We start from the raw sequence: 72,089 nt of genomic DNA, 5'->3' as shown, positions 1-72,089 counted from the left end.
GTAAAATTTGAAAATTAAGATAATTAAAAATAAGTCAAGTTATAGTAAATAAATATACGGGAGACCCACAGCTCACCCAATCAAGGTTTCAAAAAAATTTTTAATTTCAAAATAATTAGGGTAATTAATTATTTAAATAATATTAAAATAGTCGCACAAGGGTAAATATATTATAATTAAAATAATGATATTATAATAAAATAATTAAAAGAATATTTTTAAAAATAGTGTTTTTACTGTTTTGTAAATAATATAAAATTTACACATTATTTTTATAAAAAAAAATTTATCATGTAGAGAATAAAAATATGATCAAAATGAGGTATTATATGTCGAAAATGGAGCGAAAATGAATTTTCTATGATTTTTTAAAGTTAAAATAGATTTTAAACTAATAAAAAAAAGTTTATTTTATTTAAAACAATCGGCGACGAAACGTGGCCTGCCCGGGTTCGATCTGCGGTTCCGGGAAGACGGCGCACCAATCATGGGCAATGATTAGCGCCGCCGCCAATCATTGCACCATAATTGCGCAATCATGCGACGGTAGCTCGTCACTATTCTACGTCGGATGGCCGCGGGGACCGTCCGATCTTCCGCTGTCCGAAACGAGCGGTCCAGATGGAGCCGCACGGGAGCATTAACTGTGGGATCTAGCCCCGAGTCGATCCAAGCTGCGGAACGGCTGGATCACGACCGTTGATAGATCAACGGTCCGGCTTCCCTCAGGCGAATAGAACCTAACGTCCGAAACCCTAAACCTATTTTTCATCTCGTTCTCTCGATAGGGTGAGCCAAATTAAACAAAATTTTAGATCTAGACTCCACACATGAAGAACAATGTTGGGGGTGTAATTTTACGATCTAAAATGCATTTTATGAAACGCTAATTAACCCTAAGTGTTTCTAGCTAGGGTTTAGGTTTTACCTCAATCCACACGGTGGATTCGGGAGTTCTTGGGCTCGTTGGATTCGTGGACTCCTCACGAACAATATTCCTCTTGAGATTGAGCTCCTAAAAGGCCTCGATCGGACGGAAGAAGCTCTGGACGTCCCTTGGTCTCGGTTCACCAGAGTTGACGTCGCCGGTGGCTTAGGGTCGTCAGGATTTGGTTGGGCAAGCAAGTGGAAGGTGAGGGGAGCTCTCTCTTCAAGAATCTCGGGCTGATAAGACTTGGAGTGAGAGCAATTGGCAAAAGGTCCTAAAATTACCTAATTTTTCTCTATTTAAAGCCTCTACTCTATGATCAACGGCGGGGATGAGATCAAGGGCCAAAATAGGAGGGAAATTGGCCTTGGGGCCATGGTTTTAAATTCAAAATGCATTAGCAATCAATTAGGGCATTAAATGAGATTAAATTAGGATGAATTTGACCAAAATAGGTCAAGCTTGACCATGCAAGACTAGGTTTGACCAAGGCATGAGTCATCATAGTCAACATGGTCAATTAGACCCAAGTGGGTGGAGGGCTGAACCATAGAAGAGTTGAAATTGATTTGGAAATGAATTAGGCTCTTCTAGGTCAATTTGGGTCAACCCGGGTTGACCTGGTCAACCAAGTTCACCCAGAACCTAGGTCTGACCTCAACAGACTCAGTTCGACTCATTGAACCTATTGAAGAGGGTCTTGGGGTCTGACTTGGTCAATTTTACCAAGTCAACCCTTTGACCAAGAGCTTGGGCAAAATTAAGGTCAACACAATACAAATGACCATTCTAGAAATGTAAGATATCTAATTCAAATTTTCTATTTTAAGTTCATCAAGATAAATTTCATTTTTTTTACCTTTTAGGCATTGTAACTTCCTTCTGGAATGAATTAAAATCCTATTTGTGAAGTTAAAAAATAATCTTGATAAATTTAAAAAAAAATAGTATTTATAAAAATTAGATCAAGCATAAACATATAATTACAGTAATTTAAATAGAAGTACTGCATAAATTATAATTTAATAATTATAGAAGAAAGACTATTTGAAATATTAATTTGAGAACTTTGTATTGCTATTGATAATTGTCCCTCTAAACCATACTTGTTAGCTTTTGAGTAGTTTCAAATAATGAAAATAACTTATCTCTAAGCTTTCTAGTTTAAAGAACATAATCATAACCACGTAATTTCTGGTAACACAACACAACAAAGTTAAATCTTTATTTGGAATATAGAATAATAGCTACTTTTTTTAAGATAAAGGAAATTGACTAGCACTTCTCAAATTTGGATAGCATACTTGATGCCATTACATGCTTTGGCGTTGCATAATTAGTAGAGATTTAAGGGAAGTGTAGATTTGCAGTTGAACATTTAGTGCTAGAGAATGCACAAGTTATCTCATAGAAAAGAGCTAAGAAATCACAAATGTTCTCCATTATATCTCATTCAATGCTATTTGGATCAGACTTATAGTTGGAATCACTCAAGTAGAAATGTGAAAATCACATCTATAATTAATAATAATGTCAAGCATAATAAAAGTGTTCCATCTTATAGGAACAACTTGCCCCAAACCACTTTTTGAATCAAGATAACTTATTTTGTCACAGCCCAATTTTTTTTTTTTTTAGCCTGAGAACCTTTTACATACTTTATTCTCACCCTAGTATATATTTGAAATACATTAATTTATCTCCTTCATACCTTCCTACACAATAAGGTTCACAATATGTATGCAACATCATATATGAAACAATTCACCATCACAATGGTCTACCTCATAAATTTAAATGATTTCTTAAAAACAAGAAAAAATACTATTAGTAGAAGCATTTTCCTAAACCCTAAATACTAAAAAGCTTACTCTTAAAGATTGTAGTTTTTCAAATAAAGGTATATTCAATTAAAAACGATTGTAGCTTTTCAAATAAAGCTATTCTGTCATGTGGGAGTGGCATAAAACAAAAATTCATTATCTTCTTTGTAAACACAAGTTATTATCATTGAAGTGCATAGTTAAACCGATAAAACTGCATGTGTCATAGAAATCTATGGGTCAGATGTTAAACAAACTCAACTAGTAGATTTTGATAATAATGATTTAATATGCTCTTTTTCTTTAATGAACAATTTATTTTAGTCATTTATTGTAGTATTTTTTTAGTCTAATTGTACATCAATGCACAGAAAAAGTTATAGTGCTCAAACACCTACTGGTTCATTATATTGAAAGGGCAGATGATGCATACTAATAGAAACACTAAATAAATAATGAAACTCTTGTTGGTCAAACTTAATATAAGACATAAAAATGGATAAGCGGTAGTTAGTTTGCAAAATAAGCACTACTATATCTAGAGTACCTCGTTTCTTACAATTTTGTAATGGCATTTTAGCTTGTCAGTATCATTTTTACTAATACATTGAAATATTGCACCACATTTTCTACATTCACATCTTTGTTTTCCATCAATATCATGGGCTATATCTTAAAATGACTCTAGGTAGTTGAACTCATCCTTCTTCTCATCTTCAAAACTCTTGTCTCATCCATTTATTTTCCATCAATCCACAAATGTCAGCATCATTGTGTTCATCATTATCTATTTTATTTGCATTATCATCACTACCAACTTGGTCATTTTGATAAAAGGACACTTTCAAAAATAGTATTGGAATCCTCCATCTAGCTAAGAAATTAAACACAACTAAAATGCAAATATGCAAGGGTATTTCTTAAACAAAGAATTGGAATATCTTATACAAAGTATTGGAAATTTTATTTACGCTCACATGCACAAGAATATTAACATCGTCCCATAAAATGCATGAGCATTTACAGGTGAAGCTTTCCTTCAATAAAGGTCTCATCCTCTTATTGTGGCATACAAGCTTTAAAAAAAGAATCAAATTCTCCTCCACTTTGAAAATGAAAGAAATTTGGAGTTTTTGGTGGTTTTAATGGGATGCCAAAGTTGAGAACTTACTGTATCATTCACTAAATAAGTCTTTAATTCACTTAAGTGAGCTGGCTTTACAAAGGAAAATAAAACAAAAATAAAGGCACAAAAATGGAAAAGAATGGCCAGAATGAAGCTTCAATACCTTTCTGAGGCTCCCTCTCTAAGTTAAAATGGACCAGTAATTAATTTTTTGAACTTTTTCTCTTTAAATAATATTGCATTTTTATTGTATGTGTAATAGGTAACAAACCATACCCTCTTGAAGTTGAGAATCTCCTCGCAAGCATTGAGAAGTACACTCTCGTTAGTCACTTGATTTGGGGATTATGGGGATTAATTTCGGTACGTAAGTTGCTCTTCATTTTCATAATAAAACCTCATTGCATTCAAGCCATTAATTTACTCGCTCTGTTGTATGAAGGATCATGTAAATGATACTGACTTCGATTACTTGGAGTATGCAAATCAAAGATTTCATCAGTATTGGTCTCAAAAGGTTAAAGAACTTTGAACTGGCGAGCAGAGAATTAAAATCCGGAGAAATTTTAGCTCAGGATATCCATTTTGAAATCTAGCTAAAGATGACAATTTTTTCTGATTTTACTAATGTTTTGTCAGATACTTTTATTTTGCATGTACTGTAATAATAAACAAATTTATAAATAAATATTTTGTATATGATTAAAAATTTTAGTGCTTTGAGAAATGAAAATTGTTTAATATTTCAAAAAAATGTCTGTTTTGATTGAGTGTTATGGAATGGGATAAACCTAATGATACAAAAAATGATTCAATCCGAATCCAAATAAGCTTAAATCAAACACTTGATGTATGATTGAAAATATTGGGAGTTTAATTGTATGATCAAATGGTTTTTGAATCTTGAATGTTTATAATCAAATCGAGCATCTTGCAAAGACAAATCTAAGGAGCTAAAGATTATTGAATTGAGCTCATTGAGAAATATAAATAATTCTCTACATGAAGGGAACAAAAATCTTAAATATTTTAAGAACCCTATAGCTATAACCAACATTTGAAGTGGTCAATCACTGCTAACAAAAATAATCATTTAATCAATGTCGTCAATCCCCTCTTTTTTTATTATATCGTTCTTTGATCACATTGCCTATTTACCATTGTCTGGAGCCATCGCCCAACTATCATCATCAAACCACTTTTATTAAACCATTTTTGCATGATTATTATCAATCGATTATAATCACTCCACTAATAATCTAATATTGTCCAAACATTTTCGTTATTCCGCCATGACTTTTTTAGCAATCTCTATTTTAATTATATGATATCATGCTTCTGCTTATTATTTTATAATCATTTCTTCTCCAATTGTAGGATAGAGTGAATCTCTATAATTTAACTTACAAAGTCAATCTCATCATCTAGGCTAGGCTGTGTTATTTTTTCCTTTTCCATTTTTTCATATAAAATTCTCTAGTGTCTCTTGCAACTTCTTTATTTGTGTATGTGTTGAATCTTTATACAAAACATAGATGTTAATTTTTCAATTTATCTTGATAAATCTTGTATAATGTAATCATTTGCATCATATGTGAGAAACATTCTGATCATTTTATAAATATTTTTTTCGAAGGCAAGCAATCAATCCATCAATTAAAGACAACACAATCAAACTTGTTAAGGCTACTTATGCCTCACTTTGGAGGCTCGTATATGCAGGATGGATTTGCATCAAGCTAAATTCCTTCAACTCTCTAAGAAAGACTAGCATTAAATAGCAGCATCGTAGTATGATAGAGTTCTCCTACAAAAACTAATAATATAGGGCTAATCAATTTGATAATACCTTTATAGTATCTCCTTATCAATATATTATAGTTCCTCCGCCATATAGCCTCAATAGGGTCTCTCAAATATTGCTTATTCGACATATCCATCTCATGCTACTCGACTAACTCATAATCTTTTAAAAATCTTGATAGGCTTATATCAACCTTGCATTATTGATGCCTCTCATGATAGTATAAGATATTAACTTTAATACCCTGTTTATAAGGAATTACTTGTGATCGGTAGGAATGAACTTACTCAACATTGTTGATTTAAAAAATCTTTTATCTTTAGTTGAGGGAATTATCTATTATCTATCATAATGGACTTTAAGTTTCCTATAACTAATCATTATAACGAGACTTGATATCCTTATTATTATATCAAATAGTACAGAATCATCATGTATGTCAACAATTTTTTGCTGTAAACTTATGTAAAATCTTCCTTATAACTCTATTGAGAAAATATTTCTCTTAATTTTACTCTCTAGTAAAACTATTCTTAATTTCACCAAATTAATCTTTTAATCAAATAATTCATTGTTAAGCAGAGGATCATTAAGGATTCCTCCTATTTTTCTAGAATTTAACAAATTGATGAAGAGACACTTGAGGAATATTTTGAAAGATTCTCCTCTTATGCATTTCAAATTTTGCGAGTAGATTCAAACTTAATTTAAGTTATTTTTCTCCACCCTAGACCTTTTCACTGCTCATTATTACAATAAATAGTTGATTTTATTTTAATCTTATTAATAGAGTAAAAGCATAAATAACTCTTGGTGAGGACATCATTGCCAATAAAAAATAGTCCAAAGAATTCTCAAATAAATGCAAGAACTTACAATAAGAAACTAATAAACCTCCCCCTTAAAAAAATAAGGCAATCAAGAAACTTGAGGTATCATTCCCATAATGATTAATAATCTCAACAGCAATATGAGTCCATTTATAACACTCAATTAAACTATTGATTCCGTATAGGTTGTTAAACCTAAGCTATTGTCCCAAGGCTAACCAAGAGGGGGGGGGGGGGTTGAATTAGTAATTTAAAAATTCTCTTGGATTTTTTAATAGAAAACCATTTTAACCAATTCCCAAATTTGATTATCTTTTGAAATGAGCTTTTCAACCACAATAACAAAATTGAAAAAAATAAAAATGCAGAAAATAAAATGACACAAGGATTTATAGTGGTTCGATCAAACATGACCTACTTTCACTCCCTAAAGACTCTCTCTTCATGTATTGTACTATTATAAAAGCGACTTTCCTTTTGTCCTCACAGTAAGGAGGAGAAGCCTTTACAATTCCTTTTTTTCACCAATTCCTGGTGCGACAGAGAACTATTCATCCTTTCAGCATCAACACAGAATCATTGTCTGTTCACACTCTCCAAGTGTCGGTAGAGAATCGTTGTCCTTTCACACTCTCCAGGTGTCGACAGAGAACCGTCGTATGTTCACACTCTTCAAGTTTCGGTAGAGAACTGTCATCCTTTCACACCATCCAAGTGTCGGCAAAGAACCGTCATCTGTTCACACTCTCCAAGTGTCGACAAAGAACCATCATCCTTTCACACCCTCTAAGTGTCGGCAGAGAATCGTCGTCTGTTTACACTCTCTAAGTGTAGGCAAAGAACCGTCGTCCTTTCACACTCTTCAAGTGTCTGCAAATAACCAGATCTTCTCATTAGCAACTTGAAAGAAGAAAAGAAGAGTTGTAACCAAAAACACAAAGAGATCCTTACTTTTGAGTAATTTTGTGAACCCTTCACACTCCACTTGCAATAAATCTCTCTCAAACACTCTCCCACAATCACTATTACATTTGCTCTTGAAAAATCACGAAGAACAACACTTTTTCACAAAGAAAAATAAAAGGAAAAAAGGCACAAAAATGAAAAAGAATGGCCAAAATGAAGCTTCAATACTTTTCTTAGTCTCTCTCTCTCTGAGTTAAAATGGATCAATAATTAATTTTTGAACTTTTTCTCTTTAAATAAAATTGTATTTTTATTTGTATGTGCAATAATAGGTGACAAACCAGACCCTCTTGAAGTTGAGAATCTCCTCGCAAGAATTGAGAAGTACACTCTCGTTAGTCACTTGATTTGGGGATTAGTTTCGGTAGGTAAGTTGCTCTTCCTTTTCATAATAAAACCTCATTGCATTTAAACCGTTAATTTACTCACTCTGTTGTATGCAGGATCATGTAAATGATACTTACTTCAATTACTTGGAGTATGCAAAGCAAAGATTCCGCCAGTATTGGTCTCGAAGGCTAAAGCATCTTGAACTGGCTAGAAGTGAATTAAATTCGAAGAAATGAGCTTTTCAACCACAATAACAAAATTGCAAAAAATAAAAAAGCAGAAAATAAAATGACACAACGATTTATAGTGGTTCGATCAAACATGACCTACTTCCACTCCCTAAAGACTCTCTCTTCATGTATTGTACTATTATAAAAGTGACTTTCCTTTTGTCCTCACAGTAAGGAGGAGAAGCCTTTACAATTCCTTTTTTTCACCAATTCCTGGTGCGACAGAGAACTATTCGTCCTTTCACACCCTCCAAGCATCAACACAGAATCATTGTCTGTTCACACTCTCCAAGTGTCGGTAGAGAATCGTTGTCCTTTCACACTCTCCAGGTGTCGACAGAGAACCGTCGTATGTTCACACTCTCCAAGTTTCGGTAGAGAACTGTCATCCTTTCACACCATCCAAGTGTCGGCAAAGAACTGTCATCTGTTCACACTCTCCAAGTGTTGACAAAGAACCATCATCCTTTCACACCCTCTAAGTGTCGGCAGAGAATCGTCGTCTGTTTACACTCTCCAAGTGTAGGCAAAGAACCGTCATCCTTTCACACTCTTCAAGTGTCTGCAAATAACCAGATCTTCTCATTAGCAACTTGAAAGAAGAAAAGAAGAGTTGTAACCAAAAACACAAAGAGATCCTTACTTTTGAGTAATTTTGTGAACCCTTCACACTCTACTTGTAATAAATCTCTCTCAAACACTCTCCCACAATCACTATTACACTTGCTCTTGAAAAATCACGAAGAACAACACTTTTTCACAAAGAAAAATAAAAGGAAAAAAGGCACAAAAATGAAAAAGAATGGCCAAAATGAAGCATTAATACTTTTCTTAGTCTCTCTCTCTCTCTCTCTGAGTTAAAATGGATCAATAATTAATTTTTGAACTTTTTCTCTTTAAATAAAATTGTATTTTTATTTGTATGTGTAATAATAGGTGACAAACCAGACCCTCTTGAAGTTGAGAATCTCCTCGCAAGAATTGAGAAGTACACTCTCGTTAGTCACTTGATTTGGGGATTAATTTCGGTAGGTAAGTTGCTCTTCCTTTTCATAATAAAACCTCATTGCATTTAAACCGTTAATTTACTCACTCTGTTGTATGCAGGATCATGTAAATGATACTTACTTCAATTACTTGGAGTATGCAAAGCAAAGATTCCGCCAGTATTGGTCTCGAAGGCTAAAGCACTTTGAACTGGCTAGAATTGAATTAAATTCGAAGAAATTTTAGCTCAGGATATTCATTTTGAAATCTAGCTAAAGATGACATTTTTTCTGATTACATGGAAGTTACTGGTTTTTCGTCACATATTTTTATTTTGTATGTACTATAATAATAAACAAAATTATAAATAAATATTTATATACAATTAAAAATATTAGTGCATTGAGAAATGAAAATTGTTTTATATTTCAAAAAAAATGTTTGTTTGGATTGAGTGTTATGGAATGGGATAAACCTAATGACAAAAAAAAAATGATTCAATCCGAATCCAAATAAGCTTAAATCAAATACTTGAAGTATGATTAAAATATTTGGAACATTAATTGTAGGATCAAATGGTTTTTGAATCTTGAATGTTTATAATCAAATCGAGCATCTTGAGAAGAGGAATCTAAGGAGCTAAAGATTATTGAATTAAGCTCATTAAGAAATATAAATAATTCTCTACATAAAGGAAACAAATATCTTAAAGATTTGAAGAACCCTATAGCCATAACCAACATTTGAAATGGTCAATCGCTGCTAACAACAATTATCATTTAATCAATGTCGCTAATCCCATATCCCCCCCTTCCCCTTTTTTTAATTATCTTTGTCTAATCAAGTGATCACATTGCCTATTTACTATCATTTGGAGCTATCGCCCAACTGTCATCATTCAACTACTTTTATTAAATTATTTTTGCATGATTTTTATCAATTGTATATCATTACTCAACTAATATTGTCCGACCATTTTTATTATTCTGCCACGACTTGTTTAGCAATCTCTATTTTAATTATATGAGATCAGGCTTGAGTTTATTATTTATAATCATTTCTTCTTTAATTGAGGGATAGAGTGAATACCTATAATTTAACTTATAAAGAAAATCAATTCATCTAAGCTAGTCTGTGTTATTTTTTCTTTTTCCATTTTTTCATATAAAATTCTCTAGTGACTCTTGCAACTTCTTTATTTGTGTTTGTGATGAATCTTTATACAAAACTTAGATGTTAATCTGTCAATTTATCTTCCTAAATCTTCAAGAATGTAATAATTTTGATCATATGTGAGAAACTTTCCAATCATTTTATAAATGTTTTTTTAAGGCTAGCAATCAATCTCTCAATTAAAAGAAATGCAATCAAAGTTATTAAGGCCACTTAGCCTCACTTTGGAGGCTCGTATATGCTGGATGGATGTGCATCAAGCTAAAATCCTTCAACTCTCTAAGAAAGATGAACATTAAATAGTGGCATCATAGTATGATAGAGTTCTCATACAAAAATTAATAATGTAGGGCCAATCAATTTGATTATACCTTTATAGTCTCTCCTCATCATTATATTATAGTTCCTCCTCCACCAAATAGCCTCAATAGGGTCTCTCAAATATTGCTTATTTGACATATCCATCTCATGCTTCTCGACTGACCCATAATCTTTTAAAAATCTTGATAGGCTTAAATCAACCTTGCATTATTGATGCCTCTCATTATGGTATAAGATATTAACTTTGATACTTTATTTATAAGGAATTACTTTTGATCAGTAGGAATGAACTTACTCGTCATTGTTGCTTTAAAAAATCTTTATCTTCAGTTGAGGGAATTATCTATTATGTCTTAATGGCGTTTAAGTTTCCTATTACTGATCATTATAATGAGACCTGAGATCCTTATTATTATATCAAATAGCATAGAAGCATCATGTATGTCAACAATTTTTTGTTGTAAACATTTGGAAAATCTTCCTTATAACTCTATTGAGAAAAGATTTCTCTTAATTTTACTCTCTCTAGTAAAATTATTCTTACTTTCACCAACTTAAGCTTTTAGTCAAATAATTCATTGTTAAGCAGAGGATCATTAAGGTTTCCTCCTATTTTTCTTGAATTTAACAAATTGATAAAGAGAATCTTAAGGAATATTTTGAAAGATTCTCCTCTTATGCATTTCAAATCCCACAAGTAGCTTTAGACTTCATATATGTTATTTTTCTCCATCCTAGACCTTTTCACTACTCATTATTACAATAAATAGTTTGATTTTATTTTATTCTTATTAATTGAGTAAAAGCATAAATAACTATTGGTGGGAACATCATTGCCAATAAAAGAAAGTCCAAAAAATTAATTTTCAAATAAATGCAAGAACTTACAATAAGAAACTAATGAACCTCCCCCTTAAAAAAATAAAGGCAATCAAGAAACCTGATGTATCATTTCCACAATGATTAATAAGCTCAACCGCAATATTAGTCAATTTAAAACACCCCATTAAACACATCCATGGCTAACATTCTGATGAAGTAAAATATTAAACATATCTTTTTTCTAAAACCCCTAAAAATAAAAATATGGAGACCAATATCAATATAATCCTTTTTAAACATGCCTTTATCTGAAGGAAGAAATTGAATGTTTGATTTTTCCAACATTTATATACCATTATGTGCAAGGAAAATTTAAAGCTCATTAACCTGATAACAAAAGTGATGATCAGAATCATGGTAAGAAAATTATTAGGATTATAGATATTATTAAAAGAATGCACAACCATAATTTTTCTATTCTCATACATTAGAAGATGTGCCCAATAAAAATCAAATTATATTTAAGAACCTTGACTTTAAAGGACAAAATATTATTTCTATAAATATTCTCTAATAATCTCTATTAGAAATGAGACATTTAGCATACATTACAAAAAATTTAGTTTATATAGGCAATGTAGTTGATATTTTGCATAACTATCTTGATAGAACTTAGATGAATCCTTATTAAACATAACCTTATGTCCTTACCTTTATAATATTCATGTTTTTGGAAGAAAAAATACAAATGTTTGTTGCATAATCACCTTTGAAGTAACAATGAGTGAACCTCCTTTATAATTAATTATTTTAGGCTTCGTTTTGAATGACTTTCTTGTTGCTTTTTAAAGTAGCTTTCTAGTATAAAAATTTTAATTTTTGTACTAAAAAACTGCTCTAAGAAGCAACAAAAAAGTAGTCACAAACAAAGCCTTAATCAGGTTCATGGTAGTAGAAACTAGCTTAATATACAATGAAATATCTAGTCAACCTTTATTATCCAAATTTTTCAATATTGCTAATACTCCCTACATACTTAAAGATAAGGTTTCCTATAATGAAGTAAATCAAAGAAAAATGATTATTTAATAGGTCACTCAGGTTATCTCATATTCCCATCATTGAAGCAGCTCAAAGAAATTGAGATACTCATTTGATATAGTTTCTATTTCATAGGGATAATTAATTATTTTCCTCTTTGAAGCAAGTTTCTATTTAAATTATCATGCATATCATATTAGAAATCAATGAAATATTTTTTTTATATAAATATATTTGTATCTTAAATTTTGCACTAGAAAGACATAATGAGGATAAGTTATAAATAGATGGAATATAAGAAAGAATTGATGGGAAACTAGTGGTGGATAATGTCCTCACCAAAAAGACTTTATTAGAGTAAGATGTTAATAGTGTCTTCACTCATTAAAAAACTTAATAAGGCTTAAGCCTAGAAAGTATAGGTTCTCCAAAAAGCTTAGCAGACTCAAAGCTATAAAAGTTATTGGTTTCTCAAAAAAAATATCAAAAAGTATAAGCCTAAAATGGAATAGGTTTTTTTCTAAAAAATCTCAAAATGCAAAAGCCTCAAAAGGTATAAATGTTTTAACTTATTTAAAAAATTTAAAAGAAAAAATTTAGAAGGCTTAAGCTTTAGAAGGCATAATGATCTCCACTTATCTATTAACATAGATAGAAGGAATTAGAAGGTATATATATATAAAATTACTTAAAATGTCATAAGGCTCAAACCTTTGAATGGAAATGTTCTCTATTCAACCCAAAACTTTAAAAGCCATAAGACTTAGAAGGTGTACGATCTTTCTTCATGCAATGATATCATGGATATAAACATATTTAAAAGCATCAAAGAGCACATAATGTGGGATAAAGTCCTTATCAATTAAGCAGTAAATACTCCTATGTTCTAGCTAGGGGGCATTATTTTTTTTTATTGCAAACTCAAATATCAAAGATCGATCCACTGAAGTTCTTGATGAAAAGACCAGCGTTAACAGGTCGCCTAGCCAGGTGGGCAGTGATACTTCTACAGTTTGATATCACGTATGTCCCTCAAAAAGCAGTGAAAGGGCAAGTTTTAGCAGATTTTTTTACTCACATCCCGTTCCCGCAGACTCGCCGCTCAATGACGATCTGCCTGATGAACAAATTCTAGTTGTTCTAAAAGAAGAGAAATCACAAATGTGGGAAATATATTTTGATGGTGCATCATCAATTAAGCCCACACAACCTCCAAACCTTCCCAAAGCTCGAGCGGGTACTAGTCTCATTTTCATAGCGCTAAATGAAGCGATAATGAGATTCTCATTTGTTTTAACTGAACTCAGAACCAACAATGAAGTAGAATATGAAGCTTTAATAGCGGGTCTTGAGATCGCTATTTTGATGGAAATTCAAACCTCAAAGTTTTTGGTGATTCTCAACTCATTATAAATCAACTATAAATTTGGCAAAATATGATTGATTTACTATCATAGGCGAGTCCTCGAGCTCATGAAGCAAATTACAAATGTTACTTTAATCGAAGTATCTCGAGCTCATAATAGTAAGACTGAATCTTTAGCAAAACTTGCTAAAGAAATGACGAGCATGAATAACGAGCCGATGCTGATCAATGTCAACACTCGTCGATTATTAGAACTAGCAATTCTGTGTTCCCCGCAAGAAGAGGGGTCATCAAATCCAAGTCAGGAGGACATAACTTCGATTATTCCTCAATCTCCCTAACAAATTATTCCTGAAAATCAACAAGATAAATTTCAGATGTTTACAGGAAGAAAATTTGGTAGAGCCTCTGAATCTTGGCTTGAAAGCCTAAAAGTTGAAAAGCAAAATGACTGGAGGCAACCTTTCATTGACTACTTCAGAGAAAGCAAACTCCCTACAGATAAATCATTAGCTACGTAGATCAAGAAGAGAGTATTACGATACGCGTTTGTTAATAATATGCTATATTGAAGATCATTCGAACAAATGTGTACGATGTTTAGGGAGAGATGAAACTGATAAAGTTATTTCTGAAGTTTATGAAGGATTATGTGGTGCACATCAATCAGGTTCTAAGATGGCCATTACGATAAAAAGAATGGGTTATTACTGGCCATCAATGGTAAAGGATTGCACCAATTATGCAGATATGTGTCACGAGTGTCAAAGTCATGGCAATATTATACATCAACCTCCAAATCCTTTACATCACACTATAGCATTCTAGCCATTTGAATGTTGGGGGATAGATGTAATAGGGCCCATTGATCCACCATCATCTACTGGGCATCACTTTATATTAGTGGCAACAGACTATTTTTCTAAATGGGTTGAAGCAGTTCCATTCAAAGAAGTCACTGCTCATCATGTCATCAACTTCTTTACTCATAACATTGTCTACAGATTTGGTGTATCCCATTGTATCATCTCAGACAACGGTCCAGCTTTTAAAAGTACCAAGATTTACAAATTCATTGAGCGACATAAAATCGATTGGTGATATTCATCGATTTATAATCCGAGGGCAAATGGATTAGTAGAAGCCTTCAACAAAATGTTCGTAAAGCTGCTCAAGAAAATTCTTACTAAAAATAAAAGAGAATGACATACTAAGATGGCAGAAGCATTATGGGCATATCGTACTACTTACAAGACACCAACGAAAGCAACTCCTTATGCATTAGTGTTTGGAGCTGAAGCTGTGCTGCCACTTGAAGTTGAGTTGCCGTCGCTTCGGGTAGCTATTCATTATGATCTCATAGAACAACAAAATGCTCGCCTACGAATGGAAGAGCTTGATGCGTTATATGAAGTTTAACTCTAGGCTCAACAAAATTTAGAGATTTATTGAGCAAGGATGATGGAATCTTTTGACCGTATGGTACGCCCTCGAGCATTTCAAGAAGGAGAATTGGTCCTGGTGCTGAGAAGGCCAATTATTTTACACCGAAGAATTGGTGGTAAATTTGAACCACACCGAAGAATTGGTGGTAAATTTGAACCAAATTGGGAAGGTCCTTTTATCATCGAGAAGGTGTACCAGGGAGGAGCCTATAAACTCATCAATCTGGAAGGCCGAAGACCTATGCCCCCGATCAATGGGAGATACTTAAAGAAATATTATTCTTAAAAACGTAAGTTGAAGATCATTCCATTATAAAGGGAGATAATAATTCTAAGATATCTTAGAAATTCTCCCACAAGACATGGGGCATTTAAAAGAAAAAAGCCAAAAATCTGATGACGGATGAAATTTTTCTTCAAGGCAGGGGGCATTTTAAATATTTATTTATGTTATCATTAAACCCCAAATAAATATTTAAAATCATTCATGAAGCTATCATTGCATAAATACAGAGTAAAAGCTAATGCCTTCAAGCAATCAAATATAAGATCATTGTAAAGATTGAAGATTCTTCTTCAAATTTTGCCAACATCTTGAAGTTCAGATTGAGAAGAAATTTTGATCTGACAACTTCAACAAATCAAACTCGACAAGTATGAATTATCATAGTACAAGTCTAGTGCTCAAACAGATATAATATCAGCCTCAACAAGCCTATATGTGGCTCTAACCACTGATAGCTTTACCTACTCAACAAGCCATTATAAGAGGCCGTAACAGGAAAGCACCTGTTTTGTTAGCCCGATGACAAATACTATCAAGTTTAATATTTGTCAAATTTAACAAATCAAAGCAGTTCAGATTCAGAAGATTTTCTCAACTAACAAATAGATTGAGGCAAAATTAAGAAAAGTCTCAGTCAAGTCAAAGGCACCAAGCCACAATAAAAACTCCTTTCAAATTTAGAAGCATAATCCTTCAATAAGTTTAGCAAGCACAAAGCTAAGATCAAAGAAGCTTCACTTCTTCAACATGTCCGACAAAGCATGAAGCTTAGAACCGAAGAAGTTATCCCGCAGTTTTTATAAAGCCATAGGCCAAACAAAGGAAATATTGTCATCATCAAGTCCGTCATGCAAAAAAAAGCTTTGGATGGATGACTATTTGCCAATGGCCTAATATCATTTTAAAGGATTTAGGTCATCTATATAGATTATTCATCAAGCCCATGAAAGCACAAAGCTAGGGCAGAAGAAATGTTAATTCATGACAAATCGTAAAGATAAATCATGGATTTCTAAAAGACCCTCTATATGACATCTAAAATTTAATTTTAAAGATCTGTAAGGTCAATCAGTTTACAACAAATATGATCTTCTATAGAATGCATATCATATTTATTGGGGGATATTTGTTGTCTGTAATTGCTGCTCCCCACCGACTGAAGCCCCAAACGACACAACAGCTCACCCACCACCTCACTCACGACATAAAAGCCCTCTCTCATTCGGTTACAAACATACACGCACACATACGCTCACAGAATGGGAAGGAAAATTGCAAGAAAGGAAAAGCGACTTACCTCTTGCTCCGACTCATGCCGACCCCATCATCCCACCATCCTCCCGCCTGAGCCAACGCTGCCGAACCCACCGCCGCTTGCCAACGCTGAACCAGTCGACCAAGCCGCCTTTGTGCGTGACTTTTGTCATCGTGCCCTAGTCGAGTGGAGTCCTACTCTTGCATCCATCCGCCCTAATCGAACCTTCGCCGACCAAGGACTTGTCGCCGGCCTGCCGTCTCTGCCGCCTCCATCTTTAAAAAAATAGATAAAAAAGAAAGATAAAAAAATGAGAGGATTTTCAAACAGGTATCGAAGGCCCCGGCCGTCGTACCTTAGGTCCGATCGGGATGATTTGAAATCGAAGACATGCGCCGTTGATTTTTAATCCGGGCAGATGGTTTTAAATTTGAAGACTCCAGGCCATTATATGTTAGATCCAGCAGGGATGGTTCCAAATTGAAGACCTCACGCAGTCGATCTTAGATCCTGATGAGATGGTTTGCAATTGATGTCCCTACATCGTCGACCTTAGGTCCGGGTAGGAAGAATTACGGCAGTGCCGTCCCGATTTCTCCCTCGGTGGGGTATCTTCTATGTGCTATAAATGAAACCTAAATTAGAACAACGCCACCGAATCCGCAACATGTGTACAAGCGAACAGAAGGCGTTCGTAGGTCCTGAAATGAAATCCCGGGCCATTGTTAAATGAAGTCACTTGATTAAATAGATCAAATTTAAATATTTTAAAATATGCCCCTCGTGCATTAAATATGATCCCTTGAATTAAACCCCACCCCTGCATGTGCTCCGGTCAACATATTAAAAGTACAAACATCAATGATTGAGAATGCTACGCAGGGTCAAATGCTATAACCTGTATGTGCTCCAATCGTCACATCTAAGTCTCAAATCCAACGATCAAAGAATGCTTCATGGGTTAAATATTCAAGTTTCATCCTCCTCCTTGAAAGGACTAGAGTCGACACGACTTGAATTATAAAATATCTCCAAAAATCCTACAAAAATATAAGTGACCTTAAAATCACCCCAATGATGGCCATGTTGACTGGAAATCTCAACCGGAGGGGTCAAATCTCAAATCAAATAAAAGCCCAATTCCTAAAATAGAAATATATCATCTAAAAACTTAAAACTAAAATCATCCACCGCCTACAATCGTTTGTCAGGGGTGATAAATTTGAAATTAACCTCAGCTCACAAAGAGCGAATGCATGTCGGGTATATTACTAAGGTTCATCCTCAAATAGTCTCTTTCTAAAAGGGACGTGGCACGTGCCCTCTGATCGGGTGGTTTCACCATAAAATGGCACCATTATATTACAATCACAGCCAAAGCCCGTATGTTCCCTAAAGGCGTCAAATCCTTGAGCGATGGATTATAGGGTATATTCGATAGGCATAAAGCCCTCTGTTAGCTAAGGTAGATTCATATATATCCCCTTAGAAAAACATCAACCCGGGTTTACAAGGTATTCTTGGACGAAGCAACCCATGGCTGCCGACATGGTGCCTTCTGTCGGTTGGGCCGACTACCTCCTTTGACTAAGTAGACCAGGGATAAAGACAGTTCGGGACGACGGAACCATGGGATCTAGATCGGGCTCGTCTTCATTCCCCCAACCACCAGTTTTAAGTTTATGGTGATAAACTCTAAATTCCAAATTTTAAACTTCTAAATTCAAAATTTAAACCCTAAAATTATTGTTATTATATGATAGGTTCATAACCTATGTGACATCCTTAACGACTAGCCTTAATCGAAAGTTCTCTCTCATTATCGGGAGGGGTAATTAACTATAGGGGCTTGCACCTATAGGAAACCACAACTCAGATAAAAAAGTCCTCACAAAATGAGGGCGAAATCTCTGGGTAGTGTCTTATCTAAAACCCAATCTGCCTTCTGAAAATTCCCTCAGAACCTAATCTAGTTAAAACTCTCTGTCTTCATCGTCACACAAACACTTAAAAGAAAAATAGACCGATGGCACGGAGAGGTCGGGATCACACCTAAAAATGGAATTTTTCAGAGCCCACAAAAATCAATCAAACTTATATATTATACATGAAAATACATATTTAGGGTTATTCATATAAGAAGTCATATTTTAAAGTCATAAAAATAACTATTGGTTGTAAATGATGTCAGCACACTCTTCATCATCAGCATTACAAGATCTCTTATGAAGTTTACTATAATATTCAAAGATACAAATTCCTACCTTAAATTTGAAAGGGTGTTCATGCAATGTGTATTTTTAAGAAAAAACTACCTCAAGTAAAATTCAAAATATTTTTACTTTTTGTCGCATGTGCACATCAATTGGAACTGCTAAACAAATTTTAAATCATTTTTAAAAGTATACAATTAAGATTAAATTCTTGAGGTTAGTAGCTAGTAAAATTACTAAATTCAAGAAAATTATTTATCATGAATTTTATTATCCTACTAAATGAGAGTATTTTGCACTAAAATATTTAGTGAAGTTGTTAAAAAAGTTTATCCACACTCAAAGAATTTTTTTAAATTTTTTTTATCAACAATTTGATTACCAAATATTATTGAAAATAAAAGATCCTAAATTTAGCATCATGATATTAAAAAATAAAAAACCTCCTAAAAGTCAAAATGGAAAAAAAATCTGCAATAATCTATTTAGGATAAATATAGAGATGCACCTAATCATCAAAAAAGGATTGGATCAAAATTTTTTTAGGAGACGAATCTTGAGGTTAAATTTAAAGGAATTATCCGTTGCTTCAATTTATAAATGTGTTGTATTTAAGTGGCACTTGCTACATATAGACTTAGGAAATTTTGTGTAATTAAAAATGCTAATTTTTTCAAGATTTATTACTTACATGTGATTTACTTTTTTTTTATTAAGCTTTTCTAGGAAATAATTTTTTTAGATTCATAATCAATAAAATTTAGGTTTAAAAAACATAGAAAAATAATTATTTTAGAATGAAAACAGGGTTCTGATAATTATTTTCTGGATCCTAATAACAAATCCATGTTGAAAAAATTTACCCCAAAACAACTTTAAAATAGAGCTTTATCAAGCTGTATGATAATTGAGCCATACAAATGTCAGGATCAAATAAAGCTTTAATTAAATCCTCCCTCATCTCAATATACAAGTTGCTTGATCTATAGAAACCCTTGATTGCCCCCACGGCAGCAACTTCTATCTGAGCTTCCTAGCAAGCGGAACCCAATGGTTCTAAGGCAAGCTCCCTTGTGGGGGGAGATTATTGGGTATAGACATCAAACACAACTTACGTTTGATATTTCACAGTACCGAGTTCAGTCGGTACTGTAAAATAATGAGTTCAGTACTTCACAGTACCGAGCTCATGTCGAGCTCAGTACCGAGTAGGGAGTGATGTGACGCATTTTCATTGGGTTCCGGACGTCATCCGGTGTCCGAACCCAATCATTTTTCCCCTTGTGGGGCCTGTTGGAGACAAGTTCTTTTGTCGCAACCTACTTGAAAAAGATATTGAACACTAATAACTTTCTCTCTACTTTTTCCCCTTCTAATTTTGTTTCTTCGTTGATATTTCTTTAAGGTATTGGTCACTCACTCACGTGGAAAAATTTTTCTGACTGGCCTTAACCTGGGCCCAATTTTTTGTTTAAGACACTAAACTAGCAGGTGAGTATTAGAGCAATAGGTCTTTATGTAATTTCTGTTAATAACGTGTATGTTTATTTTGATATAACCTGTACGGGCTGCAACTCTAAGACAAGTCTATATATACAGCTCGTGGTTCCCTGTAATAAGATCGATCAATAATATTGTTTTTCATTTATTTCTCAAACTCTTCTATCTGCTACGTTTCTTGCGTTTCTTCATGGTATCAGACGTCATGTAACGATCGGCGATGGAAGCTCTGTACCGATCACTCATGCAAGGGCGGGTATCCTCCCGACCCCCAACCGTAAGCTCAATCTGTCACATATTTTGCATACCCCTTCCCTTCAATACAATCTATTATCCATATCTCAGTTAACTCGCGACAATAATGTTTCCATTATCTTTGACCCGTCTGGCTTTATTTTGAAGGATACGACGACACAGGAAATCATACTTCGTGGCCCCTCTAAAGATGGCCTTTACTCAATACCGATCAAGAATTCCAAGATTTCAGATTGCGCATTATCGATCTCCAGCAATACAATAAATTCGTGGCATAGGCGACTCGGCCACCCGCATAAATGCATTTTAGATTTAATTTCTCGTTGTAATCCTACGTTAGATATTGATAAACGTTCTCTATCTTGTCAATCTTGCAATGTTTCTAAATGTCATAAACTGATTTTTGAAAAATCCTCAAACAGACAAGCAAGCACTGGCCCTTATACATTCAGATGTCTGGGGGCCAGCTCCCGTTGTCTCATCTCAAGGATATCGGTATTACGTAATATTTGTTGACGATTTCTCCAGATATACTTGGTTGTTTCCATTACGACATAAATCTGAGGTTCTAAATACATTCATTGCTTTTAAAACTCAGGTGGAAAAATTTACCTCAGCGAGCATCAAAGATCTCCGAACCAACGGTGGATCCGAATATGTCAATAATGCGTTTCAACAATTTCTCCGAACAAACGGAATTCTTCACCAAATCTCCTGTCCTTACACGCCAGAACAAAATGGTTTGGCGGAACGTAAGCATAGACACATAGTCGAGACCACACGCACACTTCTTCATACATCATCAGTTCCTTAAAGTTTTTGGCCAGATGCTATGCTTACCTCGGTGTATCTCATCAACCGTCTTCCATCTCCGACGACAAATAATATATCGTCCTTTGAACTTATACATCACACCAAACCAAACTATGGTCACCTTCGCATTTTTGGATGTGAGTGTTTTCCACTAAACCTATCCAATGACCATAATAAACTTTAGCCCAAATCCAAGCCGTGCATATTTTTGGGCTACTCTGACACCTACAAGGGCTATAAATGCCTGGACTACTCCACAAACAAGATTACTCTTTCTCGGCACACCATCTTTAATGAACAAATCTTTCCGTTTTCTCAGATCTCAAATTCCTCCAAACCCACGATCACTACACCTTCACCGCTGTTTCTAACACCCGTCTCTATCTCTCGTTCACATACTAATTCCAATTCTATTCCCAATATCACTCCAGTAAATCCTCACATCTCCTTTACTCAAACTTATCACTCTCGGCCTTCCAGCATCACTCAGCCTACTACCTCTATGTCAAGTCATCCGTCTGAGCCAAGTGGACATACCGAACAAAATTTCATGCCGACGGAACCATAGCTAGATACAAAGCAAGGCTAGTCGCCCAAGGTAATCATCAAGAATTTGGGATAAATTATACTGAAACGTTTAGCCCTGTGGCTAAACTTCCAACCATACGTATACTCTTGGCGATTGCTCTGTATCATGCGTGGCCGGTTCAGCAGTTAGACGTAGCAAATGCCTTCCTTCATGGCAATCTGTCCGAAACGATCTATATGCACCAACCAAAGGGCTTCGAAGATAAAGCATTCCCGAACCACGTTTGTCGTCTACACAAGGCTATCTACGGTTTGAAACAAGCTCCACGACAATGGTATAACACGTTTACTTTATTTCTTACTTCTCTTGGTTTCTCGCACAGTCAAGCCGATTCTTCCTTATTGATTTTCCATAAAAACAAAGTCCAAATATTTCTATTAATTTACGTGGATGATATTTTGATTACGGGCAATGATCAAAACCTTATTCAAGAAATCTTGGCTCGGCTCAGCCAAGAATTTGCAATGAAACACATGGGGGAAGTTAACGAATTCCTGGGGATTAAAATAACTCATCTTCAGGATAGTTATTTTTTGTCCCAACCCAAGTATGCTCTGAATATTCTTCAACAAGCCAATATGACAAAGTGCAATCCCGTGGCCAATCCAAACTGCTCCAAGCTGCCTCTTGAATTCAGCAATGAACCATTTCTCACGGATCCAGTTCTGTACCGCAGTCTCACCGGCTCTCTTCAGTACTTGACGCTCACTCGTCCCGACATAGCATACAGTGTCAACATTCTCTCAAAACATATGAAAAATCCCCTACCTCAACACATATATTTGTTAAAAAGAATCCTCCGATATATCAAAGGTACGTTATATTTTGGAATACCAGTTACCAAAACTAACATACTTTTAAAATCCTACTCAGATGCGGATTGGGCTGGTGATCCCACATCTAGAAGATCTACCTCCGGGTACTGCTCGTTCTTGGGAGATACCATCATCTCATGGACAGTCAAGAAATAACACACTGTAGCACGCTCCTCCACTGAATCCGAATATCGCGCCTTGGCTGCCTTAACTTCGGATATCATATGGCTCCGACGACTCCTTGCCGAATTCGATATCAATCAAGAGCGCCCCACCGAACTATATTGCGACAACATATCGGCGATTGCTCTAGCTAACAATCCTATGTTCCATGCACGTACAAAATACATAAAGATTGACCAAAAGTTCCTCAAAGAACAAATTCAGCAACACAACATAAACCTGCTACCCATTAGCACTACCGACCAAATTGCCGATATTTTTACAAAGTCACTGTCTACACCGCGGTTTCAACATTTACGCCTCAAACTAACAGTCGTGGAAGACCCATTAGTTTGCAAGGGGGTATTAGAGCAATAGGTCTTTATGTAATTTCTGTTAATAACGTGTATGTTTATTTTGATATAACCTGTACAGGCTGCAGCTCTAAGACAAGTCTATATATACAGTCCGTGGTTCCCTATAATAAGATCGGTCAATAATATTGTTTTTCATTTCTTTCTCAAACTCTTCTATCTGCTACGTTTCTTGCGTTTCTTCAGTGAGCAGGGCGTTTAACTTGAAGAAACTAATCCATTTTTACATTTTTGGATTTCTTACTTCGATTCATTCAAATCCAGCGGAAATTTTATAAGAAATAAAAAAACTATTAAAATAATTGAACCAATCTAAATAAAAATCAACCAAATTTGTCTGAAGCTACAAAATTCAATAGGAACTTAATAAAAATTTATCATATTCACGATAAATTTATAATGTAAGAGTTGCCTTTTTAGTATTTTTATTTTTTGACAAATAAAAGTTGATCGAAACTAAACAAGATACCTACAAAACTATAGAAATTACAACCATAACTTCAAGAGCCAAATCAGCATTGCGTAATCTAGCCAAGTTTCAAGAACAAGGATTTAAGAGGATTGATTCAGCTTAGCATTAGGGCTGTCAGGATTGGATAATTATTTAGATGGATCTGGAATTAAATTTCACATATTATTTGTTCTTATATATATATATATATATATATTCATCAATGTATCTGATCAACAGTAATTTTGGCTGGGTTTGAGAATTCGTACCCACAGGAATTCTCAGAAATTAAAAACCAAATTGATAACCATGTGATAAGACTTTTTTTTTTAACTTCTATCAGAAATATCTGTACAAAGACAAAAATAAATTATAAAAAAAAAAACAAAACAAAAATGGAAAAACTGCATAACACCAGCAGAACAGAGTAACAGAACTATACTGCATGTGCAAAGCTTATCTTCATAGGGGAGCAGGCCTCAGAAAGATAGAAAAGTTTCATTGCTGGAGATTCCAATCTTCAATACCAAAGGCATTTCATACTACCTATAACAGTCCTGCTCTTTGATTTCCTACAAAAGCAAACAGATAACAAAGAATATTATCATAAGCATTTGCAAGGTTTTCAACAAAATCTAAACAAGCAACCTTAATTTTGAACCATATTGAATAGCTGGATATGATACAATTTTACTATAGCATTCATTAATAATTACCATTTACTGTTATTTATATGTGATAGACTTAAATACTTTGAATCCATTAATCATATAAAAAATGAGAATATTGATTGAAAAATAAATTCCCAAAGTATGGTGAATTGCTAAAAGGAAGTACCTCTGTAATACAATGCTGCAAGTTCAAAACATTCTACAAGAGCATATTATGAAGGCTTGAAAGAATTTTTTTAAAATTACAAGTAGACTTAATATATTATATGGGTCAAGTGTTGGGAGATTAAAAAAAAAAAAAAAAAAAAAAAAATTGAATATAACAAAAATCAAAATATTAATATGAATACACAAACAATAACAACAACAACAACAAAAACATAAGCCTTTGTCCCACAAAATGGGGTCGGCTACATGAATCCTTTATCTCCATTTTGTCCTGTTAAAAGTCAAGTTCTTGTTTAAATCTAATAAAGAGAGACCATTTCTAATATTTTCTAACCAAGACGTTTTAGATATTAATATGAATACATGACAATAATAAATATCATAGATTGAATATTGATTATATTAAAAGAATTCTATGAAAAAATAAGTGAAAAATATGACTTGATTGATTTGAGATCCACAAAAAAAAGTTGACAATGTATCAGTAATATGGCCAATTAAAATTATTGTTGAAGGAGAAGAAGAGTGTAAACCAAAGTTAAATAGATAGATGTGAAAAATTTCATGAAAAAATAAGTCTAAAATCCTTCAACACAACAGAAAGAATAAGAATTCATAAAGTTGACTCCAAGCTGGTTTGGATTAGGCTAATAATGATGATAATTGCTTGAAGTGATATCTAAACACAAATAACAATCATGTATGTGAATGGAACTTGCCTCGCCTAGTCGCAACAGACTCATTTCGTCATCTACATCTTCATCGGTCAAATTATCTCCTTCCTCTATTTCAGCGTTCGTGAAAGTAAGGGCCCTCTGCAGCTTTCTACGAGAAAGCATCTCAATGTCAACCAGGAAAGTTGCAGTAACTGGGCGATGATCAGAAAGCTTCAGCTCACTTCTTTTGTAGCCCAGTAGCCTTATACCTTTGCCAAATGATAGGATACGGTCACACCTGAAAAAAAAAATTACTTTTTTAAATTTTGAACTACCAGACAATTTAATTGGAAGCTGAGTCAACATCCTCATTTGGCTACAATCTGTGCATATATTGCGGTAGCACCAAAATTCACGCGTAGGATTTTTCGTGATTTGAAAGGCCTTTTTTCAGCATACGATTTTAATGTAAATAAAAAAAACAAAGCAAATTGTTTGATATTGAGGCTTAAGAAAGAAATCTAATGAATCAGCATTTTAATTGAAGTTTTCCCGTAAGATCCACCAAATAGTTCATTTCCATTGTAAGCTTTCCGAAAGACAAAAAATATTGAGAATGAAAAGTTTCCAGGCCACCAAACATGCAAGGATGAGAGAGAGAGAGAGAGAGAGAGAGAGAGAGAGAGAGAGAGAGAGAGAGAGATTAAATATAGGATATCAATAGAAAATGCTTCTGCATGCAAGCATACAAATAAACAAATTCCAAACAATCCCTCAAAGAATCCACTACAAGCATTGATGAATACTTTAAGTTGAAAGAACGTAAATAGAAAAATCAACTTCTCAGTGCCTAAATTGCAATATGCAAAATATATTCAACATGCGGTTTATTTTATCAGAAGATCATTTGGAACAATCAGCCGTTCAAGCAACTTCCATTTTTTCTAAATTCCATAAAATATGATAGATGAAGTATCAAATATTTTGATATTCAAATTTTAACAGGTTTAATAAAGTTTGCAACATGACATACAGTAAATGCCAAGTACCCAAACATATAATGCGGTAGCCCATAGAAGCTTTCATACTTCAATATTAAGGCCATACCATGCTGGAGTTCTTCTCCCAACCTTTGGATCCACTCCAATGTATTTCCCGGAGTTAAGGTCGTATTTGTAAGTAGGCGGAAAATTGATTATACCTTCTGACCATCCATCAAAAGCCCGACCCTTCTTTAGTTCCTTCTTTAACTGCCAAAAAACAGTACAAGAATTACATCCAATGAAATGAAACATAACCATTTTCTTATAATGAACAATTAAAGTTCCCAGGAAAACCACATTTATATTCAAAAAACGTTAGTAAGACATTCAGAATTTAGAAAATAAAACCCAGAAGGCCAAAACAGCATAGGATTTAATAAAGCACCATTTAAGATGCAGCACATCAAGAAGATAATGGCCTTTGTTGGATGCAAATTTGTCCATGTATAACACCCGACTTAACTAGTAGGCAAGCTCTATGAGGGTTGGTGTAGAACCTGTGTTAGAATGGAGTGAAACTAGTATGCTAGAGAAAGATCTGTAGAGAAATGTTGAGGGGGCTCAAAATACAATTCAATCAAAAGATCCAAAATGCTCATTTACACCCATTATTTATAAGGATCTAAGAGCTAAAGGAAAGGCTAAAATAAAAAAGAATAAAAACATAGATTTAATGAATCTTAGTACATACTATCCTAGACATGTATCGCTTCCTAAATGGCTGGAGGGGGTGGCATTGAACAGCTTTTAATGAGCTACCTATGGAATGAGTTCAACAGTGCCATGTAGGTTCAACCAAGTATGCTTGGGCGAGTCTATCGATGAGTGCTGAGCCGACGATGCCTACGACTAGCAAGCTTGTTGGAGTTGCTGGCAACCTATGTTGAGGGCCTTGGTTTACCACAAAACAGAGAGGCGGGTAAGAAATTATAGGAGAAAGGGAGAGATTTATGTGGGATAGCTGTGGCAAGATAAATAGAGGGCCACGTGAGTGGACACTTTCCTGTCCTGTAGTCTAGCTTCATGAGCATGAGTGAGAATATCTGCTCTCAATGAGATCGAGTGGCCTTGCCAGCTAACTTCTTATATAGCGAGTGGCACGTCACTTGATTTGTGAATGGCCCTTGATCGCCCCCAATAAGGGAGTATCTCCTTTTGTAGGTCTGGACGAGTAGTGTTTGTTAATCATTTGGGCAAATTTTGTTATGTTTCACAGTCGAGTAATGCCTGCCGACAATTAAGCGAGTTCACTTATGGGTCCAAGTAGGCATAGGTTCCTTCATTACAGCTCACCGACAATCAACTGAGCACCTGTGAAGATACATTTGATTAGTTTCTCGATTCATGGGCGAGTGACAAAGAGGACAAGTGAATGAAAATAATGAGTATTTGATAAGGCTGCCAAACATTAATAAGAAAGTAAATGCGAAATTACTACCTTGATTATTGTAGCATTGATAGTTGCTTTAATTGATGTGATGCCACCTTCTCCTTAGCTCCCTATAAATAGTGGCTTTCACAGTTATAGTCCTACTTTTCAAACATCTTTAGGCCTTTGAGTGTCATATAGACTTGACTTACAGGTGCTACATAGATTAGACACGGGATTGTAATGAAAATGAACCATGTGGATGCCAACTTGCTAAAGATTGATTGGCGAGCAGCAGAGTCTGCCTACTTGAGGACATTGTCGCCTGGTTGGAAAGCTTTTTCTTTGACATGCGAGTTGTATTATTTAGCCATCCTCCTCCTTTTCAAAGTGTAGCTTGTGCTCTAAGAACTTTTAAGAGGTCGACGACAGACTCAAGGACTTCTTAATTCCTCAGCTCCAACTCGCTAAGTTTGTTTTCTTCATAATAAGTAGTGGCGATCACTTGTTGACTATGTAATTCGAGCTCAACAAGTAACAGTGCCCTAATGCGATGAGAGAGTGAGAATGGCATGTGCTCTATGACTAAGTTGGGAATTGTCCTCAGTGCCCATAATACAAAAAATAGCGAACCATCCACTTGCCCTTTGCCCCATCCACTTCCTCAAGAGGTTGAGGATTTGCTTATTGGCAACTTCAACCTGACCTTTTATTTGTGGGTGATGGACTGAGACGATCCTTGTGATTTACACATGCCTTCAAGCTCATATCAACAAGTTGGAGTCCATTATCTATGATATTGGGCGAGACACACCACGTCTAAAGATTGTGTCAATCCATATAAAGTTTTCGATAATAGTAGAGATTGTCTTGATGAGTGCATTAGCTTCAATCTACTTAATGAAATAGTCTATTATAACAAATACAAGCTTTCTTTATCCAGTAGGTGGGAAAGGTCTTAGCAAATTCATTTCCCACATAACACAAGACCATGTATTTTTGATGGGTGAATTTTTTCACTAAGGGCGCCACCTTGAAAACTCCTCTACATCTTCCACACTCACCTCATTGAATCCCCCTGAATAGTCTCATTCTTATCTTCTCTAACACATTTGAGGTTAAATGAAATCAATAATCTCCATAAAAATTCTCCTCCAAATATTAAGAAGTAGTCCACCTTTATTTTGAATCTCTTTTTATCACCAACTTAACTACTTATTGCTCCTGCCTTCATGTAATCCAATAAAGGATCTAGCTAATTTGTTGGGCAATTATTTTCAATCTGCATGATTTCTTCTTCTTATTTTTCTTCAATTATGAGACTTGTTATTTTTACAACTAGTCATCCATCAGGGTTCTCCTACTTGGAGAGGAGGTCGGTCAGTTGGCTTACAATAGAGCTCAGTCGGCTATGCCGAGTGGCGTGGCGATCTTGTGAAAGAGTTAGCATTGGGTAGGAGGTTGATTTTGACGTCACCATGTTGAGCTGAGAAAGGGTGAGTAAGGTCTTCATGTGGATCTTCTGAGATCAAGCTGATGTTGAATGAGATGTGGATTGGTGTCATTCCATTGGAGTGAAAGGGAGTGAGTAGAGGGTTGTAGCGGATCTCTGAGCTTGGCGGTGATTTGAAGGACTTGTGGACGAGAAATGTGCCTTTAGCTTGACATTTTATATGTTCCGTATAAAAGACTTGACTTTGTACGAGATGAATAAAGACTTATCCGGTTGAAAGAGGAACTTCCATGGTCTCCCTCGTGAGGAGGACGAATGCTTGAAGGATGTAGCTAGAGGTGGTCCGTCATGCTTTAATGATTAGTTATTTCTTAGCTCTTGTGTGAGTCCCTTGAACAGAGTATCGCAGAGGAGGGGGATGAATTCTCTTCCGTGCAACCAGAAAATGACCTGTAAGATACCTATGAGAAGGTACCTACGTAAGCAAACAAGGGTGTATAATATTGGTTGTCGCCTTCGGCCCAATTAATGGACAAGGCAACTACTCCTTTTATCTCCTTGCACTCTCCTAAGAAGCCATATAGGAGATCTGTAGTAGGCGTGAGTTGATAGAACTCCCTGTTCCTATTAGAATATTGTTGATCTGATCGTTGATGATCAAGGCTATGACAATAAAGAATTATTATGCAGGTTCCCTCTAGCAGGTTTCTCATCCTCTCTAAAAGTAACTGGGGCAATGCCTACTGTTGGAGCTAGTGAGGTAGACACCGAGTTTACTTCTCCAAATTTCATTTTATTCATAATCGTCAACAAATTAACTCACTCTCCACCCATGATGGTGGGTATCACTCCCGTTATGCTGATTAAGCGAGCTGGGACAAGCTCATTGATAGAAATTGGGCCTATGATAGAGGTGAGTGGCACAAGGAGACTCCACCATTGGCTTAGGTGGTCCTGTAATCCTTAGTGGCCAAGGTTGCATGGGCATTCTATGGTGCTTTGGGCGATTGTGGTCTCATGGTGGATTGAGTTTTTTTTGTCCCTCTTATCCCTAAGATAAACTTTTTTTCTTTCCCTCATTATTAATCTCTAGTAGAAGCGAGTTCATATAGGCAAGCAACCATAGGGGACTCGACTGCTTTGTTGTACTCCTTAGCACTAACATGATTGTTGGCCAACCCCAACACTTCTGTGAGTGTTCTCGACAATTGTAGGACCAATGCAAAACAAAAGAGACCCTCTTTCAATAAAAGCAGATGGATTGGGCAACTACAGGTTCTAAATCTTTAACTTCGAGCAATCTCCCTTTAGAAACTACAAAGAAGTTCCTAAGTGACACTATTAGCTCTTGTCTCATCTTCAATGGGCCTGTGAAGTTTTCTAAGGCTATTTGGACTCTTGCGAATTGTGCATCAAACTTCTTGTTAAATTCATATAAGGAGGTGATCACCCCTAATGGCAGGCGAGTGAACTACACCGCTGCAAATTCCTTAAGTGTTATGAGAAACAAACGACACTTAAGGACATCATTAATATTCAGCAAGGAGGTCAGGGAATGAAAGGTGGCTACATAGTCCATTGAATCAATTTTGGCACTTATAAGACTTTCAATGTGTCATCATAAACCTAGGAGGCGGCCAAGATTCTATGATATCCCTTGAGAACGTATTTGTAAATTGGGGTTCAGTCTTTCTAACTCGTCGGGCATGTCAGTTGTATTTTTAGTACTCATCATTAAGCGAGTGGAATTAGGGACTAATATTGAGGTTAATGCTTTAGCATCATGTATCGTATGTTAAATTGCCGATTCAAATGATCCTTTAACGTGTTATCCCTCTATGCTCACCTTAGTATCCTCCCAAGGCATGCTGGATCATTTTCATCCACCTCTCTTCTATCTCCATTAAGGCTCAATGAGTAGTGTACTTTAGATTCTCTATGTTCGCTGAGGGCTCAGGGGCACTCAGATTATTGGGTTGGGCCTATCTTCTCATCACTGGAATCAATCCATGGTATCCGCACCTTAGAGGATGTTCGATCCAAATCTACCTGTGGATGACACCAAACCTTACTATCATGCGAACTCTATGAGGGGTGACTTATAAATTATATGAGAATGAAGAGAAATTAATATGCTAGAGAAAAATCAATAAAGAAATGCTTAGAAGACTCAAAATCTCACCCATCCAAAAGGTCCAAAATGCTCCTTTTTATCTTTTATCTATAAAGATCAAAGGGCTACAGGAAATGCGACATAATAAAAATATAAAGACTTAATGACTTTTAGTACAAATTGCCCTAAACAAGTATCATCTCCTGGATGGATGGAGGGGGCAACACTAAAATGCTTTTAATGATCGCTCTAGGGTGAGTTTAATAATGTCGAGTAAGTTCAGGTGAGTATGCATAGGCGAGTTTGTTGGAGAGTGCTAAGCAAAGGAGGCCTACGACTAGTATGCTTGCTAGGGTTGCTAGCAATCTATGTTGAGAGCCTCAAATCTCCTTAGCAGAGAGATGCAAGTGTGTTGGTGATGCAGGAAGAGATGGCTCTAGGTCGCATGACCGCGACAATATAAATTGAGAGCCCCATAAGTAAACGCTTTCCTATAGTCGAGCTTTGTGAGCATGAGTGAGAATACTTGCTTCGGATGTGAGAGCGAGTGGCCCTGAGAGCTAACTTCAAATGTGGTGAGTGGCTAGTCACTAGATTTGTGAGAACCCCTGATCGCCCCTGATGAGGAACGACCTTCTTTTGTAGGCCTAGGCAAATATCATTTGTAAATCATTTGGGCAAGTTCTGCTATGTGTCCAAGGCTGCCAATCATTAGGTGAGTTCATCTATGGGTACCACTATGCGTGAATTCCTCTATCATGACATGTGGACTACTTACTAGAAACCTATGAAGGTATATGTAAGTATACAACATTCATATTCACTTTAATGTTAATTTACCTCCAATAATGAATATTTGTTGCAATTTGATATTTTTCTTTACCATAATTTAATTCATTTCAAAGAACATTGTCATAGCAAGGATCAGTAGTTGTGATAAACATTCCTAGTGAAATTTCGATTCATCTAAGGTCACCATACATTTTGCCAGCCACAATATACAAATTGACCTGCAAGTACCTTGAATTCATGCCATGTAAAATAAATACAACCTAACTGAGCACATCATCCAATCTATATTATTGGTCAGCTGCCCAATGAAAATTTGAAGGCTCTCACAAATTCATATTCAATTTTAATGTCATTCAAGTGAAAGCATCAACCTCCACCATGTTTGAAACCCCCAGCCTTATTTGCCCAGGTACAACCGTTGCCCACCTTGCAAAAAGTTCCCCTAATGTGATGGGAGGAAATTGGGATATAACATGCTAAAGGAATGTAATGAACACAATTTTGTTAAAAGCATGCTTTAGGAGTGAAACAAAGTGATGCACTGACCTTGCGCATCACTTGTTTGTATAACGCAAGCTTGCAATAGAGCATGCGTTTCACATCACTTCGCCATGTTATAGTATGCTACAACTACAAAATATTATGGAAAACTTAACACACAAAAGCAAAAAATGAATGCTATGATACATCCAACCTGTGCATAATCTGCTCTCATAACAAACAATCAATAAGAAGATATACCACAACAAAATCCTAAGGAGAACATTCACATTAGGAGAGCACCAGCTCAAAGAAATGTGATAGAGGCAGAACAGCATAACAAAAATTTTAAAAAATAATTAAAAAAATAAAAACTGGTGATTTTAATGAATCCGTTAGGATGGTTAGAGTTAAAGACCCCCACCTTTGATGGTATACATAATCTTAATCAGTTATCAAACGTCAGACTCTAGCTAGTTGAAATTCCAATCTTAATGGCCTATTGTAATTGCTAGCCTAAATGATCGTAACCATCAGCCACCTTGCTAAGGGGCTATTTGGTTGAAAATATTTTGGGTGTAAAATAAATTAAATATATGGGTTTTAAATTTTTAAGTGTTAGTTGATTTAAAATAAAGTAAAATCCCAGAGTATTCTAAATCCCGCGAGTCAAGTCATTTTCCACATAAAATAAATTTGCCTAAAACCACGCGAGAAAGGAATTTGAAAGACAGACACAGGTAGAAAGAGAAGCACGTGAGTCTCTTGCATCCTGTCTCCTCCTTCGGCGGTACGTGCAAAACCTCGCGATAGGTGCGAACCCATCTCCCCCTTGCTATCACTCATGGCTGTTGCGAACCCGATTGTCTTTTGTGACAGGTATCTTCAAGTCCGTGCTGCTCAATTCACGAAGCCACCCTCCTAGTGGCGTGAGCGCAAGACCTGTTGTTAACCTCTGTGTAAAGAAAAAAAAAAGAAATCACAAAAAATGGCATACCTTGTATATGTCGAGCAGCCGGCCAAATCTCCTGAAATCCCGCTCGAATCCCCACCAATCCCGCTGAAATCGACGCCGTTTGCGTCGCTTCCCGAAATTTCTGCATAAGATCTGCTCAACCGTACCCAAATCGCGTCGTTAAATACCCAAACGAAGCCTTCGGCTGGGTGCTACTTCCTCCCACGATGCTCTTGGCTTTCCCATTCGCTGCCTCTCTCGCACTTCTCCATACGAGAAAGCTCTGCTCCTGCTCCTTCGCTCTCTCCCGATACCTCAGCTCCTCCGACCGAACCTCCTCCCTCTACCGAACTCCAGAGCCGGCCGAACCCAACGACCGAGCTCCTGCCTCCTCCAACTGCCTGCGCCGACCCCAAGCCGAGAGAGAGTGTGTGAGAGAGAAGGAGAACTCCACCTGCCCGGCGCCTCCTCTGCATTAACTTTAATAAGCTATAACTAATTATTTTAATTAATTATAATTTAAAATAAATAAATAATTAATTAATTATAATTACTTAATTATAATTAATTAATTAAAAAAAAAAGAAGAGAGAAAGTGCCCTTTCTCTTGCCTCGATCCACGCCACCGACGGCCACCTATACAACGCATGCGTCTAGACCCGATTTCAACGCATGCGTTGAGACCCGATTTCAACGTATGCGTCGAGACAAAACGACCACCTATACACTAAAACTCTTAGCGTGGTGGGAGGACGTGCGTCCCGACGCTTGTGACGAAGCGGGTAATCACCTAAAATTCCTTCTTCTTACTTCTTAGCGCACCGAAAAACCGCCTATACAAGCTTTTCTTAGCGTTGTAGGTTGGGAACCCGGTGCGATGCGTATGACGAAGCGGGGATACCCATAAGTACCCTCTTGCGGGAAAATAACTGCTTTTCTTACAAAATATTTTCAAAATACCCATACACGCTTTTCTTAGCGTGGTGGGGGATCAAAAAATACACGGCCGCGGTGTCCTCGAAAGAGGGCACCTACCATACACGCTTTTCTTAGCGTGGTGGGAAAGGCCCAATTTTTCGTAGTTTTCCCCTAAACGAGGGAGACGCTGGAAGGCTGCCGAAATTTCGGGTGAACGCAATGCTACACTTCGACTTGATTGAACTCGAAGGACGATCGAACTTGGACTCAAACTTGTGAACCTTTGAACTTGAGAGGACAATGGATTTGTAAACTTGAACCAAATGGACTTAAATAAACTTGAACTCAAATAAATTTGAAATCATAAGACTTGAATTTGATTGAACTCAAGAGGCTACAAAAGACTTGACTTGAACAATTTGAGCAAGGGCTTAGACTTGTCATATGAACAAACGAAAGTGAACTTGAATGTGGACCAAAGCTGATAAAGAACTCAAACGACAGGGGACATGCATTTGAACTTGGTCTGAACCAAGTGAGAGGGACTCTTGAACTTGTAAATGACACATTATAACTACAAAGACTTGAACTCAACTTGAACTCATATTGAACTTGAATTCAAATTTAGATTTGAATTCAAATCTTTGAATTTGAGTATAATCAAGGCGAACAAATTATAAGAAATTTGAATTCAAGATGAGCTTAATTTGAGCTCCAAACCCATCATACAAGATTTGAGTCATCCTTTTATGACAATGAAAGACTTACAACAGTCAACATGACCTAACTATGTGCAACGATCTAATGAGCAGTGATAAAGAAATTCCTGCATAACTACTTGATTACAATCACACAACGACATATATTGGACAAGGAGAATTCTTTCATCCACTAGCAACAATCAAGACAAGAATATAATTCTACTACGAATAGTGGCATGAGATCTCCAGTGTACTCATGAATAATATTCATCTCTATTATATTTGCAAAGTAGCAATAATTTCAAGGAAGGGGATATTCATGAATAACATAAGAAAATACATGCAATGAATGCAGCAGTTGTCAAATTTACATCATAGTAAGATAATGATGGTCTTTACAATAGTCATGCAGGAAGAAGTGACCCCTACTACATCTACTTGTAAGCATTAACAGAGGTTTGTACCAAACACTAGTCTACTTGTACATAATGATGGTGGATGAGATGCAAAAGCAATAATCTCCTTACAACCAACATCAAGTGTCTTCCGACTACAAGCAGTGACAAACGACATGTAATGATTTGCAAATCAAAACACATGAAAAGATCGTCAATGAATGTGGTTCAACCAACAACTAATATTAAGTTACAAATAAGAATATTGGTTTGCATAATATGCAGTAATGAATGGTATGCTGTATGAATGAGGAATCCTCTGTAAGCATGAACATGTAACATGTCATTTTCATATGGAGTCTAAATGTCATAACAAATGCTGGAAGACCATAACAATGGCGAGTTCTTACGAGCTACTGTAGGAGACCTATTACACACAGTCTACAAGTGAATACAAAAGGACTATAACAGATATCAACATCTATAAGCATAAGGCAGGAGATTAGTTAGTGCACTATGATCCACCTATAGAAATCAACAAATAGTGCACGACAATCTACTTATACAAAGCAGCAAACAACTGATCCAGAAGCTGCTACGCCACGCCACCGGATCTGCAACTTTTATGCAAGCGGACAAAAGGCATCTACGAATACTTTCAAAGTACTCCCACACGTGCATCGTAATTTGTATACATATAGGTACACTAAAAGGGTAAAAGCAATTATAAAACCCGTATGGGCCCCGGTGAGCGTGTTATTGATACACACTTGACGTCTAGGGATGCGCGCGGGTTATTAAATTTGAACCCGATCCTTCTAAGTAGATAAAAGGAGTTGACAGGGTTCAATTATAAAATACCCCCAAACACCCACAGGGCCTCGGCAAACGTGTTATTGGTACACACATGACGTCTAAGGATGCTGCGCGGGTCAATAAGTGAATTCTTGTTCGAACCCGATCCTTCTATACTGATCAATAGGAGTCGACAGGGTTCGAACCTTCAAACAAATACACGGTTGTGGAGACCAGTTTATTTGTTTCAATGCATTCATATTAGGCCTTCAAGGACTACAATCAAAAGAATTCACTAACAAAGGCTCAAAGCCTGCGGAACCCGATCCCTATCGGCATGTCGATAAGGTTGACAAGGTTTAAGATATTAATATTCTCAAATGATTCCAAACACCCCCATGATGACCATGTTGAATGTCTATCTCAATCGGAGGGGTTCACAAACACTTTCAAATGTCTTCAAAGCTCCACCCAAATACCCAAAAATCCAAAACTCCACAAACATCTAAAAAACCCAAAAAATCCCAAAATCCATATATTTAAAATAAAATTCAATCATTCAATCACTCAAAGCAAACTCCATCCATCCTCCGCAACAGTTTGCCGAGGTGGACAAATTAAAATATACTTCAGCTCACAAAGAGTCAAATGCCTAGTCGAAAATATCACTAAGGTCCATTCTCAAACCAATCTCCTGCCAGTAAGGACGTGGTATGTGTCCTCTAACCGGCAATTTTGCCGTCAAATGGCACTGCAGGTAAACGGTTATGACCAGGGACCCTCTGAACCGAGTGGTTTTGCCGCCAAATGGCACAACAAAATACCGGTTATGGCCAGCGCCGTTACGTTCCTTATTAGCATCAAATCCTTGAGATATGAATCAATAAGATATGATCGATAGGGCACAAAGCCCTCTGTTAGCTAAGGTGGATTCAAATTTGTCCCCTTAGACAAACATCCAACCCAGGTCTACATGGTCCCCTTGGACGTAGCAACCCATGACTGTCGACAAGGATCCTTCTGTCAGGTTGGATCAACTACCTCCTATGACTAAGTAGACCAGGGACCATGATGGCCCGGGACGACGAAACCATGGGATCTTGATCGAGTCCATCATCCATTCCCCCACCATCCGCTTTAAGTGCAAGATGGTGTAATTTCTGTTTTAAATATCAAATTTTCAAATCTTCAAAATCTTCAGATTCCTAAATTCTCAATCATTTTCAAACATCCAAACCCGTCAAATTTTCTCAATTTCCTAACATTCCAAACCCATTGCTGCTACTATATGCCATATAATATGTATTCTCTACGTATCTGATTGACGACTAGTCTTAATCGAAAGTTCTCTCTCGTGATCGAGAGGGGTAATTAACTATAGGGGCTTGCGCCTATAAGAAATTAGAACTCAGATCATAAAGTCCTCGCAAAATGAGGGCGAAATCTCTGGGTAGTGTGTTATCTACAAACCCATCTACCTTCCAAAATTTACCTCGGAACTTAATCCGTTAAAACTCACTCGCCAAAAGAAAAAGCAAATCAGCGCGGCGGGGAGGCTGGGGCCGAATTTTCGGACCCCACACCTGTGTTTCTTTGTTTGTGCGAATCCATCATAGGGAGCGTGCGGCTAGTGAGATTTCAATAGTTCGAGGAACAAGGAGGCGAGATTTCGGTCCATTCTCCTTAACGCGTAGCTATGTCAATCTCTCCTCTTTCTCCTATTCGAAAAAGTAGCAGAATGTATGTGCTAGAACAAAAATTTCAGCATCAACCCCAATGTCTACTTCTTGGAGCATGCCCACATCATTGGCACCATCATCAATTGCTAATGTTACTTTACCAATGCTAGTTCTAACAAGTCTTGTTACCTGAATAATTTTAGTGATGCTATAATTAAATAACTTTGAATTTAAAAGAGAATTTGACTTTTAATATAACACAATGGAGAAAAAGGATTCATGTAGCCAACCACAGGTAGTGGGATAAAGGCTTGATGTTGTTGTTTTTGTTGTATAATTAAACAACTTTGAATTGCTTGAGATGGAATAATTTCAGTGATGCTATAATTAAACCTTGAAAATTCAATGATGCTTGTTCTTAGAAGTTATTCATGCAATAAGTTGGAGTAGTTGCAAATAGTTGACAAATGATTAAGTTTTATTTCATCTATTTCCATCTTGAGATGGAATAATTTGATGTTTAGAGCATGCCCTTCTTCCTGATTTATCTCTTCCTCTCGTATGGTCATGCTGCTCAGTCATGATTGTTGAATAAACATCAAGTTACTATGGTAGATATTTCTTATTAAATTTCATGATGTTATCAAATTATAAGATAATTGTAAATGGTAGTTACAAAGAATTTTCAAGGTTTTAAATGGTTATTTGCAGGATTAATGGACTCACAAGGTCCATCTAGCGCATCAAGTGCCAAATCTTAAAAGAGAAAAAAAAACTTATTTTAGAGTCTAAAACTCAAATGTATATCTGGGTTATTACAGATAATGTGTGAGTATGTCAAAGCAAACGTGAGAAGTGCTAACGATTTCAAAGACACTATTTATCAAGGCGTCGTTCAAAAATTAAAAGAGAAATTTGGTATTAAGGTCACAATTGAGCAATGCATGAATCAGATTAGATATCAAAGAAGTTTTTGGAATTGCATTCAAGAATTAAAAAAAGAAGTCTGACGTGTCTTGGGATGATATTATGAAAACTATCTTATTGGGTCAAGAGGAGTTTCTATCGCATATATAGGTAATATTTCGAACTCATATGAGATTTTACAAATGTAAAGATACAATTTTTCTTTTACGCTAACTAATCTAAATAATTATAGGCTTTTTCAAAAGATGCAATATATCTTAATATTCATCTCCCAAATTATATGGAATTAGAGAAAGATTGTGGTGAAGGTCATGCAACTGGAGATTGGGCTAGGTTAGAAAATTGCCAAGCTCCATTTGGTTCTTAACATATTAATTTGGATGATGAGAAGACAGTTTGTTTTGTGAAGACTCCTGTGGATATATTAGTATATGTTGACTGTCCTAAACAAAATGTTAGAGAATACCTTGTAGGAAAAACAAAGCGAGAAATGTCGTCATCTTCTAAGGGGTCCATCCAATGGAAAAAAATTAAAAGGTTTGTTGATGATCATATTCTCCATGATTATATTACAATGATAACTAATAGTGTATTTCAAGTTGCTCATGCAATTCAAACAACAACAAGACCTTCAAAGGAAAGAAAAATGTTTATTGAGCTCACGACAGAGTTATCTAGCATTCCAAAGTTTTTGGAGGAAGAGATTGATAGTATTTATGATAAGTTATCTAATAATACAACAATGATTCATTCCTTCCTCTCCAAACCTAAGGAATCAAAGCCTCGATAGATGTGAAAAGAGTTAAACAAAATGATTCATTTGCATCAGAAGAATGACATTGGTATACAATTTGGATTCAACACTTTGTACTGTATTCCATTCTTTAACATTTACATCAATTTGATTATTGTTTATATTGCAAATATTTTTTCCATGAGATAATACTTTGTTAATGATAGAATATACAAGAAGAATTGAAGAAGACATTTTGAATGCCAACTATATTGCTATAGTTTTTGTAAAGTCTATTGGGTGCTAAAACCTTGGTTTGATATTGTTAATATTTTGGGATTTGTTGTTGTAGCTTTTAACTCAATTCTATTGAGCTTCATTGAGTAGAAAAGAATTGATATGCTATAGAATACATCTACTATTATTTTTACAATTGACATGTTGCTAGTCTGCTGAAAAGTGCAAAGCCGTGATAGCTCATGCAGCAAAATATTTTAATAATGTGTGTAAACATTTAAAATTCTCATAAAATTATAATTATCAATATGGACTCAAAATATAAATTAAAATATTTTTACCAGACTTTGTAAATACACAATCAAACAACCTCTAAGTATTTAGAATGTATCGATTTTACTTTACTTTGTATACACCCAACCAAACAAAATAAAAGTTCCACTGTATTCACTTTACAAATAACTAAACAATCTCAAACTATTTACTTTACATTGCATTCCCTTTACAGCTAACTAAACACCCCCTAAATATAGCATCAACTTTTTTATAATGAAATGTAATGGGAGATGAATGAGATATATCATATTGAAGGACCCTAATGAACATTATCTTGAAAATTGGAATAAAAAGATTTTTTCATTTCTTTAAGCATCAATCCTTTTGTATGGGTGATTGCTCGGACACACATTTTGACAAAAGATAACTAGAAGCAGAGTTACTAAAGGGGCACCACTACCTTGATTATTAATTCCACCTTCTTCATAAGAAGTATTAGTAAATCTTAATTTTAGAAAAAATTTCATAAAAAATAACATACTTGAATATCAAAAAGATTGGTTTTGCATTAAAGATAGACATTTTTTTAATGTTAGTCTACCTTTTTGGATATGCAAAATTAACTCTCCAATATGAGTAATGTGATGTGTAATTTCATCCCTAATGATTATAGCCATATTTTCATTATAAAAGAATAACTTGGAGATGCTATCTAGGTTAGTGCCTCTGTGATTATCAAAATTTGAGAGAGGGTCATTTCTTGCATCATAGTGGCCCTATCTTGTATTTCTTGAAACCTCAATCTCATAATCCTATTTTCTCATATCCTAACACGTTTTTAACAATGTTGTTATCATTACCACATACTTAGCATGTTCAGCTAGCCTTGATTTCATATGTAGGCAGCTAGATTTCATTCTCATCCTTGAAAGACATGATTGTAGAGATTTCTCACACTACACTGCAATTTTTGTTTTGGGGTTGTTATTGGTGCTTGAGACAACACGTGGGTAGCATATGAAATGTTTTGTGAAGGTTTTTTTTTTTAACATTATTGTCTCAATTATCTACTTCAATTGTCCATGACATTTTCCTCAATAGATATCGCTCTAAAATAAGACATACTACATTATATGAATCTTGTGTTACGAATTGCCATGTTCAAGGAGAAAGAATGAGAGTTAAAGTAGATGTTTGATAAACAGGGACAGAATGAAAATTTAAACTTGTAGCGACTTGCACAAAGAAAATGGATAGTATTACATACATCTAAAAAGAGATAACAAGTATATACGGAATTGTTCATATTCTTGAATAAAAAAGAGGCATTCTATTTGAGGAACGAAATGGGAGTTTTATTCATTCTATTTTTCAGAAGATCCAAGAAATATATTGATAAAACTTCATGCAAAATAAAATGAGCTGTGGAAAATGTATACAGAGGAGAAAAATCATCAATCCAAGTAGGCAGTTCAAAAAAGGTCAAAATACTACCTGATCACCCTCAGCTAGCTTAGACCATTCTTTTCTTGAGATAAGCTCATGCGTCTTTTCATATGGAAAATCTATGCGGTAGTTTAGATCACCAAGCCAGAAAATCTTTCTATGAAAAAGAGTAAAACAAGTGTATGATAAACTTCAAGGATGCTTAGAAGGGAAAAAAATAGCAAAATGTGACGGCATATTGTTGAAAGCCAAGAAGCCAGATGATGTATAGTGACGGTAATTCAGTTGACTTACTCATGCTCAGAAATAGTTTTTGGTAAACCAATACTAGAGGTTGATCGAAATTGTGTCCTTCGGTGAATTTCTTGAACATCAGTATTTCTTCGAAGTTTATCACCTTCCTTTTCTCCAGAAGTTAGGTGACAACACACAAAGCAAAAAAGTGTTTCATATATGGACATGCTGACTGATATAGATCCCTGAGTATTTTTGCAAAATGTCAATTAAATGCTACATTGCTGGAGAATATTTACTAGATCAAATTTCAAGAAAAAAAATTTAGCAAAACATAAAATTTTATGTTGCTTTATAAATGGCACAAAGAAAGCCATTTATGTCACGCTTATGCATAATAAAAATATAAGAAAAAAAAATTTTGGGGTGTTCTACAATTATTATCCCTTATATTAAGTAAAACGGGAAAGACAATGGCTTGAACTCTAAATTGATGATTTGGCCAGTGTTGATAATGTTTTGAAGGCTCGATAACCACAAAAGCAGACAGGTAACTGAATTTCAAACAATGAATCTTATGTAGGTGATAAAAAAAGTTTAAATGTTCGCTGCTTCTAAAATATGGGTGCAAAAAGTCAATCTACTCTGGAAAATTAATCAAAATTAAACTAGTGAAAAAAATAAATATATGCTTTATGCTTCCAGCTTCAGCTACAGGTTGGACAATCAACATTGAGAAGCTTCATGGCTTAATAAAGTGTATGGACTCAAGATAACCTCGCAAATATGCGTATGCTCTTATTTGATGCCATCTACATTTATTAAAGCTGTTCAATGGAGTTCAAGATACATTTAATTATGGAAAGTGAACATACATTCCAACGCTTTTTCTTGTACAGAATTACAGAGCAGACTAAACCAATAAAATTTTACAAATAATCCAATGTGTATACTAGATTATAACATTTAACATGGTGTTCAATCAGTCAAAATCAAGAAGAAGAGCACATCACACAATTTCATTCTAAACGGGTGCTACCTGTGCTCTTAAGAAAATAAACAAATAAATAAACGGTTGCATGACAGGCCTAAAGAGAATTATTTGACTATTTCAGCTAGGGATATAAACGAAACGAGTCAAGTCAACTTTTAGCACCATCGAGCTCAGCTCGTCAGTTGGAAGGTGAGCTCAAGTCGAGCTCGAACTCAACTCGCGATACTTTATCAAGCTCATCGAGCCGATCGTGTCCACCTGCGTCAATTTCCCGCCCGTTTTTTTTTTCCGTCCGATTCTCGCACTTGTGGAGAGCTGATGCGGAACTCGAGCAAAGAAGAATGTGACTTTACAAATGCCAATGGCGTGAGCTCAAGATCCTGCAACATTTATTAGCATATCACATCTTTTTAATTATATATATATATATATATATATATATATATTTTAAATCTCAATGTTTTAGTAATCCCGTCAGTTTTGGCATAGTTTTAACAGCTGCAACATTTATTAGCCTTGGTATTGGAGAATTTTTTTATTATGCGTCTATAATTGGTATTGGTAGTTGGTATTGGAAAATTTTAAATATATTGACAAATATTATTAATTAAAAAAAATCAAACAGTTCGAGCCGGCTCGCAAGCTTACGACTGAGTCGGCTCAAACTCGAACTAAACGAGCTCGCGTTCGAGCTTGAGCTCGACTCGTGAGCTCGATCGCGAACCGAGCTCGAGTCGGCTCGGCTCGGCTCACTTACACCCCTAATTTCGGCAGCTTGATTGTTGCATGCTTCATTTGTTGGATCCAAGTTTTTCCATGAATAACACCAGACCTTACTAGCAGTAAAATATAAGTGAGAGATGATAAGGAGAAAGAGCTTTAGAATCTCCATAAATCTTAACATAAAATGAGGTCCCAAAAAAGATCATAATAATGCCACTTCATCTTTTATGTATAGGACTTGCATGGCTACAAAGAATGCTACACCTAGAACAAATAGAAAATTCAATATATGAAATGACTTTTAAAGATTGTCACAAACACATGGCCCTAGTAAGTTAGTTGCCATGTGGATCCCTGCCTTTAGCATGATTCTTTGTTTTACGGCTAGTTCCCTGGTCAAGCAAGTTTTAGAGTGGTGTAAACGGTTCTCACTCAAAATTGGGTGAGAACAGTTACCTCAAAAATGAACTAAAATGGAACACACTGCAACCTTGAATTTATTTTTCATCCAACCAAACATCAAACTTTTCAAAACCTGCATTTACTTTACTTCGCACTTAGGGGATGTTTGATTGGAAATAAAGTGAGTGTAAAGTAAAGTAAATGTAAGAATTTTAACTTCTTAGGTGATTGGTTTTACATAAAGTAAAGTAAAAAATAAATCCGAACCAATTCTAAACTCTACGTGTTAGCTTTTCTCAACGTAAGTAAAACCGGCCGAATCAAGGGAAAAAGGAACTCAGGAGCGTGAGTGAGAGCGTTTCTTCATCCATTTTCGCAGGAAGCATCATTGCTTCTTCTCCGTTTGCAGAACCCTGATAGGAAAAACAACCAAAATAGTGAAAACTATGCTGAATTTCAGAGAAATTCAGCAAAAAACAAGTAGATTTTACAAATTTTGTAGGGAAATAGCAAAGCGAGCACATAGAATTAAGTAAGAGATGAGAAAAACAATCTGATACAATGAATCTTCAATTTGAGAAGAAGATTTAGCTCTCCAATCTCTAGTCGATATCTATTGCCCAAAACCAAAACAGAGATCTCAAATTTCACATTCAATTCATGATAAAACCTAATCTTAGCAAGAAGAAAACTACTTAAAGAAAACATACAATTCATTAATCCCTAAACAATCCTTAATTTGAAGTTCCCCTCCTAAACCATCACCATTATTGTGTGGGCCCCACACTTGATTTTACCCCATCCAGGATCCCCCCCCCCTTCGCCTCCTAAACATGTGAACCTGTCTAAAAGGGACCGATTCAGTCGGCCCTTGGGCCAGTCTAACATTACCCTCTTCCCAAAGACTCACCTTCTCCTCAAAATGAAATGAAGGAAATTGATGCTTCACCCTCTCATATGGTTCCCAAGTGGCGTTGAAGTCGGGTAGGCCACTCCATTTAATCAACACTTCTTTGTTCCTCCCTTTTCCTGATCTCACCCTTTTAGCTCCAATGGTTCTAACACAACATCCAAATCCTCAGTCTGTGCCGTCGGTAAATCTGCACTAACTGCATGCTTCCCAGAGCTCTCCTCAACTGTGACACATGGAATATTGGGTGTATAGTGCCGATTGAGGGTAACTTTAAGCAGTAGGCCACTGCTCCAATCTTTTCCAATATCTCGTAGGGGTAATAGTACCCCGGGGCCAATTTCTCGTTCCCCCTACTGGCTACTGTCCTCTATCTATAGGATCGCAGTTTTAAGAGCATCCTATTCCCAACTTCGAACTGAATGTCTTCCCTAAGTGCATCTATTTGCTTCTTCATGATGTAATGTTCCCTCAATAGGTGTCGCTTCAATTCATCTAACACCATATCCATTTCCTCCAAGTACTACTCTACTAAAGAGACAACCCAGTGTGTTTCTCTGCTCAAATTGCACCATGTGTTTTGGGTCTCTTCTATACAGCACTTTAAAAGGCGTCACTCGAGAGACCGAGTGATATGAAGTGTTGTAACAGTATTGCGCCCATGCTAGCCATTTGACCCACAATCGAGGTGTCTAAAAGACAAAACACCGCTGGTAAGTCTCTAATCCCATGTTGACAACTTCTGTCTGCCCATTTGCCTATGGGTTGTAAGCGATGCTTCTCTTGAGAATTGTTCCTTACAGCATGAATAACTCCTTCCAGAATTGACTGAGAAACACCTTATCTCGATATGAAACTATCTACTCTAGAATTCCATGCAATCTAACCACCTCCCTGATGAATGCTCCTGCTAATGTGATTACTGTGTAGGGATGTCTTAAAGGGATAAAGTGAGCATACTTACTCAACCTGTCAACCACCTCCATAATCCCTGTGAACCCCTTGGATCGTGGTAACCCATCTATGAAATCCATGGTAACCTCCTCCCATACTCTATCGGGAAGAACTAAGGGTTGAAGTAATCCTCTTGGAGCCACAGTCATGTACTTATTTCTTTGGCAAACCTCACATTCTAACTACTATCTTCTCCACATCCTTATGCATTCCTTTCCAATACAATTTTGCTGCCAACCTTCTGTATATTTTATGCACCATCAAATGGCCTCCGACCGCGCTCCCATTGAATTCCTACAGCAAATGAGGAATATAAACTGAGGTTCATGACATCGCAAACCTCCCTTTGGTATAAGAGTCTCTCCCCCTCAAGAGAGTAACATGGGTGGCTGCTCTCATCATTTAATAAATCCTCCCTTTTCTTCCTCAGCTCCTCGTCCTACATACTCTCTTCTTTGATAGCCCCCCAATCTACCATCAGTGGTACTTAAATAGACATTTCCTATAGCTCCCCCACACATCTTGATAAAGCATCAACCGCATTATTTTCCAATCCTGGTATATACTAGATCTCGAAATCATAGCTCAACAGTTTAGACAGTCACCTCTGATGCTCCTCTGTCATCATCCTTTGCTCTAGCAAGTATTTCAAGCTTCTCTAGTTGGTCCTGGCAATTAAATGCCGACCAAGTAAGTAATGAAGCCACTTTTGAATGGCCAGCATAATGGCCATCAATTCCCTCTCATATACTGACTTCATTCTAGCTCGAACTGACAACACTTGGCTGAAGTAGCTAAGGGTCTGTGATTCTACATGAGCATGACCCCTAACTCATATCCTAACACGTCTCCACTACAAAGATTTGACTGAAAATAGGGAGAGCCAAAACTGGAACTGTAGTCATGGCCCTTTTTAGTCGCTCAAAAGCCTGAGTAGTAGTCTCTCTCCGCAAGAAGCTATCCTTCTTGAGTAACTCAGTCAATGGCCAAGTTATGGTGATGTATCCTCTCACGAATCTCCTGTAATAACCAGTCAACCCTAGGAAGCCCCTCAACTCTCTTAGATTCCTAGGTAGAAGCCACTTCTGAATTGCTTCAATTTTAGTTTGTTCGGCTGCCACTCCCTCCTGGGATACCACGTGCCCCAAGTTTTCCACACTAGCCTGTGCGAAGCTACAATTTTTAGGTTGGCCCTCAGCTGATGCTCATGTATAACTTTTAAAACCACCTTCAAATGCTCTAGATGCTCCTCCTCAGACCTGCTATACACTAGTTTGTCGTCAACGAAGATTAATACAAACTTCTAGAGTTATGGTCGAAATACCCTATTCAGAAGGGACTGGAAAGTAGCAAGAGCATTAGTGAGACCAAATAGCATCACTAAGAATTCGTAGTGTCCTTCGTGTGTCCTAAATGTTGTCTTCTGGACATCCTCCTCTCTCATCTTGATCTGGAGATAACTCAACTTCAAATCAATCTTAGTAAACATTATCGCTCTATGTAGCACGTCCAATAACTCATCGATCACCAGAAAAGGGAACTTGTCTGGCATAGTCCCTAGACAATCCAGCATCTCCCTGGATCAACATCCATTGCACTCCACCACCCGCTCCATCGACAATGCTCCCGAGTTGATCTTAGCATCTCCTAAGGTCTGCAGTCACTTTATCCCCAAGATGACATTAGTGATTCCTAAATATAGTGGAAGAAAACTCTCCCTTACCTAAACCCCCTGGAGAGTCAGCACAAATCCCCTGCATATTCCTCTACCATCTCCATCTTTTCAGTGCCCATCATCACCCCATATCCCCCGGTGTCTACTAATTTCACCCCCAACAGATCTACGTTTGATTTGAGATAAAATTGTGGGTAGCCCCACTATCAATCAGCATCACCACCTCCCTGTCAGCTATCTCTCCCTTCACTTTGATGGTGTGATTCGGGGTGAATTTCACCACTGAGTTTAGAGAGACTTCTGCCAAGTTCACATGCAGCTTCTCCTCTTCCTCTACCCCTGGCCCACTCTCACCGCCCTCCTTAGCTTCATTGTCATCAAAGACGGTGAGAACCTGTAGAGTTCGGTCCTAACACATGTTCCTCCGTGTGTACTTCTAGTCACATCTAAAGCACAACTCCCATTCCCGCTTCTCCTGCAACTCATTCAAAGTGAGCTTCTTAAAGTTTCCCCTAAATCCCCCTCCTCCAGTCTTATCCTTAGGGGCTTCAGGCAGACTTCCTGGTGTGGCTCCCTTGGGATCCAAGAAGGTGGTGGTCGTCCTATATGACCCCCCCCCCCCCCCCCCCCCCCCCCCCCCCCCCCCCGAACTATTACCTCTAGTCATCCTCTCCAGGTGTTTTTGGTACTCGACCAACTATGCTAGCTCCATGGCCTCCCCTATGTCAAGCAGCCTCATCACTCTAACAGCTACTCGGATCTCTGGTTTAAGCTCCTTCATAAAGTTTCCCTCTAACACTGTCTCAAAAAGCTGGTCCAATCTGTTAGCTAGGTACTCTACCATGATCCCCTCCTATATCAGAGCGAAGAACTGCTTATAAAAGTCCTACTAGTTCAAAAACGTTCTAGTAAGCAGTCTTTAACCTTCCTCCAACTCCGAATGGGTCACCTCATATCCCTCCATTGATAGCAAACCAGTGCTTTTCCTTCCAAATGTAGTCTAGTCGCTATTAGTTTCTTCTCCGTCAATCCGTTGACTGCAAAGTACCTCTCTATCTTATAAATCCATCCATGTGCGTCCTCTCCCTCAAAGATGGCATCTTCAGCTTCCTTACTCACATGGCGCCCAACCTTTGCAATGCCCCAACAGGGCAGTTAAGATCCATTAATTGGGGAAACGTCATGTCGGATCAGCCCAACGCCGCAATGGAACCAAGTTAGTAGTGCTGAGGCACTAGCCCATCATTGTGACACCGCGGTACCACCCTGTAAAGCGCTACGGTGCCTTAGCCAATTTTTGTGAGTAAATATAAATAGTTTTTTATTCTTTTGAGGTAGGGGATGAAAAAGAGTGTGGAGAAATGTTTAGTAAAGTGGTTGATATTCTATGTAGCAGGCAAAACACCACTTAAGAATGGAAGAGAGTATGGAAAACAAGCGTGATTAGAGGGAATCACTACAGAAAGAGTCCGTCTATAAGATCTTTGTGAAATTCTCAAATCTAGATGATATTTTCCTTCATTTTATTTTTTGTATCTCTTCTTGAAAGCAAGTAATAAAAGGTATTTTGTTTCAAATTAATTCCATGGCTAGCTAATTTCCTTATTTTGGGCTGATGAAGTGAATAATTTTTGTTTGTCCTAATGTAGACTCTTGTATGAAAATATAAATGGTTGTTCTCAATTACTCTCATACATAATTTAATTCATCCAATGTCCATGTATGAAGTTAAAATTTAGTGTAATATATTACCTCGACAGAGGAATGTTGGAACAATTAGGAGAATTCAGATCGAAATCTTTCTCTCGAATATAATTCTAAGGTCTATGGAGATAGAATCACCATAAAGAGGTGAAAATATTTCTTTGAACCCTTATAAGTTTGACAGAGAGCCAAGGATGCATATTCTTTGTTTCATAACTATTGTAAATAAGTATGCTTAGTAAAACATAGATTCATTCACTATTTTGAATCCAAAACATCTTATATTATGGTTATCTTCATTTTTTACTGTATATTTTAGTAGTGGTAGCGCCTCACCTTTATTTCATTAAGTAGAATAATTTTTGTAGCTTGAGTAGGAAGTATTAGAGATAGTTGTAGCACATTTATGTTCTCGTGAGATCGACACTCTTTTTTATACTTTATTACTTGATTAGCACGTGCACTTGCGTAGCTGGGAATATCATACACACATATATGGAGTCGTAAATACCCATCAGCAGGCAACATCAATGTCGATACCCGGCATCTCAGTTACTATCCTCGTTGAATAACATCAGTTACTATCCTTTAGATTCATTCACTATTATGAGCTCGCCCAAATCAAAACATCTTAAATTATGGTTATCTTCATTCTCTAATTCAAATATTATTGCATCCTCAAGAGAGCCTGAAATTTGTTGATGGCATTTGCAAGTTATATGATGAACATTCACTTGAATTATAAGAATGAAGAGATTATGCCCATTTGTAGATGACTAAACAAACAAAGGGAGTACTTCCTTGATGACAGTAAACAATAACTGCATTTCAAGGTGATGTCGCTTGCTCAAAATACGCAACATGTTTAATGAGTTATGTTATTCCTCGATAAGATTCCAAGTTGAGCACCTATAACTTGGGTGGTTGATGATCTCTCAAGAGAAAGCGTTGGTCATCTCAAGTTCTCTCCTTCATACTCACTAGGCGGAGGGTTATACTCTTCATCATTAGTGTGACTACGAATAGGTTTAGACTAGGGCACTGAGGCAAGCATCCTAGTCTTTGGCGTTCTACGAAAAGCTATCAAGTTAGATGATCCCTCTAGTGTGTTTTCCCTTTGAATGTTCCTCTACATCCCTCTGATTGCATATTTGATCATATTAGTGAGTCTTTCCTCCATTTCCATCAAGTCACATGAGTGATGTAGGTTTGGTTCTCCATGTTTACTAGCGACTCAAGGTCTTGCTAGTCTTCAAGATGTGCATGTCTTCTAGTCATTGGCACCAATCCATACCATACATTTTAGGATGTTGGATCTAAATTTATCTATGGATGACACCTAACTTTACTAGCAAGTAACCTATAAGTGAGTTGAAAAAATAGGTGAAATTTGAGTGAGTATGGGAGAGTAGGAGAAAAGGCTCTAGAATATCTATTACCTCACAGTATGTAATATGAGGTCCCAAAAAAATCCCAAAGGTGCATTTTCACCATTTATTTATAGAGCTTAGAGAGCTAAGGAGAAGGCTACACCAAGAAAAAATAGAAAATATAATATATGCTATGATTATTATAGGTTGTCACAAATGCGTGGCCTAGTTGATTGGTTGCCACGTAGATCCCTACCTCTGGCCTGCCTTACCTTTCTATGGTTAGTCCCCTTAGGCAAGTCTTCGGGAGCTAATGCCTGAGGCAAATCTTTGATATATGGTACATAGGGCAAGTTTATTAAGTTAAGTCCTCCAAATATGTAGGCAAGTCTATGGAGGCACTACTCTTATAGGTGATAAAGACAAGTTTTCTTTAGTCGAAATGGCTGCTAACTGAGAAATGATTCAGCCTGGGAAGCCATGGATAAGAGTTTCTGAGGTGCATGTTTCCTATAGCTGAATTAAGCATGTTAATGGTATTGTTGACCTCATTTTTGTCATGAGGTTAACAAAATTCAATCAATCAAATTTAAAACCACATTCAAATCAAAAATTTCAAACCAAAATTCAAGGTTAAAGACACGTCTTATGAGCCTTCTTAAGTGATTTTTAAATCACCTCAAAATCAAATCAAATGACCCACAATTCATGATCTATCAATTACATATTGATTAGGCATATCGCTAAGGTCAACCCTACAAATTTGAAGCCAATTTGAGACCTCTAATCCCAAAAACTGAATTAAAATTCAAAGTCTGCAAAACCTTTAAATATTTACGGCCTATACCACTAGACCTAGCACCTTGCAAAATTTGACCATGGGGCCTTCCTCAAAACATTTGAACATGACCATATTCATCATTGTGACATGTCAAACCCAAAACTGCACTTTGATGGACCCTGGTTGACCCAGAGTTGACCAGTGGCCTATATGACCAAAATGCCTCTTGGCAAAATTAAAGTTCTTTCCAAACTTCAAAATGGCTCAAACAAACCAAGCTATGGAATCTCTTCTAATGCATCATAGACATCATTAGGAGTGCATTAAACTTTGGGTTGTCAAAATCTGACCCGACCCGGACCCGACCTGAAAAATTATGGGTTTAGATCCGCCTGTTTGCTATAAGGGTTAGGTTCGGGTTAGAGTTTTTGACCCGTTTATAAAACCGGGCGGGTTCGAGTTGAAACGGAAACCCAAAATCAACCTGTTTTGACCTGGGAACCTGAACGCGCCTAGTTGCCTCGCCATTGCGTCGACTGTTAGGCTTGCCATTCATGCGACAAGCCAGCCATCCATGTCAACCCGAAATTAACCTGCAGCTTGTCTCGTCACATCAGGCCAGCCATCTGCTGCCGGCTGCTGGCCCCTCCTGTAGACCACAATCCGTGCTTTGTGGCCCCCAGTTTTGTTCTAGTCGAACAGAACTCACAGAAGTCGTTCCAGGAGCTCGCCTGCCTCGCCACATCCAGCCCCTTCCGCAGACGGCAATCCGTGCTCGCCCTAATGGCCTGACTGTTGGCTTCCCGGATGTAGAAGCGACGTCGCGTCCCTCACATCTCACCGCTCACTCGTTCGTTTTTTAATCAAAACGGGTTCGCGGGTCGGGTCGAGTCAACCAGGTAACCCGTGCGGGTTGGGTCTAGGTTGAAATACCTGACCAATTTAGAAAAATGGGTCAGGTTCAAGTTGACCCATTTAAACCTGGGTCAACTCGGTTCAACCCGAACCTGACCCATCAACTCGATTTGACACCCCTAATTGAACCCAAACTCATGTTTTGGTTTGACCAAGTCGACCAAATCAATCATGGTTGACCAAAATGCCCCTTAAGGGCCCAAACATGCATTTCATGCAAGGAAATCTCACCATTGCATGGGACCATCTCCATTGGGTCAAAAATGTCATTTTGAATTTGTTGGGGGCCCAATCCCAACCTTTGATTTGACCAATTTGACCAAGTCAATAATGGTTGACCAAACCAACCATACATCCAACTAAGGTCAAATTCAATCCTTCAATCAATTTCAAACCAAATTGGTCACCCAAAATCTTTCAATTAGACATCTCAAACATGTACAATATTTTCCTAAGTGAAATCCCCATTGATTTGACTTGGTCAACCCAATTGGAGGGGTCAAAACCCACTACATTCTAAGGCCTTTGACCAAAACTACAATGCCATGTCTCCAAACACTATGCTACTTACCCAAATAGCCAAATATGCTTTCTTGGATGCCACCTCAGCCCCATTAACTGGTTTAACCAGTCAAATGGTCAAATAAGCTCTCAAATTAGCTTAAGTGGCCAAGCCACCTTGGAAATCTAAACTTCTAACAAACCTGCTCTAATCTGTTGTAGATTAGCTCATTCCACTCCCAAAGAGACCCTAATACAGCCTTTAAACCCATCCCTAAGCCATGGCTAAGACTACAACAACATCAAGCCTTTGTCCCACTATGTGGGGTCGGCTACATGAATCCTTTTTCGTCATTGTGTCCGGTTAAAAGTCAAATTCTCATTTAAATCTAATAATAAAAGATCATTTCTAATATTCTCTAACCAAGTCTTTTTAGGTCTACCTCTACCTAATGGGAAAAAAAGGGGTGGTCGCCGCCATCACATGAGCCAAGGGATCTCTCTTAACCACCAGCCTTCCCCCTGGCTTCTAACAACCTTGGGACATATGACAACCATCCAAGAAATGCTCTAAGTCAATCCAAACCCTTCATTCTAAAAGGTAGGGTTCTAGTAGCCTAAACCCTCCAAATCACCCTCATTCATTCAAAAACCTTCTCTCAGCAGCCTCCACTTCAGAGAACTCTTCCTCTAGCTTCTCTAGCATCCTTTCTTCCTCCTCCAAGCATTTCCCCCACCAAATCCCAGCCTCCAAACATCATTTTGATGAAGAAAGAGAGAGTTAGAGAGAGAAAGTGGTGTTTTGAATGTAACTTTCAATCCAGCCACAACCAGCTTAGAGAGTCATTACCAGGAGCAAAAGAAGTCCAAGATCATGAAAATCCATCCATTGGTCGATGAGATATCATGATTTTTAAATAAAACTTCAATTTGAAACCACTCAAAATCGACAATGCATGGAGCTTATAAACACTAGGTATTGGAAGATTAAAATGCCGTGAGTCCATGTTTCAAATTTTATAGAATTTCGTAGAGTATTTTAAATGTTATGGCCATTTGAATTTTTAGTTCGTTTTAAACTAAAAAGCTCTATTCAGAGCAGAACTGTCCGATCACGATACGCGTGCGAACAGACGGCCTAGAGAACGTCAGACGGCATTACTCTTCTGATAGATAGAACAACGGATCGTGCGCGGTCCAATCCCCTATCGACGTAGCAAGATCTCGATTATTCGTTCCGTGCAGTTTGAATCAAAAAGATGTGATCGAATGCCAAGTGGATTAATATCGCGGCAGCGGCGCGCCGCGTCCTGCAATCATTCTAATGATTGGCAATGATTTCATCAGCTGTAGAATTGACAAAATTGAATTAAAAAATAAATTAATTGGCCCAGAACTTCCAAAATTCATATTAAATTCATTTTTTCATCAAATTTAATGATTTTTGTGTCTAGAAAAGTCTTGAGATCTAGTCTTTTTTAAAATTAATTTCAATGTGCATTAATCAGTGAATTGTGAGAATTTTGTGTTTGTTTGAAATCAATTTTTAGCAAAATTTTCTCATGATCTAGTGGTGAAACTAGACTCTATTTTTTGTGAAAAAAAAAAATTGAGCATCTTAGGCATCTCCTACATCTTTTATAGGTTCAGATGCTCTCAGAACTGCTGTGGAGTGAATTTTCAAAGTAATTGGTCGATTTGGACCCAAAATTTTAAAATTCTTAACTCCCCAAATCTACATAATTAAGTTGTTGTTTTTTTTTTGTGATGTGTTTTCATACGTGTCAGGGTTAGATGAACCAAAATTTAGACTCATTGAGACATTAGTGACACCTAGGAAAAATAATTAAGTATAATGTCTAGAAAAATTATAGGAAATTACGCATGCACCCAATAGGGGTGAAACTCTAAGACATTGAACTTAGTTATATTATAAATCTTAGGTTTTAATTCCATTGAATTTAGAATTCATTAGATCAGAAAATTAGTCAAATAAAAAATCGGCCCTTCTAGGGGACTTGAAACTTCCAAAAAATACAATAAATACAAATTAAATTTGAAAATTTTATATATCTCAAATTGTTCACAATTAAATCTTGTTCAAGGAAATTAAAAACCTCTTCACTGGAACTCAAAATTGATCTTAATTTAATAATTAAGAAAATTCAACATTTAATTAAAACAAATAATTCAAAATTATTAGAAATGTCAAATAAATTCCAAACTCTTGAAAACACTCCTACAGGTCATCCAAAGTCATTGGGAGTAATTTCAAAGAATTTAGAGTGAGGTTGGTGCAAAATAATAAAATCTCCTTAATTAACAAAATAAATAATTCAATTAATTGATAAAACTTCAAAAATTCATAATTAATTATAGAAAATTTCAAATTAAGAAAATCAAAGGCATTGGACTCCTTTCAGGATCTAATATTTATTAAAAACACCAAATATTTAGACACCACTAAAAATCAAAAAGTCAACTCTTTGGCAACTCTAGTTCAAAAACACATAAAAAATTTGAAAAATTATAACTAATTCTAGAAAAATCCAAATCTAACAAACTTAGTGTCATTTTACTCATCTTATGGTATAGTATTTATGAAAAATATTAAAACTCCATAACTTAATTAAAATCAAAAAATCAAAATTGGAACCTTCTTTTAATGAATTAAAATAATTAATAAAGTCCGAAAATTAAATAAATGACTAAAATTCAAGTAAAATATCAATCCAATCAATAAAATAAGATAATCAACGTCAAATACATAACAAACACTCCATTGATGAAGTTTTTTGATTGGACTACCATAAGCTGCGAAGCTACGTGTCCTAAGGAGGTCTAGTTACTCGAGGCTGTTGTGATAACGCCATTATCAAATTCAATGGAGTGCAAAACTATAAAACAAACTGATCATTAACTAGCTAACCAAAATTTAATCATTAATACAATTACATAATACAAAATTTTTAGGATGGATAACCTCGAGCTGCAGGGCTACATGTTCTAACTCCTAAAGAGACCGAGTTCCTTGAGCTCGTTTTTGACAATGCCACGAACATGTTGATGACAAATAAAAAAAATTTATTAATCTAATGAATCAAATAAGCAACCAATTAATTAAAAACTTTCAACCCTTAATTTGAACTAACTAAATCAATTAAACAATACAAGTTACTACTGGGTAACTCGGGCTTATGAGGCTATTAACTTAACTTTAAGGAGGGTGCAATAAACCTCACGACTTTTTTATAAGTAAAAATAGTAATCACTTAATAATTAAAATTCATCATAAAATGAATATCAAGGCACTAATACTTTAACTTGAATTAAATCTCATTTGACCCACAACAAATAAAAAAACCACTAGAAAACTTCAACAACTATCTAACATAGGACACATCCAAGCCACATAGCCTAATGCACACACTTTAGATGGTTTGTTAGGACAGCTGCTTTTAGTTTTAGGCTAGGCCGATGTTCTTTCTTTTTCTGCTACTTGTGTGCTGAGGTTTTCTGTGAATTTTACTACATGCTAGTTATTATGATTAATGTGTTTTGTGATGCCTTGTGATGTAATAATTTTATTGTTTTATTTGTAAATTAATTTGATAGGAGCTAGATTTCTCATTGGGTAGGAATGGTCTGAATACTAACAAAGTTTCTGTAGGTGGTCATACTCATGTAGGGCTATTAAAAAGAGGCTAATTAAATTCTAACTAATGAATTTTCTGTAGGTGCTAAAAATTAATAAGCCCCCTAAAAATCATAAGAACATGACCAAGTATGTTTATGCTCAAATGTGAGCAAATGAAATTATATATAACTTCTTGAGATTGTTAACGATTTGATATATAAACTGCTTAAGATAATCATGTAGGTTGTTTTAGAGTCCTCTTTTATTTCCTACATGTAATTTGAATTCAATTTGAGTTGTGAAAGTTAATTTTAAATAAGATATTATCTATTGAATTTGAAGTCCAAAGATGAAGGAAACATCCCTTATGAGAGAATTCCTTTTATTTAGAGATTCAAATTAGAATGATTTGAAAATCCAAAGAGAAAAGAAATACCCTTTTGGGGAGTTCTTTCCATTTGGATACTTGGACCAAACAAATTCAAAGAGCTCGCAAAAGGGTGCAAGACGAAGAAATAAAGACTTAAAAAATATCCCATCTTAAAATTACTTGTGTCATTCCCTAAGACTAGAATCAAGGTTATTATCAGTGGTACCCGACTACTTTAATTTTGAAAATCCCATGTTGTAATTAAGTGGCATTTACCACATGGACTTTTACATTTACATTATACATTTTGACTATGTGATTTTATTGTTGTGTTTACTTTTGTGCATTAGGAGTTTCGTAAATCTTCCTAGATATTTTTTCTCACATGCTGATTTTATTTTAGCTGGATGTGAATAGGCTCTTCAAGGACCCAAATTTTTTACTCATAACTAAATAAAATATTTAGGCCAACATAGAAAGATAAACGGACCTAAGAATTAAGCTCAGACTCGCCGAGGGTCTCATGCATACATATTGAATCTTTTCTTTCTTCTTAGGCACCTCTCTACTTATGGTTTGTGGCAAACCACCTGGTCTATTATAGTGCAACTCCATCTAAGGATTGTTATGCAATCTCTAAAAAAATCTATTTTCTAAGTCAAAATTTTAAATTGTTTCATATCATTTATGCATATAAGGTCAATCAGCATGCATTGCATTAAAAACTAATTAAATTCATAAAATTTTAATTGCATTCAAGCAAAATCATTCTACATAAGTAAATGGGTCAATTATGACACTTTAGATGTCGGACCAAATTTCTCAAACCTTAAACAATAGTTTTATCCATCTTTTATAAATTTTGTATTCATGATTTTGAAGCGTTAGGTGGCTAGTTGGCTCCCCAATCCAGGTCGGGATAAGTCCAAATTTGCATCTTTTAATTAGGATCGAGCCACTATGGTTTAGTGCCCAACTTAAATTTAGATCCGGGGTGGACCCAAAATCATAAGTCCCCAATTTCAGGAATATAATCCCAACATTTTAATATATTGCCAACTCAAATTAAAATTTTCTCTAAATCAAAAATATAAAGCCAAACACGTAATAGATAGGGGGGTTTATGAAGTGTTTCAGAATCCAACGACACCTCATACTATTCCTCCATTGGCCTCCAAAAATAAGTGTTCAAAATTTGATTCAATCCCATTTGAAATTCCAATAGCATTCCTTTGATGTCACCTTGAAATCTCAAAAACAAAACTTCTACCATTATTGTAAACGAGCGTGTTCGTAAGAAGCCCAAATTCCTACGATGTAATTAACAACAAAGGCTTGCCTTCGTAGGAGATTCAAAGACCCTAGATCATTTTAAAAATTAATTAATTCACTTTTAAAAAATTAAGAAAATCAAAGACGATCATTATCATCATATTCAAACGATTGATAGTGGGTGATATTTTCCTTTTTAGAGAAATAAATTACTTACTATCAATACGCTTGAGTATGAAATTTATGATGCATATATAGTAATTATTATAGTTAAATATATATATGTGAACGTCATTTTGACCCTGTGGGGTCATATGTAGTTCACTACAATGATCTAACTACGATAACCAATGATAGAGCATCTTAACTACTATAACCAAATGAATAATTGGATGTCATGTTGATTCTTTGGAATCATATGCAATCCATCCCCAAATTTGATTATTGGGATGAGACATGGTTTTGTAATATGAACCTATTAGAAAATGATATTGTCACCTTCCAAGATGATATATCATTCATAATGACGAGTTCGATTACAAAACTAAAACAAATTTAAGTCTATACAATTTCAAATTTTCCCAAAGAGATTATAATTTCAATTGCTTTGCATCTTTCCAAAGCAAAAACAGGTATGCGGGTGGCCTTGATTGCAGATGACTGGCATGGGCAAGCGATCCATCTCGAGATGAGTGACCTTAAGATCTTAGAGTGGTCTGGACGAGTCCTCCAATGAGGCTTACGAAGGACTATCATACCTTAGTTTAGCCTGCTCATATGAGTCTTCATGCAGAGATCGTTCTGGAGAGACGCTAAGAATCAACAAGCCACAACAGCGAGCCAGCAAAAGCAAGCCTTTAACGAGGTTTACATTGTCCACTTACCCTCTAGAGCAATATGACCTTCTTGACCAAATCCCTTGAGAAAAATGTGTCTTGTACATATTAATTATTTGTATAGGCAACGTACAGGCATACACCATTATAATGGAAGATGGAAATGCACAGCTATTTATAATCACAATATAAGTGAGTGGAAAAAAATTAAGTAAAAAAACTGAATGCAAGAGAGAGGTCAACTTGCAAACATCTTTGATAAGGCATTTCAACAAAATTCATGTCCATTAATTATGAGATCACCATTCTATATGTTTTTCTATACAAAAGTTGCTTTAAGGAAAAAATAATCATAAGATTCACCTTAATAAGAATTTGGTAGTCAACTTGCGTTCAAATCATGAAACGATTGGATGCAACATTTCCGGAATATGTCTGCATCTGTAAAGTGTACATCCAAATATCTCAAGGATGTGATTCAAGAAAAGTCGATCCAATTCAAGGAAATTCGGTAATTAATAACAATGAAATCAACAGGATCATAGTAAACTCGCCAAAATCATGATAACTCACCAAGACAACTGAGAAGTCAGAAAGACCACATTGTTTGTAAGAGCATACTCAATTCAAGATTTAACTAGGCCTTCTCACAAAAGTTTAAAAGCTACTTGCCAACATTCATTCAACAAGTCATCAACTTTCTTCAATCAAGCCGACATCATATAATGATGACTAGAGTAAAATATCATGATGTAGTTTGGCAACACACTTCATGTACTTCTACATCAAGAAACTATTAAAGCCTTACTATATATTTTCTTACTTTTATAGCTTTAAAATAGCTTCTCCTATAGAGACCAAACCATATCTTTAAACATCAGGTCGTTTGTACATAGTTCTTGTACTTTTAACAAGCTAAACAAATCCTAAAACTTCTTTATCTAGACACTAAAGCTTTTCTCTTTCTATATTTTCTTCTTGTTCTCTGTGCCTCCACAGTCCTGCCAATAAAGTATTAGTGTTGCCCACAAATAAATTTGAATTTAGGAGAAAGGGTATTAACTAGATGTTTTAAAAGGGATGGAACACCAAATTATAAGTGGTCCAATGAAGAAAAAATAAGGTTTGAGACATATAGATACCAAGAATCTCTCTTCTATCATCCATTTCTGTATTCTTCCTCAGCATCCTCCTACACTTTAATATCACAAAGTCTATATAACTGATGAAACCCCCTGGAAACTTGACGTCCTTTGCATATCATTCTCGACTTATGAACTAATAACTGCCCATATAATAAATTACTTTGTCGTCTTATATAATAGCAGTTAGCATATAGCAAATTGCTTGTCCAGCTTAGAGGTTAAACTATAAACTAATTGACCTTGCGCACCTAGATATTTTTCATGGCAAGGAAAAAGTGTTGCTAATAGATGACTTCCATGAATCTTAAAGAAAAAAATTCTACTTTGGTGTTTATTTCATGACTAAGAAAGTTGCTCATGACATATTCCTAAATAAAGATTATTCTTAAAAACGATCACATTTCAAGGAAATTAGATATAGAAATAAAAGAACAGTTGAAACATGATGGACAGCTGTAGAATTCTAAAAGGCTGACCTTATTGCCAATGTAGCCCATGACACCTACACCAACACTGGAAACTTTCAAGTTCTGAATATGCTTACGGAGACTTTGACGGACCCATATTGAAAAATAAATCCCAACCATTTGCTTGCTTATGATTCTCACAAAAGGTGACCTTCTCTTTTTCTTCACAATATCATCCATATTTAAGTCAGTTAGCAAGCATGTTACAGTAAAATCCTTGCAATCCTGGTTCACTGACTTGTGATAGTTGGAAATTTTATATGACCTAAATGTATTTGAAGTATCTAAGGAAAGCTGAGCTAATTTATCAAGTGGCTTCTCTGGCCATACTAAACCAATTCTCTGAGAGCTGCTAAGGGTTTTGGTGAGCCTTTTTTGTTCGATGATTGAAGCTTGAGATGCTACTCGACGGCTCTTAAAACTGGAACAATGTGATTCTTTAAACATCCTTTCTGAGAACAGGGGATGATGGCCTGAATCTTGTGATCTAACTGAATCAACATTTGCAAAGCTAGAACTTGCATTTCCACTTAACTTAGCTTCACTAGCTGTGCAACTGTAAGAACTTGCTTCAAAATCAAGTGAATCCTCTTCCAGTGGATGGATATCCTCATCAGTCTCACTATCACTCACTAGTAGCAATGCATCTTCAAAGCCAAGAGTGTCATCTGTTGGTTGGAATTTTGATGGTGAAGGGGGATCACTGTAACATTTATACTTCTGTTTAGCTGGTTGAATCTTATTTAATGTCCGGCGAATAAGACATTCCCATCTTGGAACAGGCCTGTTGTCCTCAGCACCAAAAATGTTGCCAGCATTCAATGGAACAATCTCCTGCAAACTATATAAAAAAAGGCATGTAACAAATTGGCATTATAACTTCTCGTTGCATAGATCTCAACAAAACAGAGACTAGTCACTTAAATACACTCACTCAAAGGTTAAATTTTGAATAAGGGATTAATTTTATGAATTCAGAAATGACTTGCCAATAAAAAAAAAAATGCTTACACGAGCAACTACAAAATTTCTGAATTTTCAGGAGCTACTAGGATGGATGATAATTGTCAGACATTAAAAAGTTTCTGCTAAAATTGGTTTCGGATTTTGACATTAACATCTTTGTAACAGTAATTTCAAAATAGAACAAATGCAAAATGCTAAATAAAAAAAGAAAACATATGAAAATTTCATGATTATTCCATTACCATTGACATGCCTTCTTTCAACCATACTCTGAATCTGTCACGCATCCAATTTTGAACCGCAAACTCCACAAGCACAAGGATGCAGTCATCAATTATATTCTCATTCATTGGGCATCTTTCCTCATTAAAATATGGGTTGAAAATGATAACAAACACCGATAACGTTTAAGATTAATAAACTAAGACCATAATGTTCAGGTAAGATAGGAACATTCGGGATTGATGCAAGACATGGCCATAAGTCTAGTATGCATATATTTATGCCCCAGAATACAAATAAAAATGACATTCTATGGTGGTGTTTTAAACTTTTTCATAATACCATAATTGTAAAATCTCTTTTGGCCTCGTCTTTATCTTCTCATTTGTGAAGACAATCCAACAATATAACCTTTCAAATGATCTAGCGCTGGTATTAATATTAGCATGAACAACAAATACCTAATATATACGTGAAAAAGTTGGAGTAGCTCTGATGGCAGATAAGTTTAGAAAGAGTCATAAGATGGTTTGGCCACATAAAATGTTGGCCTTTTGATAAAGTTAGGAGAGTAAATGTATTAGATTTGACTTATGTTAAAAAATGCATATGTAGACCAAAAAAGACTTAATTAGAAAATATTATAAATGACATTATTTTATTAGATTTAAATGATAATTTGAGTCTTAAAAGAACACAATGGAGAAAAAGGATTCATGTAACCGACCCCACGTGGTGAGATTAAGGCTTGATGTTGATGTTCATGATGAACAACAAACACAATTGTTTGGAACTTTAAATTTTAGTAATTTGAAGATCTAACATGAAATCAAAAGCTTGCATGATAAAATTCTGTTCTTGTAGAATTTCCAAAAATTCTATACTTCCATCACAGAAAAATTACCCTAGCACATATATATCAGCTGGATCCTCCATATCCAGCCAGTCCTTGATCTCAAGGTCATCACAGGGAGGTTTACCACCAACATTCCAGGTCCCCACACACAACCTGAGTAAATAAAGTCGTTTCTGAGAAAGAAATAAAAACAGACTAGATTAGCAACTAAACAGCCAGAAAAAATGAAGATGAACAAGCATGCCTGAGTTCCTTGGTATTTATATATTGTGCACGAAGAGTCTCGGATTTTCTTCTTTGCCTCCAGTATGGAATTCCATCAATTTGACTTCCTACAAACAAAAGCATGCAGAGTCGACATAAAAAAGTTGGCACCAAGACGTTAAATTCCTCTCAAGCATTGGCAGTTTCATTCCTTTGCCACAATAATCTTCACTCGTGGTGTGTACATGATAAAAAAGGGTTAATCCTATCAAAGGTAGGATCTAAGGAGAAGTTGGTGGACGCAGCCTTATCCTTGCATTTCAGATAGTTTGCTTCTATGATTAAAACTGTGACTTCAAATTACTCTACAAGCAAGCTAAACATTGCTCCAAATTTGCCTTCTAATGATGCAAGATTCTAAAATGGTTTTTCATAGCTGCTCGTTCACAAACGTCAATGATTCCCAGTTTCATGCCAAATATAATGCTGAAACATCATTTGCTGCTCCATTTGAACAAATTAAAAATCAACAGTGGATTCTATCATTAATGTGTTAATAAGAGAGATGCAAGGGATTCTCATCATAGTTTTCCCCTAGTGAAGTTTTTGAGGGTTCCCTGAAGCTGTCTGCTGCATCATTACAGGCTTCAGGAAGTTCCTATTGAGATATTAGCTTTAAAAAATAAATTTAAAGCAATCATTCATCTTCTTGTCTATTTTGAAGTAAAAATAGATTTCCCCGCTACTTCCCTCAACAGATTCTATGGTGAAAACGAGAAGCAGGATACCTGCAAAAGTAGTGCTCCTTCTTCCATCTTTATAGATGTTTAGTTTTTTTTACTGGCTCAACCATACATGTGAAATTTTCAATAAAATAAATGACGTAATCCCACTAATGGGAACAGTCAAGTCAGTGTGAGAAATCACCATTTGATTCAGCCCCAAGCCCACCTAATCTCCTCTCCTCGTCACGTAATTGGCGCTCCCATTGACACATCTCTGAAGAAACCATCACATCAAAGTTCAGTTTTTTTTATGGGTAAAGTTGTCAAACTACCAAAAAAACCCATAAAGATCAGTGGTTGAAGGGTTAAAAAATATCCAAATGATGAGCGTAGGAAACGATCAAGCAAATTTAAAAAAAAAAAAAAAAAAAAACATAAGGGAATTGCAGAATCTAACAAAAGAAATAGAAGTTCCTCCGATTTAAAGTGCAGGTATTGGTTCGAAAAGTGAAGTATAGGAGAAAAACAAAATTAAAGCTAGAAATGAAAACCAATGTTGGTGAGCCTCAGAGAAATAAAAGAGAAGTAACAGCAAGCAAAGTAAATAAAGTGAAAAAGTAAAATAAAAAAATCAAAAACCAAATATAAATGGAAAAAAAAACAGTCAGCATATCATATCAAATTAACTAATCAAAATCATCTGTTTCGCCAAGGAAAACCGATCTGCACCCATGGGCAGAAGCACGGACTGAAATTGGCATAATAACAGAGAAACAAACCCAAAAAGGAATACGAATCAAAGAAATACCAGAAGTGACAAAAGAAAAAAGAAACTGAACTAGTATTCAGCTCACGATAATGCATAGTATAAGATGTCATCGTTTCCACTCTTCATCACTGACCCTCAAATTCGAAGTCGCTCTCGGTACTTTCCCCGTCGTCGGCGCTAAAGTCTGAGTCTTTGGAGCTGATGTTGAGCCATTTCCGGAGCACGATCTTTGGCCATAGCTGCAGGCAGGTGTAACGGAAACAAAGGAGTTCAGCCCAATTCGTCTGCAGTATTCCAAAATCAATATAAAACAAGACGAGAGGAGCCAAAAATAACTGAAAGATCGGCTCCTACACTATGGCAGAAAGTTTCCAACCGATCTCAATTTAAGAACAAGTTTCCTACCTTCTTATGCTTCCCAGATCTCGACCTCATTTGACGAAAAGCACCTAATGGAAGAGAGAAACTCTCTCCTTCTTCAATCCAACACTTCTCACAGCACCTAAGACCTCGAGACCCCGATTCCCCAAGCGCGCAAAAAAGAAAAGCCAGGGTCCTGCTTCACCCCCAACGACAGCATTTACCATGTTAACGAAGCCGTGGGAGCCACCAGTTGGAAGACGGCTGTAAGTGAAAACGAACATTGAGGGTCGCTCACACCCACCACCCATTTGTCGTTATGACTCAGGGATGAAAACTAAGGATGCACTTTGATTGGTGACCCTGGGGTGAGTTGTGGGTACGAGTTCTCATTTGGTTTGTTGAGTGCCTAAAAAAAAATTACATACATACCGTATATTATTCTATTTATATGTTTAACATTTAAAATTTTAATATTACATATACATCACTCATAGTTTATACATCACTCATAGTTTATTTTCATATCAAATATGAGTGGTAGAAATGAAATATATGAGTGGTAAAAAGGAAATATGGCATATTTAATATTCAAATAATATAGAGTGATATGTATGTAATATTAATATTTTGAGTATTAGATATGTAAATAAGATGGTATAAAGTGGTACGTATGTAAATTTTCGTAAAAAAAAAAAATTCTTTCAAATATATAGATAGAAAATTTTGATGGTATGTATCATTATAATATTTAAAAATTAAGAAATATATCTATTACATTATTTTTTTTGAAAAATATATTTAAAATTTTCTATTAGATCATAATACACTTAGGGGATATTTGATTTTTTGAAAAGGGAATGTTGTGTATTCTGAATAAAGTAAAATGGTAAATGCATTATATTTAGAATATTTTGGGTTGTTTAGTTGTCTGCAAAGTAAATGCAAAAGAACTTTTTTTTTTTTTTTTTTTTTTTTTTTTTTTTTTTTTTTTTTGAAAAGAGCAAATAATTGCATTAATAGCTAAGAAAACAAACAAACTACAAAGTAGATTCCTCCTTTAACAAGTTAAAAAAAGGAGGAACCTTATTCAAACTAAAGTCTTCCCAAATAAAACTACTAAAAATAGCAAAGTTAGCACATAGATCAGCTAACTTATTACTACTCCTATCTATACAATTAAAAATGATATAATTAAAATCCTTGATAAAATCTAGATCTTCCACCTCCTGGATACCATTATTTAGATCACCTTGAAGAAATCTTATAATGTTAGAATTGCCGCCTTCAATAATAATTCCTTTGCACTTGAACATCCAATCTTTAATTACATCCTTCAAAGATTGGATAGCTAAAAGCTCCAATTGTGAAACATCCCAATGAACACATGACTTTCCAATTGTTAACAATAATCTTCCTTCGCAATCTCAAAAAATCCTCCATTTTAGACTCTATACGAAGAACCTAGTTATGTATCAACATTAACCTTTTAACCAATCAGGTGGAGGAGGATGTCAAAGATTAGACAGTCTGATCAACTGATTAGCAACCCAGTGGCCCGAGCTAAAATTACAAAACATCTTAGAAAACAAAGAGTAGCTAACAGCATTGGTAGCAATCACAGTCGAACTCTCTTCCATTCCTTCATGAATGAATTTATTTCTAGCTTTCCATGAGAGGAACACAACATTGCAATAAGGATTAACAAGCATACTATTATGCAAAGCAAGGGATTCCAACCACTTACATCAATCTTCAAATTTAACAAACAATGAGATTCCAAATCCCCATTTGTTTAAATGCTGAAATACTTCTTTCAACTTGACACATTTGGTAGCAACATATTTAATATCTTCTATCCCGTCACATAACCAAGGATATGTTTCATTTTCTTGCAATCTCTTGTGGAATAAAAAAAAGGCAAGTAGGAATTGCATTTTTAAATAACCTCCACCAGAATACCTCCACCCGAGAGATTAATTTAGCATTTTTGATTCATTTCCAAAACTGGGGTTCATACCGATCTTGCAACAAAGCTTCAAATGCCAAACCTGAAATAGTTTTACCTGACTTTTGATAAATAAGCTCCATCCTGTCTTCATCAAGATCTGATTTGATCTTTACTTGTAAAATCAATTCCACCATATCCTTACCAAAGAATTTTAGTAGCTCATCCTCATTCAAGATTCCATATGCAATAAATTTGTCCGCCAAAATTACATCATCACCTTGAGGCACCACATACGTTGGCCATTTGTTGATGCATTTGTCCATAATCCAATTATCTTTATAAACATCAATAGAAGCACCATTTTCAATGAACCACCTAAAAATAGGATTAAGCCACCTCCCACCGTCAATTATTATTTTCCATGAAGATAAGCACCCTTTCTTGGAATTTCCAGCCTCTGCCGAAGTTCCATACTTTGGAGCAAGAAATTTGTGCAGTAGTGATTCCTTATCTTGTACAAATCTCCAAGCCAATCTTAATCTTAATGCAGCAACTTTAGATACACTAGAAAGCAATCCATGTTGCAAATCTATTTTCATGACTTATGTTTTGATGATTGACAAACACTATTGATTCTCTTGGACTGCTTGTTACTTCTAACTTTTCAGGAATCGAAGATCGGACGGACAAACAAAGCCAGTTCAAGATTGCGTAGGTCTAGGGTTGAGTCAGTCTGTACTTTGTTTTTTCTCTTCTTGAGTCTATTTGTAATGGTCAAAGAGACTGATGCTAAGTAACCCTACACACCACACACGAGAGACTTAGAAATTCTGTTTTTACTCATATCGGCCAGGATGATATTTACATCGTCCTGGACGATCAGGCTTAAAATAGAAAGTCTAAATAAGGATTCATAATTAAGGAAGCAGTCATTAATGGATCGTCATGGAAGATACGTGTATCGGCCAGGACGATAAGCTTAAAACAGAAAGAAGTTACCGCCATAGATAATTAAAGTATACTGTATTTTTAAATAATCGGCTAGGACGATCATTGATCGGCCTGGACGATATTCACAAATTATGTCTTAATTTATCAGGAAATCAAGGGGGTAATTAAGGATGATTGATATGATCATATCGTCCTGACAATCACAGGATCGGCCAGGACATCTATTCAAAAACCTTAGTTACTTCAGGATAATAAATATCGGCCAGCTCGAATTCAGAGTTATGCTCTGGACGATTTTCCTCTGATTTGAACTGATCGGTCGGGAAGATCGTGAGATCGGCCTGGACGATCAAGCTAATTTTAAATCGTCCAGTTTGCATTCAGGGCGATGCTCTGGCCGATTTTCTGAGATTTGTACTGATCGGCCAGGCCGATGTCCATATCGGCCTGGACGATATTGTCGGCAACTTGCAATTAATGAGCTCCTTTGAAGCTCTTCTATTTAAGACCTCTTGTTCAACATTTTGAACAACCTTTGTGTTGTGCCTTGACCTGAGAAGGCCTTGAGGAGAGAAAGAGAGAGAGGGAGAGAGAGAGAATATTGTGAGGGGAGCTTGTGAGGAATCACAAAGCGTTGCGTATTCAAGGATCGCTCTGCTTCTTCTTCGTTTAGAGTTTCTCATCCATGGAAGGGTCGGTAGAGGTAAGGAGTCAGCATTTGGTTGTGGTTCTCTGCCAGCTTCAGGAGGAAGCAAAAGGAGATAGGTTCTCTGCCTTGACAGGGTGGCAAAAAGAGGTTCTTTGTGAGGGCTTATCCGCCTAGCCATGGGGCTAAAGGAGAGTCACGTTTGTAGTGCAATACTTGGAGGTTGCCTCCAAGGAGTGGACGTAGGTCAAGTTGACCGAACCACTATAAATCTCTGTGTTATTATTTTCTTGCTTCCGCACTTTAATTTTTGCATTGTTTATTTTTCTCGTGGTGTGATTTTAGTTTATGTGATATTTGTTCTTTATAAAAAGAAATTTTTTAAAAATACCAATTCACCCCCCCCCCCTCTTGGTTAGCTTGGGACTAAGTTCATAGGGCTTAACATCCCTAACGAACTTTCAATCCACGCCCTCCCAATTTCAAAGGCTTGCACAAATCAATCCAGCTGACATAATGTAAACCCAATCTTCCATTCGACTTATTCTATATGAAGCTCCTACACAACTTATCAAGCTCCTCGAGCACTCCTTTTAGAAAAAGGGAATATTTGCTATGAAATGTGGGATAAGAAATCATAACGGATTAGACCAAAGTGAATTTTCTAGCCAAAGAAATGAACTTGTTGCCCCAAATGTTAGCATCCTTAATGCTTTCTCAATGATGAAATGAAAATCGGCACCACTAATCTCTTCAAAACAATTTTTACACCAAGGTAATTAAATTATTACTGATTTAAAACCCATAATACGAGTAATATCTTTCTTTTTTCTTTTACTAACAAATTTACCAAAAAGAATGGTAAATTTGTTAACATTGATACTTTGATCAGTCCAACCACAAAAGTTATTAAGAATCCCCTTAATCTCCTTCACTGTCTTCTTATTGGCTTCAAAAAATATAATAACATCACTGGCATATAATAAATGTGAAATCTTTGGACCAAATGAACTAATGCTAATCCCAATTGAGCTTTGAACAAAAGAATTAGATAGTAGTTGAGAACAAAGAATAAAAAGGAGAGGCGACAAGGGACAACCTTTATGGAATCCACTCTTGGCTTTATTCCATTCTAAAAAGTTGTCATTAATAGTCAATGAAAACCTTGAATCATCAACACACTCCAATATGAGATTGGAGAACTTAGAAGGAAAGCCAAAATATTTCAAAACCTTCCTAAGTTTAAACTAGCACATAGTGTCATATGCTTGCTCCATGTCAATTTTGAATGAGACTAGCCTTTTAGAAGATCTAGAATACCTGAATTTATGGAACATTTCTTGAGCAGCCAACACATGATCTGATAGAGATCTTCCATTAATAAATGCCTCTTGCTCCTCAGAGATTAGTTTAGGGATAACAAATAATAATATATTCAAAATCACCTTAGCTGCTACTTTGTAAGAAGAATTACATAAACTAATAGGTCTATAATTAGAGGGAGACATCGGGTTAATCACCTTAGGAATGAGAACAATTAAAGTATCTTTCCAAACTTTATCCAACTCACCATAACAAAGAAAATGTTTGATAACATTCCAAAAATCAACTTTAATAAAGTTCCAATAAGCTTTGATAAAATAATAGGAGATACCATTATTTTCAGGAGTAATGTTTCCACCAGTTTATTTCAAAACCACCTCCACCTCCTCCACGGAGAAATCCCTATTCAATAAACATTTGTCAACATCGTTCAAGCAATTCAATGGAATAGACCACCCATCTAAATTACAACTCCTATGTTTCCATTTTTTATTAAAGAACTGAAAGAAAACATCTTTAATATATTGTTGTTCTTCCACCAGTACACCATTCGCATCTTTGATTTTAATAATGCAATTTGAAATCCTCCTTGCACTAGCATAAGAATGAAAAAACTTTGAGTTGTAATCACTGTCTACCATCAATTTAACCTTTGCTCTTTGTTTCCAACATGAATTCAGATGAGCCATAATTGAGTTCAATTCATTCACTTTAGTTTTTAGAGTCCATCAATCCTTTTCGGAGAGAAACCAACATATGATTCCTTGATTTGAAGTTCCAATATATCTTCCAATAGACAATCCTTTAATTGGTTCAAATTCTTGAGTTTGGCTCTACTCCAGTAGAAAAAAGATTTCAAAGCTCTCTTAAATTTGATATTGAGAATATGAGAACAACTCCCAAAATAAACCCTTTTCCACTCTTTCTTCGCCACACCAAAAGAAGCCAGGAAGGAAGCCCAAACATCCTCAAACCTGATCTTCCTTTTAGTAATTGGATTAAATTCAATGGAATTTTGTAAAATTGGATAATGGTCTGAAGCCACTCTAGCCAAGTGTCTGACCACCATATGATGGGATGAGTTTATAACAGTAAGTTAAGAAAATACCTGTCCAATCTCTCTAGAATCTGAGTCCCTCTAAATTTTTTACTACACCAAGTAAACTTGGGCCAATGAACCCTACCTCATTAAAGTCATTATTAGACAAAAATGCCTTCATCTCCTTAGATCCTTGGGAAAACAAAAATCTTTTCCCTCCTCTCTTGTCCTCCTTGGAAATCAGACAATTGAAATCTCCTCCCACCACCATAGGAACATCTATGGTAGAATGCTTTTCCAACATCTCCCACAGACCCCTTTTTTTATACACATGTTTGTTTCCATACACATAAGCTATCCTCCATGAACCTTTGTTAATGATTTCTAAATCACCAATTACCCATTGAGAATATGATTCAACAATAGAAAAATCAGCCAATATAAAATTTCATAAAATAATAATACCTCCAAACAAACCTTCTGAGGGCACATAAAAATAGTCCCAACCATCCCCAATCAACAAATTGGCTTCATTTCTATCAATAGAAGACAATTTAGTTTCCACCAATCCCAAAAAGAAAACTCCATACAATTTAACAAGTTCTTTGAGGTATAGAGAAGCACTTTTTTTCCTAGCTCCTCTATAGTTCCAAAAAGCTATATATGATATTATTGAAAAAGAAGGGAAGAAATCCTCGTTATAACTTTCAACTCCATATCCAATCTTCTGCTCCTAGTAGTTGAACTAATCAGGCCTAGGCCTTTTAATTGTTTTGATTTTTTTTTTAGCTTGATTGGAGTCACCTTCCTTTCTTCCCATTTTAGAAATATCCCCATTTAGAGGAATAATTTTTTAGCCTCCAATATCATCAGCCGCCTCAAGAGACACAATGTCCTCCATCTTAGAATGAATTAATTCACCTTCTTTAGCAATATTAATTAGAGCCTTGAATTTATTGTCATTTACAGGAAAGTTGCAAGGAATAAAAACTTCACCCACACCAAGTTTTGGCCACTTGTATTGAATTAACATGACTAAGGTCACCTTGAGAAGGGGTGGCATCAGAAGTGCCAAAAACAAACTCTATAACAGATTCAACATTAGTACCATTGACTTCTTTCGCCACTTGTTCCTTTGAGTTCACCAATTTAGATTCTCTCCTCACAGCAACCTCCACTGGCTGTAGATTAAACCTGTTACTGACAGGACTTTTAATCCTCTTTCTTCCGTAGTTTACAAGTATCCAAGGACCATATCCTACTTTGTCATTACATGCATCTTCTACCAATTTCTCCTGAGTAGCTTTGGAGTTACCAACCACAGCTGGATTATCTAAATTATCCACCTTATCATGTAGTTTAGAACCAAACTTAGCCTCCACACTTTTCTTCACACAATCCTTATTGATATGCCCAATCACTCCACAGTTGAAGCAGAAGTTGGGGATTCTTTCATATTCAATCTTCTGAAAGAA

At 35.9% G+C, this 72,089-nt stretch overlaps 2 protein-coding genes across 4 annotated transcripts in view; one reads left to right on the top strand and one right to left on the bottom strand.

Moving 5' to 3' along the window:
• LOC110116409 (probable choline kinase 2) overlaps nt 1-4,584 on the top strand; it is a 43,854-nt gene extending 39,270 nt beyond the window's left edge. Inside the window, exons 6-7 of the mRNA XM_020849954.2 lie at nt 4,140-4,240; nt 4,320-4,584. Of these exons, the coding sequence (XP_020705613.1) occupies nt 4,140-4,240; nt 4,320-4,409 (191 nt within the window). The 3' untranslated portion in view covers nt 4,410-4,584. The remainder of the gene's footprint in view (nt 1-4,139; nt 4,241-4,319) is intronic.
• Nucleotides 4,585-24,208: 19,624 nt separating this feature from the next.
• On the bottom strand, nt 24,209-64,932 carry LOC110116408 (type I inositol polyphosphate 5-phosphatase 1). 3 transcript variants are annotated; one of them, XM_020849952.2, is made up of 11 exons: nt 64,750-64,932; nt 64,478-64,628; nt 63,778-63,849; nt 62,891-62,978; nt 62,695-62,799; nt 60,612-61,443; nt 42,007-42,191; nt 41,761-41,869; nt 26,508-26,650; nt 25,464-25,698; nt 24,209-24,477 (listed from the first exon to the last, which is right to left on the bottom strand). In XM_020849952.2, the coding sequence occupies exons 1-11, from the start codon at nt 64,777-64,779 to the stop codon at nt 24,448-24,450; spliced, it is 1,980 nt and encodes a 659-aa protein (XP_020705611.1). In that variant the 5' UTR covers nt 64,780-64,932; the 3' UTR covers nt 24,209-24,447. The 3 variants fall into 3 exon arrangements, with proteins under 3 accessions (XP_020705611.1, XP_020705612.1, XP_028552499.1); XM_020849953.2 differs by having other exon boundaries at nt 64,478-64,583; nt 64,750-64,931; XM_028696666.1 differs by lacking the exon at nt 64,750-64,932 and having other exon boundaries at nt 64,415-64,537.
• Nucleotides 64,933-72,089: the final 7,157 nt, after the last annotated feature.

This window comes from Dendrobium catenatum, unplaced genomic scaffold (genome assembly GCF_001605985.2).
Source record: "Dendrobium catenatum unplaced genomic scaffold, ASM160598v2 fragScaff_scaffold_82, whole genome shotgun sequence".
In the NCBI taxonomy this organism is placed as follows: domain Eukaryota; kingdom Viridiplantae; phylum Streptophyta; class Magnoliopsida; order Asparagales; family Orchidaceae; genus Dendrobium; species Dendrobium catenatum.
This window is presented reverse-complemented; position numbering and strand designations above follow the sequence as displayed.

Excerpts from the sequence above, each read along its gene's own strand:
- LOC110116408 (XM_020849952.2), bottom strand. The coding sequence starts at position 64,779 with ATGAGGTCGAGATCTGGGAAGCATAAGAAG. Across the intron at positions 62,800-62,890 it reads ATAAATACCAAGGAACTCAG|GTTGTGTGTGGGGACCTGGA; the intron begins GCATGCTTGTTC and ends TTATTTACTCAG. Across the intron at positions 41,870-42,006 it reads AAAACTATTTCTGAGCATGA|AAAGATTTTCTGGCTTGGTG; the intron begins GTAAGTCAACTG and ends TCTTTTTCATAG.